The sequence below is a fragment of the Phaethon aethereus genome, assembly GCF_964289735.1.
Source record: "Phaethon aethereus genome assembly, chromosome: 12".
NCBI classification, from domain to species: Eukaryota; Metazoa; Chordata; class Aves; order Phaethontiformes; family Phaethontidae; genus Phaethon; species Phaethon aethereus.
Genome location: NC_138588.1, coordinates 851856 through 908517, shown reverse-complemented (window position 1 = coordinate 908517; position 56662 = coordinate 851856). Strand labels below are relative to the sequence as shown.

Genomic DNA, 56662 nt, shown 5'->3' with positions numbered 1-56662 from the left:
ACTGTATTGGAAGAAGGCGTAGCCTAATAAAGTTAGGCAAGAAAAGATCTGATTATCAGTGTATTGTCGAGTAAAGAGGTGTATGGGTGACACGGCAGTACATTTCTCCAGGTGTCCAGCAAAAGTGAGGAATGAAGATGGTCAAACTCCCAGGTGAGGACACGCTGCCGCTGCAGTAACCCACCCGGCAGCCTGGGGGAGGCCTTCAGGCTGGCTGCATTCGGCCGCCTCTTACTGTCCTGCCGGAAACGCGTAACCCGAGTGATTTAATGGAATGATTATATGGCTGAGTGGGAGAGAGAAGAAGAGAAAAAAATAGTTGAAGTCTGATGCCTAAATGTTGCAAAGTGTCTCCTAACCACCTAAATAATAGGATAAGCTTAAGGAAAGGTAGGTTATGACTTACGTCATTTCCTATCTTTCAGGTTTGTGATCAGCCAGGAAGAAACATGGGCGAATGGTTGCAGTAGAGCTACCAGCGATAGTCTAGCAGCCAGAATGCACTTTCAGAGCTTACCCACATGATGCTGTTTAGGGTGTGATTTTTCAGCTCAGATCCTTGAGGGATCGTGGCCTTGTGACCACCAGAGGAGTATAGGTGAGTCCTTTACTAAAAACTCCAAACGCGGTAGCTGACCTTAACCAAATGGAGCAGAAGTGTAAAGAACACCTACAAGAATTAAGTGTCCACAAATACAAAACTGGGTCCTCAGACTGAAGACAGACTCAAGGGACGGAAAGGCTGTAGCCCCAGGACATGAACCCAAGTCATCGCTCCTCTCCAACTTCCTCCCCACTGATCCCAGGGACCGTTTTATTTTGAAACTCTCAGGCCTGTCTTGTTTGTCCCTTTAGATGGCTCTGCCCACAAGACCCAGGGAGAGAGACCTCGGTGGTTCTAGAGCTCTGTTGCACAGACCTGATGATGTCTGATGCTCCACATTGTTTGGGTGTTGCTGATGGAGCAGGTTAGATGAGGAGGATGCCTTTATCTCAGGATAAAAACATCAAAGCCATGATGCACCTGGGGGCTACAGCCCAGCCCCTCGAGTCTCCCCCAGCCAAGCTTTTTTGGGTGGTATGTTTCCTTCCACCTTGTCAAGTAACACCAAATACTGAAAAGCTGGAAACACTAACTTCATCCGGTTTACTTCACTGCCACCTCTCAAGTCTGTGATTTCTGTGAGAATCTGAGCAATTAACCAAAAAAGGAGGATATATTTTGCCTGAAGATAACAAATGTAGAGGAACATGTGGCTTTCACATAACAAGTGGAATGATCTATGGTACTATATGTTAGCTAGAAAAATACAGGACTTCCAAATTTATCATCCTTTTTCTTTGTTGTTACCAGTTTACCCGGCAATATAAATAACAATGATACAACTACAGATCAAGTAATGTCGTAAGTTATATCGCACCAAGTCCACACAGAGTTTCACAAGTAATTATGAAACTGCCAGGAATTGTGCAATGATTGGGAACATGTTAATTATAAAAATACTATGTATTTACATAGCACATTTAAACTAATTTAAACATTTGGATTAAAAGAGTTAAGCATTATTCCCATTGTATAGATAAGGAAATTAAGGCACAAAGGCAAAAAAACCCTGCTCAGCACAGCTCTGAGTCAGAGGACATGCTACCTTCTGGGAAACCAAAGAGTTCTCATTTTGGAGAAGTTGAGGAGATTGAGGAGAAACTAATAAAAATGAGACAGATGGGGCCTTGTGGTCATTTTACAAAAGATATCCTCTGGAGTATGTATCACACACTGAAAATCAGACTCAAAGCAAGACCATCTTAAAAGAATCTGCTTAACAATTTTAGTACACAAAGCGCATTATTTTTTTCTTGCTTAGCCTCCAGTATCCTTAGCTTTTACAACACATACACAACACTTCTTTTCCTTCCATTTGAAAGGCTGAAAACTGACATGAGAAATGTCTTGCTTTACAGAAAAAATGAGTCTTCAATGAAGGATGGTATGAGCTAAAAATCATAAAAACAGTAGCCAGAGCATAAATATTTAATATAAATCTTTATGGTTCTATATACTAGAAATAACTGCAGAAGAAACACAAATTTGTAGAACATGAGTTCTCTTCCAATTGTATTTTACAAGATTCAGCCTATCAGTACAATGACATTTTTGCAAGTATCAAAAAAATAAAGCAAAACAGTATTACATTACACGGTCAAGACAACCAAAATAGTGATGTGCTTCACAAAATCTATACAAGTTAATCCTTAGCAGACCATCCTTGCTTGCTTCCAAACAAAAACACTTGCTGCCAATGCTTTGGGGGTTTTTTTGTGGGTTTTTTTGTTTGTTTGTTTGGTTTTTTTTGTTTTTTTTGTTTTTTTTTACAAAATTATGTCTACTAGCTAAGAAAAATGATGCACCTATGCTACTTCTCACCAGCCATTTATCAACTTGTTTAGGATTTAAGTATCAAGAACCTAAGACGCAAATCTGAAATGACATGGGTTTGGTGTAATCAAATCTTTGAGAGCAATCCTTTAGCGTCTTCAAGATGCACAGTGACACTGTTCTCCAGCTGAATGAATTTAATGCAAAAATTACTTTTTCCAGAAAAACTGTCTTCCCGTGAACCTTCATTTAGCTTCCACTCCACAGCAGCGTTAATGGATCTAAGCCCTGGAGCCCTCGTTGCCACAGTTGCTTCCTGTGTCGTGCCCGGGTCGGTTCTTGGCTGGATCAGCTCCCGGCACAGGCTCACCACAGCTGCAGGGGCACCAGTGCTGGCAGCAGGAAGCGGGTACCAAATGTGACCCAGGGAGGGAAGGAAAAGGAGAGAAAGCCTCCAGCATTCGGTCAGCCCAGGCTGCTGGGCAGCTCTGCTGCAGTTCCAGGTTTTCCTGTCAATCTTCACATGCCAACTTTGTACTATTCACAGAATGGATTTTAAAATCCCTTTTAACTCCAATCCTCAAAACAATCTTTTTGCCTTTGAATATCGACGAAAGACCCAGGAGGGATTACTTCTCCCAGAAAGAGGCATTTGTCTTCTAAAAACAAAGACATTTACCTCACTCTCAGGAGGCGAGGGCCACGAACAATTGCCTGTGCGCTGCGGTCTGACGCTCACCGCGTTGCTTGTGTGGCTACGATTGCTTTATTTCTTCTTGTATCGGTCTTTGATCATGAGTTTATAGAAGTCTGATGGCATGAAACACGGAATCGGCATGACTGCAGATCAAAGGTACCATCTGTCGTCTTTGCCACGCAGATCCATGGAAGCCCTTTTGCCGGGAAAGCACTGCCTATTGGACTTAACGCTCTACTTACAGTGGAAGACATTATTTTAATAGAAGAGTAATTGGTTTCTCTTGGCACCTGTTGGAACAAACTTGTCCAGCTGAGCTGGTATCATACACCAGTAGGTATTGTCAACTTTTTAAACTGACAATAGGTTGTGAATGTTCACTTTCTGGCCTTGACTTCTTGAATGCTATTAAGTTATAATTTAGCTATCTGTACTAGATTCATTTCAACTATGCAAGCATTAATTTTACATTGTAATTTTAGCTTTGCAAAGGTGTGCTCTCCATGTCCCTCAAATGGAACGTAACGGGAGCACCGCAGCGAGGGGATGGAAGAAGGCACGGTTAACTGTTCTAATTCCCCACACTTAGGTGTACTCAGTGCTACTCCAGTCCTCGCTCAGAAGCAAGAATGACAGCCAGGGTCACACGGCTGGTGCAGTAGCCTCAATTCCCTGGGATACAGGCATCTTCTCACGGGCAGGGGCTTGCCTTAGTTCTCATGTAAATTGTGAAGTTGTGAATCTCATAATCTGCTTTAATATACGAACGATACATGGTTGATTCAGTTTGGTTTAGGCAAGAATAATAAAGGGCATGATTTGCAATGCAATGCTATAAGGAAGCCAGAACCAGAAAGAAAAACAAAGGAATGTGGGTATTTACTCACTAAAGTCACAGTATTTTTGTGTTTCTGGACAGCTTTCCTTATAGCTCTACTGTTAAAGTTGGTTTCAGACTGTGGGCCCCCATTACTATTCTACGGGTGGCAGATGGGTTCATGAGATTTCCACCCACTCCACCTTCTCCTCATCCACTCCTTCCTGGTTGCTCTTCCCATCAGGGCCCGGTGCTTTCTCAGCTGCACCAATCCAACCATCAGTACGACCACCCTCAAACTCAGATGTCGGAAAGAACTGCGTTTGGGGAGGGGGGCCGAGCTGCTACCAAAAGGACACTTGGCTTCTCGCAGTGAGCGAGAGCAAACCCTTCCAACAGCTCTACTGCCAGTGGCAGACTGGCCCGGCACCACTCCCACCAATGCTGGGTTCAGCTCTCCTTCACAGCACTCGCATAATGCGCCATCAAAAATAATCAGGTAAGCGCTTTGTTTAAAGAAGATATATCACCTCGGTGTGCCTTTGGTTGATACCGCTCTTGTTCTGGGAGATTTTTAATCAGGTCTTGAAACATTCAGGCTTTCCAATACATTTCAAAAGTAATGAAAAAATGCTTTGCTACATAGATGGAAGGTGAAATGAATCAAAGGTGAAAAGGAAGCCAGTAATACCAAGGTGAATGCTATTCTAGCTATATTGCAACTTACAGAAAATAAAAAAAGATTGAACGTGAATTGCCAAAATAACTATGAAAGATGGTATTTTGCTGTCAGAGCCAAGAATGCTCAAACCTAGAACAGAATACGTATGGACATGTGAAATTAACACATGATTACCACAATCAAGCAAAAGACAACAAATGAAGTCATTAAGAACTTTGGAAATAGGATGCTGTGTTTTCTAAGAATACACAAAATTGGAATAAATGATACAGTTACAAGCTTAACTGCTTAAAGTTGCACAATTCTACATTCAAGACTCGAGTAATGCACATAGTTGAGACTCCCCCAGTTATCAGTGTCAATTTTGATGTGCACAATTTGAGCCAGACTCATTTCAGAGAAACAGTTAAGTCTCACCCTCCAGACTAGCAAGATGAAAACTAGTAAGATGACTGTTTATGCAAGAAGTGTTTGACATTTTTAAGAACTTACATTTTGAAGAAGGTAGACTCATTCTGCAAAGAAAGTTCAGAATGATAAATACCAGACTTGCAGCACATTAAAATATTAATATTTAATATGTTTACTAAGCAGTCTCTGTTATTTTTGTTGCGCATCTACGTAGAACTAAATCCCTCAATTTACATTTTGATTTCCCTCACTGATCTGATCATCACAACACAGATACAGTTGTAAAGTGCAATGTATGCTTTGGTTTCCTTAACTAAAGAAAGCACTTTTAGAATGGTTTTAGCTAAAGATAGGACCCACGTGTTTAAGGACATTATTTGAACAGATGATCATCTTTTTTTACAGTCAGAGAAAAGCGATGAACTACTTAAAAATCGTTTCATTCTGGTAGACCAGTGAATTCTGAAGCAGTTCTATTATGTCAATTACTTGGAGAAATTTGGAAGAATTCCACATTAAACAAGGATTCACTGTTAAACTAATTAAAAATCGCAGATTTAGGTTTACATTTTAACGAACAACTTAAAAATAGTTGGCAAACCATGTAGCAATTCAAATACAAGCTGACCATTTTCAAAATCTATAAATATTTCCAGAACCATCTTATCGACATAAAAACAGGAAGGAACGGGGATGGTTACAGGGTTCACACGTCTGCGCAAAAGCATATATAAAGGTAATGTTATGTACATTTTATTTCAATAAAGACATAAGACAAACAGCGTAAAGATGCCCAGATGCCCTAAAGATAAATACATTTAAAAGATTCTCATTAAAATGAATCTGTAGTATTTCTTTCCTGCAAGCAAAATACCTTTCTTTAAATACAAAAAAAATCAGTATTCTGAATTGCAAATGTTTTCACTTTTTTGCAGAAAATCTGCTATGATGATTTTTTTTAATGAATAAGGATTTTCCACAAAACAGGCTTGCTCTACATGCTAATTTTTTTAAACAGTTCAGTGACACAATGTGCTAGCTACATACACAACAGATAATATAGTAAGAAAACACTCAACCTGATGAAAAGTTAAAATCTTCATTAATACACTGGAAAAAGTTGACATAACTCATGCCTTTTAAAATCAAAAATACAAAAATTAAATGTTTTCCTAAAAAGATTTTCCTTATTTTAAGGACTCATTTGAAAATGAAGCTGCATGTAATTTGTACAATAAAATTGTACAAGTAAACAGGTAATATACATAAAAAATTAATTGACATACTTCTCAATTATCAGTTGTCCACCTTTAATTTCCAATACTGTACTTTCTTAACAAGCATACAAAATATCAAACTTCTCTTTAGAAAAAGTGCCGTTCTGTGACATCTTTTACACAAAAACAGTCTGAGCCTATGGCGTGTTAATGCAGTCGAGAGGCAAAGCATCCTAACTTTTACAAATTAAACCTTCCATAAAAAGCCTCCTGAAAAGGAGATTACACACCATTATAAAAATATCAACCTCTTGTAGTAGCTGCATTAGAGAACCAAGGCTGAAAGACTATTTCCATATAGCACAGAAAACCACTATGATAGCAGACTGACTGCGTCGGTGGTGCGGGAGTGTACTGTACCACAGGATTATGCATAGTTACTGCCAGGCACCTTCCCTGTCACACAGAGTTTAAAACTGATTGTAACAACGAGTGTCACAGAGGTACCATCAGCCCATGCAAAACATCTTAAAATACTGAGCCACTGTGCAGAACACTTCAATCTTGGAGGAAACAGAAGGCAGCAGTAATTGAATTGCATCAAACCTAGCAGGTGACCAAACTAGTTCCCCTTTCAAGATCTGCATGCACAGCATAGTCTGAGGTATTCCTTGTCCATCAGTTGTTTGTGCCACTGCAAGATATTGTCTGTCCAGAGTACATGCCATCACAATGGTTTAAAATATTCTGAATATTAGTAATTCTTATATTCTTCTTATCTAGCCAGTCTCTTGATTTTTGAAAAGATTTCAACTACAGTAGAGTATTACAGAAAGAAAATATAAATGCAGGGTTTTTCTTTCTAAATGAAACTTACGTGGACTAAAACTAGAGAATATTTTTAAACAAATATACAGTATGCAGGCAGACGAAGCAGGAAAACGGCCATCCAACTGTTTAATAAAAAACTAAGAAAATTTGGCTATTTCCAGAAAAAACTATGAAGCGCCTCAACTAAAAGGAATGCATAATGAAATTCTAATCTAATACAGGTCAAAAATGTAAAAAGGTTATAAACCTTAACAGGAAAAATAAAACAACTTTTACTGGCCATTCCTGTTGAAATGAGAATCTTAAAAGTAACAGAAAAGTGGCTACAAACCCACTTAGAGCACCGAACAGAGAGAAAATAAGAGTCCATTTTCAATCTCTGTTATATCATAAAATCCTGTGTTTCTACAGGTCAAACTGCTGGTGGCAGAAACAGAATTCTTTATAAACTGCAGATGTCCTGTACATAAAAAAATTTCATTGGAGTTGCACTAGTTCTAAAGACTTTTCTGTTCTAGCCTACCTACTGTGTTGTACTGTATTGTACTGAATGTATTCAATCTCAAATATATAAAGTCTCTTTCTGTAACCCTTGATTATTGTTGGGCACCAAAGATAAGAAAAGCAAGACGGGGTACAAAAATGCAAAATTTCAACAGTAATGGCAATGTTTTGTTTTAGTCCAAAAGGGTCCTGCATTTTCTCCCCCTTCAGTAACTAGGCAAAAGGCTTTAATCTGGGGGTAGCAAGTCATGCAAGCGAAATCTGTCTCTGATGTGAGGTCGGACATCTTCGTTCTGTAGGGGGTGGAAAAGAAGGTGTGCAGGTTTTAGGAGAATGAACACGTCTATAAATCAGATCTTAACAGGGTCAATTTTTTAACACCAGTATTTTAATATGACAAAATATAAGCCATGAATATATGTAATTACAAGAGACTTATAGAAAAAAACTACATAACATTCACAACAATTTAGGAGTACTTTATTTGCATTTTAAGAATAAAGGCACACACCACAGCCAACAATAGGCACTATTTGATCTAAATGCCTACAGATTCTCAATTTCATTATAACTGATGTTACAATGCTCCATTCCTTGATTAAAAGCACAGTTAGAAATAATGACATTCTGTCTTTTATTATGTAAATAAGTCGTTATGTATACTTGAATTACTGCCCAGAGCATCCATTTCAAAAAAAGAGACATACATGACTTTTAGCAGTCTAAATCTCAGTGACTCACAAGATCTTAAAATATGTCAAAATACTTGAAAGAGCTAACTAACATTTTTGGGCAAAAGGTGGGGAAGAGCCAAATAAAGGAAACACTTACCAGCTCTACAAGTTTCTCCAGAAATGGAATCAATTTTAGGAGTTCATTGTCATTTTTATCCATGAACCAGCTTTCTATAGGAATTCCATTTGAAAGCTAAAGTAAAAAAAAAAACAAAAAAAAAAAACCACAACACATGATTTATACTTAATTTATCTAAAAATATGACTTGTGAAGTAGCATTTTGGGGAAAACTGTTTCCAGGCTAGAGTTAATTAGTACGTGTCTTTCCTCTGAAGTTTCTATTAAAATTCACTTCCAACATACCTCCTTCCTTTGCACACATCACTACAAATATTGCCACGTCAAAGCTGAAACAGAATTCGCTCTAAAAGTTCTGCTGAACTGAAAAGCGCTGGTAGTTTGAGGAAGTCGTCTGTTAAAGCACACAGGGATACTAGATGTGTACTGGCACAGTCTGCATACAGCCAATGAGGCTACGTCAAACAGGTTTTTGTTTTTTTGCTACTTTACTGTAGGTGGGACGTTAGAGATCACACTCTGCACTGCTTTATGTTATAGGACGAACTGGAATAGTAGTATACCACACTTCTGGGAAAATCTAAATTGCAGGGTATAACTTTATACCATTTAAGCATAAGCACGTTTCACAGCCATGTGTCATTTCAACCAGCAATTTGTTCTTAATGATTTCACTAGTGTTAAAAAACTAAATCCACAATAGAGTCCAAGTAACAGACTTAGCAGACTGGTGGCTTCTTTAGAAAAGCTGAATGAGAAATAAAACTGACTGGTTATATAGTCAGTTCATATAAGAAGGCTCTTAGGTTGCACTTGATCAGCTCTTCACAAAAGAAAGAGAAAAGCAAGCAAACCCGAGTGATTTGTTACAATTTGTTTTGTACACTTAAATACAAATTTAAGCACAAAACTTAAATAAATCAAAATGTATCACTGTCTTCCTTCAGAAAAATTTTTGCCATATCTGAAAAGTTTGCTGACAGCAGCATACTTACCTGATAAGCAAAGGCTTGCGGTGAATTGTCAATTATGATAGTTTTTGAAAGATCTCTACCAAGAATGTTTAAATCCTTTATGTAATTTCCTTGTACACAAACACAATGCTCACGGAAAAGTCGATGCCTGTGATTAAAGTAAAATACTAATTAATGAGACAAATTACATCATCTACATTGCATAGGGGAAAAGAAGAGCTGAGTTTGCTGAATGTTGTCCAATTTTTTCCTCTTCCGATCTACTTAGCTCCTTTTAAAGAATTGTTCTCTTTTTTCCATTCTCTTGTGAGTTTTTTACTGGTAAAAATACCTAGTTCTGCAGGCGCTTGTTTGCATTTAAAGCTCAACTCAGATGCAACAAGTATTTGTCAGCAGGGTCTTGCTTTCTAACCATTTTTGCAGCTAGACTGACAAAGGGACCCCAAATTCTCAAATGATTTTGCAAGGCCCCAAAATCAGAGATTAGTTCTGCACAGGAACCAATTTACTGGGTTTTATTACCCCTTTATTTTGTTCCAACTGTTACAGCACACGGCCTCCCTATGCCACTGCATGCTAGAACACAAAGTATCAGAAGAAATGTTTTCCTTTTTATGTTACCTCTGTTTGCAATTAACTTATTTCAGTTATTAGAGCTTGAAAAAAGCCTTGAGGCCAAAACATTCCATCAACTTCTTCCTTTCCAATTAGTCTACTCCCTTGTAATTTATTACAGTAGAAATACATAGTAAATGGATGAATAGACTAAAAGGAGTCAGATTAAAAAAATACCAGGAATAAAACTGAAATTTCATGGAATATCAGTGTAATTATAATTTAAAAATAAATTGTAAACTAGACAGATTTTGAGTTTTACATAGTCGTATTACAGTGCAGTTTCTTTAAGGCTGCTTATGTTTTTTAATGAAGTTTTTCAGAAGCTGTACATAGTGTGCTTAATTTCATAAGGGGGTTGAGTTCCTAATGTTGCTATGGAGGAAAATAAGCTGATGCCTCGGCAGCAAATGAATTTATATATAGATTCTGAGTCACACGTGTGGAGTGCCTGACAAGTCTACCTTTAGGCTAATGTCAAAACTAATCATGCCTTGATGTCAGCTTTTCAGTGGCACACGAATCACAACTAAATTCATGCATCACATGAATCTTTCTGCAAATTCTCAGAATATCGTTTGGCTGTATATTGTATCATCTTTTTCCTGTTCCCAATGCAGCTAGAACTGCAGTCCTGAATCGTATGTATTAGGTTCCTGGAGAAAGATTTTTAACACTATGGATGCACACTTAGACTCATTTTCTGTAAGTGCAAATACCTTACTTGTGCAAATACCTTACTTGTTCATCAATCGTGTTTGGCTGAGATTCAGCTAGGCTCAGACATTCCACTGATTCAAAGTCTTTGAAACCTAGTTCTGTTTGCTCTTTCAAAGCGCAGCAGCAAGTAAGTTTACCAAAACCAAACTGGGATTCTGTTGTGCTTGCCACATAAAAACAAGCAATAAGATGACTGTTCCTGGATTAAAACTAGTGAACAGTTCACCTTCATGCTCTTAAGGAGAATGAGTTACGATGTGCCTAAACTATCAAGTGAAAACAATGGATGCCACCGCTGTCTTAGTCCAAATGGTGATTTTATTATGCACGTAAACAAAACCAGATTTTCACTGAAGAATATTACAATAAAATGATGCAGACAAGTGCTTTGCCAACGATGGCCCAGGTACAGAATTTATGCAGTTCTGACTATGATCGAGTAGAGTTGTTCCCTTACTTGAATTACCCTATGTGGGGTGAATCCCCGAGAATAATCCCTCTTTGGTTTCAACTTTCTCACATAACAGTCCACCTTCCAGATGAGAATAAGAGAGGGGATCTCAACTGGCAGAATTTCTTTATGCCTTAAGGAACTGTTTTTGAGAAATGCCAATCGCTTCCAAACAAAGCTCAGTATTAAGAAAAGAAATGAAACCCAAAACAACTCTAATACAAAACCCACAAACAAATCATTTTGTGATTGAAAAAGAAATAAAAACATGCCGATTGTAAAGATATCCATACATTTCATAATTTATAAATAATACATCATGTTTGAATAGTTTAAAAGTAATTTAATACCCAGTTCATTTTCTTTATTCGTAATGTGTATGCCAAAGCAGCTCATACACACTTCTGATACCCAAGAAGTCATTTTCCATGAGCAAGCCCAACATGCTACCGAGAAGGAATGGGTACATCCTTTGGCCACAGGGCAATGTAAAGCCGCCTGGGTTTATATTATCACCAAGGCAATTATCAATCCCTTCATTCTGTTTTTCTCTCACTCTTAGACCAGACAAAAATCACAAAGAATCAGTTTAGTGAGACACATAACAAACATGTCATAATCACTTTCTTTGTCATATTTATTAGGAAATAGTAGTTAGTTTGCCGACAACATGTACGTTCACCATTTATTTTTACCTGACCAGTTGCTTTTTAGGGTCTAGTATGTTCAATAGCTTGTCTGCATACACCTTCTTAGAAGCAGTAAAAAGAATGATCTATGGATTAAAGAGGAAAAAGTAATTATTTTAGATATAAGTACGTGACTATAATTTAAAAACTAAATTCAAAGGTAATGTCTAATTGTTTTTACCTCATAAATCTGAGACATACGTTCCAGGAATTCTCGGAAGAATGGCCTTAACCGGACATAAACCTGAAGCAGAGATAGACTTTATTAAAGATTCAAAATACTTCAGCTATCACCTGCACTACTAAGTATCAGTTTGTAAAGATTGTTCATAATGCTCATTTTGACCTAAAGTAAACAGCAAACATTAACTTCCTACACAATAGCAACTCCATTAAAACAATATTAAATTAGCTTGCAGCCTAAGCAGCTATAAGTGAAAGATGATAAAATTACGCTTAACAATTTTACTGGAAAATTTGATGGAATTAGAAGTAATTTCAATTAAAGTATAAAAGTTGGACAATCTCTAAAGAAAAAATGAAAGTGGTTGCTTTGACTAAGCATTTTGAATCAGCTTTCACCAGCTGGGCAGCATCGGTTCAATGACTAGACACTGTGTGCCAGCACACAGACGAAATAATAACCTTCTTCCACTAAGAATTACACATTGAATATGGAGGTGTCAGAAGTGATTTAAAAAAAAAAAAAAAGGCTTCAGCCGTTTCCAAATTTCCATAAATTCAAATTCCGCCGGCACAGAACTGCATGCATAAATTAGTCCCTGTAACAAATTGTAGACTCGTGAGAAGAGGCGCCAAGTTAGGAGACTTCTGCATATCTCTCTGATTTAACTCAAAATACAAGTCTTGGGCTCACATGAAGGCATCTACATACACCTGTAGCTTCAGAGCAATGGCCCAACACCATGGCAGATGTGAGGGCACATATCAAGCACTATTCTATTCCTCTGGTACAACATTTAAATTTGTATTTGAATGGTGGCCCGGTGTGGTGTTTGGCGCAGATCTGGACCTGACCTAAACCAACAGTGATGACACATCCTAAGCGGTGAAAACGACAGCCTTATGCTCCGCTTACCTTTCTTTTTGGTTCAGAGATTGCCCACATACAGAACATACGGTTTTGAGGAAACCGTTACTAAAATATCCAGAAAGAAAAGTGCTGAACTTGTTTTCATTTCAACCAAGGTAATTTCAGCTTTATCAATTTTTTAACAGCCAGTTAGGAATAGGCTTAAATTTACCTTCAAATCACAGTAAACCTTCACAAAACATTTGTATTACTTGAACTGAATTGTATCAAATTTATATGCGGACACAACCAAGTGACCAGAGGGGAAGAAAAGGGGAATAGTTTAAGTGAATACAAAATTTCATACTGTTAGCACATGCTGCAATAGATCTCAGTCCTTTAAGGGAAGCGGACATTTCTAAACCAACGTGAATTTCATTATTTAGGTTAAAATTTGGTAAGGCTTTTATTTGTTTCTTTCTTAAAAGTGTCTAAAGTTCTGACTTAAGTTTGCAGAGTGACCAGTTACTACAGTAACACTTAAGTTTTCATCCTTTTTCTACACTAGGAGCAATCATCAAAAGCAGACAATCTTACCGCGCCTGGTAACAGGACCTCTACTTCTAGCATGTGGAGACACATCCGCTGACTATGCAGACAACGTCTGCTTCCCTCCCCATGCTGGCCAACCCGCATCTGGAGGCAGCACAAAAGTATTCCTCAAATCGGCTATCAAGAACAGTTTGGAGAGACCACAGCCCGTGCCTGACAGGCTTCTGGGCTGCATTTAGCCAAGATAACTACTGAAAAGCCAACTAAGTACAGAGCTGACAAGCATGTCTTCACACCGCGTCAACTGACGCCACCAAAATGATGCCTCATCTTGCCATGATAACGTAGTGATGTTTTGCTCAAAAACTAGATGACATGTTTACCTTACGACGAGAACCATCGCAACAAATTAACTCAAGAGTCTCCCGGTGACCAGATGCTAAACAACATTCAAGTTGTCTGAGTGTAAATTCAGTGCCAATTGTTCGCTCTGAACGTTTGCTCTGTATCTAGCAAGCCTGTAATGCAGCCAGCAACCTCCCTAGTCGTAACCCAGAGTTTAAGGGAAGGTGAGTTTTTCTTTGCAAATGCCAAAAGGATTATTCTGTTTGTGTCATTTTTCCTGAGTAAATATTTACTTCATTGTGACCTAATCTTTCTCTTCAAAACTAAAAAGTAATTCACAGAAAGGATATTAATGTTTTCACTGCACATAACAGTTGCTAATAAGGGTAGGTAAAGAGGATGATATTTGTTTCTAAGGTTTCTTCAAGAGCTTGATTTCAAATCAACAAGCCTATTCTCTGTTACACAGAAACACATAGTGATTTCAGAAACAGTGTCTTCAACATCTCTTCTACAAAATCCCCTGGCAACCAAAGCAGTAAGCTAAGGTATCTGTTGATATTTCAACTGCCACTAATATAAACATTTTTAATGTAATTGATTGTTCCTTTTAAATCTGGATTGAACTATATTGGTCACAATGGCCAGTTAAAGGAATTTTAAAAATCATTCAATTAGATCAGGCAACAGTCATGACTGCTTGGGTTCCTCACGTGTGCACAGTCTTTCTGGTTTATTTTTCAGTTTTTTTAGCCTGTGGATAATTGCAGCATCTTTGCAATGTGTTCTAGCTTAGATTACCGCCACACAGTTGTAAGCATATCTTAATATCAATCCTTCTCTAAAAAGTTTACATGTGAATGCAAACAAGAAATCCAGGGAAAATAATTTCTTTGTAGAGTAAGTATTTCTAATCACAGCTTATACACACACATATTATTTAACAATGACATCCATGGCAGATTCACTGGTCTGTTCTTACTGGTTTGTGACACTCTGGCACAACGTAAGGCAACCACATCACTACACCCAGCTGCAATGAGCTGAGACAGAACCAAAGCAGAAGAATTAAGTAATCAAAGTAGAACAGAACACACCCATCACTCAATGAGTAGATCTAACATGAAAGATAATTTTAAAAAATATAGATAGAAGTTTAATAATAATTTTCACCATTTTTAATGACTGAAAGTTTGTCAACAGAGTTAGATGATATAATCTACTTCAAAGTGACTTGTACTCATGAATGCACAATATATATGAAAAGCCCTCTCAAAGTTATTTGGCAGTTTTTTGTTTTGTTTGTTAGCGTTTTTTTCCCCCTAGAATGATCATCACACCCTATTATTTCAATGGCAGCAAAATCTAAATGTGCAAAATCTAAATTGTCATTGTCTGTGTTGTTCAAAACACACAGGACTTTAATTCTTCAAAGGAGGAATTGGAAGGAAATGTTATTCCTTTCATGCATTAAAAAACCCCAACAAAAGTCACGTGTTCCACTAGGTGTCAAAATCTCTGAAATAACAATAATGAATTTCAATATACCTGTAACGTATCTCTATATCTGATGATTCTACCATCATTTTACGAGGTGAAAACCAGAGACAGGTTAGTTAACTTGCCCGTGTGAAGCTGCACTTACCCACTGCACTTTCAAGATGAGCCCTCCGCAGCACGGCAAGACCCCCTGCCCGGCCCAGCTGCATCCACGTACCCCACCTGACCTCGGGGCACGCCAGACACCAGCACCAGGCTAACCTAACTGCTCCTTGTCTTCCCTGAAATGGCCTCGACACAGTCTGCTGCCAGGACAGATGGCACGTGCTGGCAGCCTTAGTTCAGACTGCACAAGTGCCTTGGCTCTGGCTGAGATGGAGTTAATTTTCCCCATAGCAGCCCTCCTCGTGCTGGGCTTTGCATCGGTAGCTAGAACGGTGTTGATAACACGCTGGTGTTTTGGCTGCTGCTGAGCAGTGCTGGCACAGCATCAAGGCCGTCTCTCCAACATTCCCCGCTCACCAAGGCTGGGGCTGGGCAAGATCCTGGCAGGGGGCACAGCCGGGAGAGCCGACCCCAACTGACCAAGGGGATATTCCATACCATACGACATCAGCTCAGCATTAAGAGCTCAGAGAAAGGAGGAGGAAGGGGGGGACATTAGTTATTTACAGCGTTTGTTTTCCGGAGCAACTGCTAGGCACACTGAAGTCCTGCTTTCCCGGGAAGTGGCTGGACATCGCCTGCTGCTGGGAAGTAGAGAATAATCTTTTGTTTTCCTTTGCTTCCGCGCATAGCCTTTGCTTTATTAAACTGCCTTTATCTTGACCCATGAGGGGTTTTTTGGGGGGTGTTCCCCCCCCCCCATCTTATTTTCTCCTGTTCCGTCTTGCTGAGGAGGGGAGTGATAGGCTTGGCGGCACCTGGTGTCCACCCAATGTCAACCCACCACAAGACGACATACAGAGTGCACAGAGGTGGGTCTTGCTCTAGGCCTGGCCGCAGGCTGGACTTGCCAGGTGAACAAGCCTGACTCATTTCTGACTGGACCACATCTTAAGTGACTCAAGACAAAGACCATCTCATAACCAGACAGAACTGCCCAAAGCGTAGCCGGCTGTGTCTCTTTCAAGGGGCAGAAGTGCAATTCTAGAGGTCCTACTGAACTAAAATTAAGTCTTCCCAACCTAAGACCAGATTTCTTTGTGGATGCTGCCCGAGATAGACTAAAGCTTCCGGGCTTTCAGATCTGAAAATTGATGGCTCTTGTTATTTCTGAGTGACAGACAGAGTGGAGGTCATTAGAAGGGAGAGCCAGAATGCACAAGCATCGTTTGCCTCATTCCACTGCAGCAACAAAGTAAAGCTTGTAAGTCACTGTTGGCAATAGCAAGATGGAATACATGTCACACTATATTCAACAACCTACAACTGACCTATGGAGTTCCAGAATATCTTTCAAGGATCACGAAGATCAAAGGGAATTATTCTGTGACAGATCAGTAAAGATGCGTTTCAACCGAAGAACTGAGTGAAAACATCGGCCTTTTGACTATGGCCTGCTAATGCACTGAAGGTACCCCTTCAGTGGAACGGAGGGCGAGATGATCTCATGTCTGGGAGTTGAAGCCAGTAACAGAACAAAACCTCTTAACCAAAAGGAAAAAAAAAAGATGAATTTCTTCGTAAGATAAGCTGCTTATCGTATTATGTAAAGTAATACGAAGAGTACAAAGTCTAAAGTCTACAGTTGAAGACCTGAACATTTATTTTTGTTTTCCAGTCAGATGTAAGACACCACTTAACAAATACGGTATTTAAGAAAACTTCAGTTTTGCAAAGACTGTATTTTTACTAAGTCCAAAACTTAAACACTGGCATAATTTAGAGATTTTTTCAACCAAGACAACACAAATTCATTGTCTCAAAAGCCTGATGTAAGTAAGCCCAACTGTACCCATTTCACAGACTTTTTTTTTTTTAAACAGAAATCAGTAAGTGACTCATCCAAAGGTTTAAAACACCCTATATGTCAGTGCTGAAATCACACAGTAATTTTAAAATTTGCAGAACACTGCTCTATACTCAGACATTAAGTAGTTCTTCTCTTCTGTGTAACACTGGGTAAGTTGTGAGAAATAACTTAGGAGCAAACAAGCCCTATTTTTGGAAACCTTTCTTTAAAAACAAACCATGAGTTACAATCACTGAAACCAGCAGCAACAGAGCTGAGGTCCTGGACGTGAAACTTGTGCTTGACTCACAGGCCAACTGTATTTTATAACAGACCTTCTACAACCCAAGTCAATCTAATTCTTATTGTTGCAGATGTGCAATGTCCAGTTCCGGATCATCTTTTTGACAAAGTGCCTGGTTTATCGTCACACTATTACTGCAAGAGCACTGGCTTGATGTTGCCAGATGGGTAAGAAAATTGAAATGCTGTGAACCCAGGCTCACATTTGCAGTATTAGTCATATCTAACATGATAAAGGTAAGATATTCAGTAGGAAAATGAGCACTGAGCTAGGTTCTACTGTTTCTTAAAAAATAATTAATAGATAATTGTTTGCTTAGTATTTCTGGAAAACCTACATGAAAGTGGTACACATTTTGATATTAGTGGAAAACATCTTCAGAAATGTCTCTTTCACATCTAGCATTGTTTTCAATGGGTTATATTATGCAATACTTGATATATATAGCAACTTGCTGACTTCTACTTTGCTCAGACAGCTTAGTGTCTACTTCTCTGTTGCCAGCTGAAATTACTTTCAAAATGAAATATGGAAATGTGAAATTAATACAGGTCTATACCAGAGATGATGGTAAAATTGATAAGCAAAAGAAATAAATTTTAAAAGCTTATAAATAGCTAATCATTGACTAAAAATGCTAGGAAGGGTATGAAATACTAAGAAACTTCTTTTCAACTTTTATCACAGGAGAAGATTATTTCTCTTTTTGCATGTTATACCCTAGTTAACTTAAAATATCTGTGTTGCTTATTACCTATTACCTAGTAAGAGATGAATGTTTTGTCAGTGTCTAGTGTGACATAAAACCAGCAAAACAGAATATAGTGATTGGGAGAGTGTGCTCAAAGACAGTGGATGACTTTCTCAAGCCTGCAAGAAGCTACTGTTCCTTGGCAAATCCAGGCTAGACTCTAGAGAGAGCTAAGAGAAAACTTACCCAGGACACACATAGTAACTGTACTGTATCGAGAGCTATACAGGCTTGTGTACAATGCATTAAATAAAGCATTAGAAATACTGTAAGTCACTCCTTCCATTGATTTTGATTTCCTAAAGGCAAAATCCCAGTTAGATCTCAGCATCATCATAAAATCACTAGAAGGACCACAGTTATACACAATAGAAAATACTTATCTCATACTGAGATGTCTTAAGAGAAGGAAGGAAACAAATGAAGCTTTAGTCTTCCTGATTCTGTTAGCAGTCTCAAGAAACTCCAAAGAACTAATTCTAAGGCTCCTTCCAAGTTCAGCCTGGAGGAAACTGTGCATGGCTGTCACCAAATAAGAGCTAAGATAAACTTATGTTTAAAAATTATTTCAGCTTTTCAGATTCTAAGGGTTTTTATAAGCAACAGTGAAGAAAAACATTTTTAAAATCAGGAAAAATACCTGGACAAGTGTCCTTTTAAGGTGCCTGACGACTGGCTCATTCTCCAAAGATACTACAGTATCCAATATCGTGGGAACTACAAGGTGAGGAAGCTGTTGCTACTCCCAGGCACATCACACAAAAGGACCTGAGAACAACAGCCTGGGTCAGTGCAGCACCTTTGGTAGTTGCTGGAAGAGAGCTCCTCCTTCCCATGCTTGTTCCTCGATGGTACGTCAATGTAAAACACACACAACTAACAACACCTCCTACAGCAGAACAAAAACCTAAGTCTAGCAGTCTCCACAAGAGAATAAAAAAATCCCTCTAAGTACCCAGCAGCCTCTGGGAGTAAAGAGGTAGAACTGGCACTGGCAAAGTCTACAGCAAGACTAACGACCGAGAGAGAAGCTAGTTAAAGGCAGGCTCTGAAGATGTCTTCTACATGGAAAGAAACGATCGAGCAATGTGGCTTGGTTTTCCCTACCAAGGGAAGAAAGTTCAGAGTCCGTGAGAAGCTGTACCCGGGAAATGATACTGGCTGAACGTTCAGCGCTCCTGCCTCCACCTTCTGGCAAGGAGAAACGCTGCTGCTGAAGACTGCTGCTACAAAGAGCGTTCACACGCTCTTTGCAACGGGTGTTTACAACTGGAATCCGTGACCGGCATGACCACGTTGTGGCGGCCATAAACAGCGCTCCACACCATTTCTAAAACAGGATAATCCGCCTCCCCAGATCTGACTCCTGCAGTTTATAAACCAGACAGTTGTTAAATGCCAGACAGTTACTTATCTCTCGCTACACAAAATGATAACAAACACACACAGCAAGAACTTGTATGTTAAACAAAATTAAAAGGTATACATTTTTCTATGCACACTAATTACCTGGTAAATGACATCTTGAAAAAGAACTGGAAAAGTGAGTGCAGCATCTTCTAATTCATTTAGACTACAGTGCACTAATGTTTCATCCTATTAAAAAGACAAAAGATGGTATAAAAGAAAGAAAAGATTGTGAAAAGAATGTTGAAAATAGAAGTTGTTTTCTGGATTTTTATGCTCATTTTAAAGTAGGTTTATTTAGTCTGGAAAATTTATTTTTGTGCAGGTGCTGTCAAGATTGAAGAACAATTCTTAGACTGAATTATACATTTTGTTATTATTGCAGTTTTTGAAAAATTTCACTTGGAATTGTGCACTAGGGGCATAAATACCTTCTTATATTTTAATTTTGTAGGTTATCCTGTCACTCAGTACAAATCTGCATCTGTCAATTTGAATACTCTATCTATTCTTATGACCACTAGAGGACATGCCAACTGATATTGTCCGTGACAAAATAATGTTCCTGACATCATTAACAGGCTCTGAAACAACTTTCAAAACAGAGAGACTAAAAGAAATTATTATGAAGACAAATACATTTTCTATGAGTATTTTAAAAAGTGGATTTGTGCCCTCTAAGAATAAGAATGTTCCAAGAATTAAAAGATTCATTCTTGACCAATCCTGATGCAAGACACATGAAGCTGAATTTTCCTATTTATTACATCTCATTTTTTTCCACATTGGATTTAGGAAAGCTCTCTGTTTGAGATGATAAAAATTTTAATACTTTTAACAGGATGTTAAGTATTCAACAAATACAGCAAGCATTCTATTCTTGCCACTATTTTTCTTTTAAACGCAGACCATAACTAAAAATACTAAAAATTGTGTAGCATTCAACAAGGCCTTTTTGTTTAAAGCAAACATTACTAATTTCAGCAACAAACAAAATAAATGAAATGCTACATACCCCCTGATTTTGGTATGTGGTTATAAAGATACTTACCAAGTCTAGAACTAATGAGAATTCTGGTGTGCTTCTTGTTTTCAGTGGAAGAGCTGGCTTCCTGTTAAGTTGTTCTTCTGTTAGTGGTGGAACATGTTTGATGAAATAGTATCTGAAAAGAATACAGATTTTGCTGTAGGAATGTATATACATTATTTAACTGGTAACATTGTAGCCCAACTTAATATTTCAAATATTTAAAGCTGCACAAGAAATAAGTATTTTAAATTGAAACACACACACACCCCCCCCATCGATATACACGTACTTTTTAAAGTTAAGAGCTTTTGGAATTTATTACTATAATACAAAAATGTTCCAACTTAAATGTCTTAATCCAATACCCAAAATTATCAATTTAATATTTTCAGTACGAACATTAGCACTTACGGATCAAAGACTTCCCAGTCTTCTTCATAGGTGGCTTCTGCATGAGCTGATGAGTAGCCACTGTCTGGAGATACTGGTGCTAAAATTCAACAAAAATGACCAAAACAAAAAACCACAAGAGCTAGTCTTATTAGTGCAGTTTAGAAGTGAAAATTTGCACTTGATACATGAGTGCCTCAAAAAATAGTGGAAAAAAAAAATCTCCCTTCAGCCCCATCCTCTCAGTCCCCATGTTCCACCTGGAATAGCCTGCACAGCTCCTCAGGAAGTGACCCGAGAGCTTGATCATAGAATGGTTTGGGTGGGAAGGGACCTTTCAAGGCCATCTAGTCCAGCCCCCCTGCAGCGAGCAGGGACATCTTCAACTCAATCAGGTTGCTCAGAGCCCCATCCAGCCTGACCTGGGATGTGTCCAGGGATGGGGCATCTACCACCTCTCTGGGCAACCTGGGCCAGCGTTTCACCACTCTCATGGTGAAAAACATCTTCCTTAAATCTAATCTAAATCTCCCCTTTTTTAGTTTAAAACCGTTACCCCTTGTCCTATCGCAACAGGCCCTGCTGAAAAGTCTGTCCCCATCTTTCTTCTAAGCCCCTTTGCAGTACTGAAAGGTTGCCATGCCACGTCACCCTGCAGAACTTCACGACCTGGCCAAAATGGCAGTGCCTGTATGACACGGGAAGGCATCCATACAACCTCTGATGCTGCAAACTACCTAGATGCAACACTCCAGCCTAAGAAGCTAGCACGACTCTTCCAGTCTGCAGCTCACTCTCACCTCATGTTGAGAGGCCCTTCTGAAACAAGGCAACAGACCAGATCGGAAGGTCTGAATTGATCTGTGGAGCACACATCAGCCCCTCTACTTGAGAGGTTAAATCCTTGAATGGAGTCCTCAAAAACTTCACTACTACTTAACTACCAATGTTTCGAGGGTCTAGGGAGGATTTAGATAACTGTTAGATGCTGGTCATCCACAAAGAGGAGAAGCTGCATTTTTTGTCAAAAAATATGTATGATGCACTTTTGGAAGAAAATGTGGAAAATTAGTGTAGGATCTATATGTTTCTCATTCACCTCACCATGTTGTTCTAATGTAAGATATCAAAATACCTCAAATTTCTCTTTCATGATCAGCAAGTATAAGGTGTGCATTTTTAATATGGGGAGGTGGTTCCATATTAATAAAAATGCCTTTCTTCTGGAATCTTTGATTTCATTTGAAGAAATGTTATGAGATCAACTGAGTTATACTGGGAATAGATAAGACTTGACAAAACTGTGGTTTTGGTGCATAAAACAGATTTGTCTATTAAACATAAAAATCAGTATTAATACTGTTTGCACAAATGTGAAATATTAATTTATACAAAATGCAGGTGCTAGGATTTCCCTAAGAGTACAAATTACGTACCGCTTCAATACCCAAGTCCAAGGCAGGCACACATTTCTTACCTGTAAGTGGTGGCAGGTCACGGTCATTTGTTTCCTCCGTTTCTTCTAAACCATTGTTGACAGTAGATCTGACCTGCACTGCTTGGCTAGCATAAGCTGCTCCATTGGTTGATGTCGCAGTACTTGTAGTAATCTCGTCTACCTGTTCCATATCAAGCTGTTTGACGATTTCTTCAGCTTCAACAGCCTGCCCTGGAGAATCGGATCCTGATGTTCCTGCATTAAGATTTCAGTACACTCATAGTCATTGTCTTTAAGCTGAGTTTCCTACCAGAATAGTCATTGTTAACCACACAAAAAAAGTTTCAGAATAATTAAAGATAGCTGCATTTGATTCATGTTACAAAAATAAGAACCAAAATGAAGACCATGACGAATGCCTTTTATGTTTAGGACAAGGAACTTAACACCCATTTATTTTTACTTTAAAAAAAAAAAAAAAAGGTACACTGCTAGATACTTACACCTATGAAAGAAATGTTCTAATGCATATAAACTTTTTCTTCTTTTACTATAACTTATATTATAACTTTATTATAAGAGTTAAGGAGCCCTTTATCTGGTAGTATTAACTCTTGGTCTGGAAATCAGAATGAAAAGTGTACTGCTGCTCAAAACAGCTTTTTCTTAGAAGAAAAAAAACTATCATTCTTAGCTTTAACACTATTGGCTTTTTAAATAATACTCACCATTTTTATTTGCTGGTGAAAAAAAATTGAAAACAGGAGAAAATATGGTTCCCAGTAACGTAGTTCGTGGGGGACTGCCAGTGGCAGGATTATCTTCTAATTTGCCATTTTGCTTTACATGTTGGTTTGTCATTTCGTAACTTCCAGCTTCTGTAAAAGAAAAGTTATGAGGTATAATACCATGCTTCTGGTTTTCAGCCACCACATCTCTTTCATTGTTATTATTTTCACTATAGGAAAGATCCCTCTCGCTCATGGTTCAATTCATCGACAAAAGAATTAGCCTAAATATTTAATTTCACAAAGAGAGTTAGCAATTTAGTATCAATATAAAAAAAATGACAATTTTCAACACCATCTTAACACTTCAAATTATGAAGCACTCATTGTTTATATAAAGTATGCTATAGATTAACAAATAATAGAAGTTTAAATCCTTTAAGTGGGCTTGATGATGGAAGACAGACTTGAAGATGCTGCGCATCTTTCACAACAAACAGATGTCAGTATCAGTGGGACACCACTAGATGGAAACAAGAGAAAGCATCAGCGGAACTCTGGTGGCTGAACCTCCAGCCTTCACAAGATAAATCCATAATTTATTATTCTCCACATACATACACACACATATATGCATAAATACAATTATGGAGTAAAATAAATTTAGTTGTTATCACAGATAGCAAAGGTCATAGAATTAAATAAAACTTCACATTACAAAACATAACACATTATAATAAAGTTTTCTATAAACGTGCATGTACATTAAAGTACATCCTATGCTATCTCATGGCTGTGATCCAAGACACCGTTCTGAGGCTGAAATGAAAGAGAAGTTATTTACTTCACAGTAACAAGTCTTTGAGTGTCTGTCCATATGGAACTAAGCAAATGCATTTTGTGCACATGAGCTGAGAACCTTTTTGTCAGCTGAGCCTGATGGAGCTGCACAAGTACTTCACACTTCCTATCATTTCTATATAAAATGTAGGGTGTACTGGCTGCAACTCAGTGCCTTCACTAATACGGAATAATTTAACCAAGAACTTCGTATCACTGTTACAGTAACGTGGGCTCAGTGTGCCCTATGTACGTATCTCAGAACACACTTGATTTAAGTCAATAGTTTCATCTTTGAGCGTTGTCTGCATGCATCAGACTAAGTGAGTGCATATCCATTTTCTCTCCAGGAGGCAGAAAACCTTAATTAACAGTAGCAAATACTGGAAAAAGGGGTTTCTCCTACAGCCATGTTACAGAGACATCTGACAACAACTGAACAGGAAATTCTCTCACACTGTAACCTTTCCATCACTGAAGTCACTCATTTGGAGCTCTATTCTCTACTTAGCTACCCATTTTGCAAACCTTGTTGGAGTATGAAATCTTTGAGACCTCTGCCTTGCTGACAAACTTGGCAGAAACCAGACAATGGATTCCCAAGTTATTGGGGGAATGGAGACTGAAGGAACACTGACAGGCAGCACAATCACACTAAGTCTTGTTTCCTTAAAAAACATTTGTTAGATGACTTTTCTGAAGTCAGACGTGGAACCATAGTTGATACTTTAACTGTCATTTACCATTTTATCATGTCATTATTAGCGATACTCAAAAAGAAACAATTTCCACAGGGAACAGGGTTGTGGAATGTCCATCCTTAGAGAGATTCAGAACTTGACTGGACAAGGCTCTGAGCAGCCTGATCTAACTCCAAAGCCAGATTTCACCTCAAGCTGGATCAATATTGCTGTGAGGGGAGCAGGGGGACTGGCTCAGATGACCTCAAATCCTGTGTTCAGTTTTGGGTCCCTCATGACAAGAAAGACATTGAGGTGTTGGAGCGTGTCCAGAGAAGGGCAACGGAGCTGGGGAGGGGTCTGAAGAACAAGTCTGACGAGGAGTGGCTGAGGAAACTGGGGGTGTTCAGTCTGGAGAAGAGGAGGCTGAGGGGAGACCTCATCGCTCTCTGCAACTGCCTGAAAGGGGGTTGTGGTGAGGTGGGGGTTGGTCTCTTCGCCCAAGTAACCAGCGATAGGACGAGAAGAAATGGCCTCAAGTTGCATCAGGGGAGGATTCGACTTGGTATTAGGAGAAATTTCTGTACTGTGAGAGTGGTCAAGCATTGGCACAGGCTGCCCAGGGAGGTGGGGGAGTCACCATCACTGAAGTGTTCAAAAAACGTGTGGACGTGGCACTTCAGGACATGGTTTAGGGGGCATGGTGGTGTTGGGTTGACAGTTGGACTTGATGATCTTAGGGGTCTTTTCCAACCTTAAAGATTCCATGGCTTTATGGTCCCTTCCGAACTAAATTTTCCTATGATTCTATGACAGAATCCCATCTATGTGTTTGACAAGTGCTTTCAGTATCTAGGGACACCTGGTTACTTCCACAAAGGTCATGAGTTGGGAAGTCGTATTTAACGTTTTTTGGTGAGAAAATGGGAGAAGACCTGCATCAGATAATTATCACTGGGTTTTTAGAATAATTCTTTTTTTTAAGTTAAATTAGTTCCAAAATAGCTGGTTGTGATCACATATGCAAATTGTTCTTACAAAGACACAATGGATGTGTCTGAGATGTAATGTAGCTGTTGCTTAGTCTTACAAATCCTATTTTGCTATTAGCCCAGCCTTGCTCTCACGGAACACAATCACAAAACCCTTAATAACCTCCACCACCAAAGAAATGTCCTGTGTTAGTTAACAGCTGTGAGACTGCTGAACACCATTCAACTGCAACAACATACGATTAGAATATTTACAAACCTCCATTCATTTGACTTTTCCGTCGTACTCGAGAGATCTGTTTATTAGGCTTTTCTCCTGTTTGAGGTGTGGATGTAATCAAGTTGTTATCTATATCTCGTTCAATTCTACTTCTTTTTGCAGGATTTTCTCTTTCTTCCTTAAAATAGAAAAGGGAGAAAAAAAGAAACATACTGAATAATGCCTCTTTTCTCCACTGAATACTACCAGAAAATGTTAGCTGTTAGAAAAAGTTTCACAAAAGATCCATTTATTGTTCCACTTCCAGATGCAGAATATGCAACATGTATCTGGCCCCAGCTGTAAGTTTATACTCATTGAAACTGCCACAACTCGAGGTAAATAGCAAAGTATCGGGAAAGAAAACTGTACTTGGAACTTCTGTAGTAGAAAAGCTGTCTTTAGGTACTATTTCACTGGATAGCCAATTTATAAATACTTAAGTGCTATGGAGTTTGGGAAATGCAGAGACAAGGCAACTAAAATCATGCAAAACTTGATTTCTCTGCCTGTTAAATATACAGGAAGTAAACTGCACAACAATACTCAGTATGAAATTCTCCACCATGCTCCCTCCATAAAGTGACTTGCTCAATTGTATACAAGTATGTAACTTGCTGCTATTCAATCCCTATCAGATGGTGCACGGCAAAACTTAGCTGTTAAAAATACTGTAAGCAAGGGTTATGACCCAATGTTCTTCTTCCCTTTAAGTAAATCACTGTTCTTCCCTGTGGCACTTACATGAATGATACAGAACCAAACATTTTTGCATATTTTCTGTGCATGGGTATATGTGTAGGCACACATGTTTAAGACAGGTTTCTTCCCCTTTTTCCCCAAAGCACCTACTACAACTTCATAAAAAGGCAATCTGAAATCTAAAGCATGACCATATAGAGTACATTGAAATGTAAGGTGTGAGACAATGCAAAATAAATTGAATTAACTATCAAAATAAATAGCAAGGTCACAGACCATATAAAAGTTAATTAAAATTTCAATTTTAGAATTACAATATTACCTTTCTGGAGCAGCAGTTTCACATCTTTAAAAAGAAAAGAGAAAAACAGTTTGCGTGCTCCAAAAAAAAAAGTAAATAGATCTTTTAGAATAATTAATCTAAAGCCCATGCTAGCAGTAGAGTAGCTAAAAGAAATACTAACAAACATGGAAGCATACCAACATCCATATCAGAAGACAAGTAAACACCACTGATCCCAAAAGCTTCCTATTGGCAATATCCTTGGCCAACAACCTTGGTGAGAACAATCTAATTACTACCACTTAGAATTAATAATATTGTATATACCATAAATCCATATAATGAGAGAAAATGGATGGCTCATTAAACTGATAAAGAGCAGTAAGGCATCTCATCTTCTAGGCCATTTGTTCACATGTTTAACATCGGGGGGAAAATTGAGAGAAATTAATTAACTTCCAAAAGCTACCCATTGGCCTTCGTGAAACGAGCTGTGCTCTCATTCTGCTTTATGGAAAACAAGTGTAGAAACATTACAAACATTACAACGGGAACAGGAAATCTGGCTGATGGTATCAGCAGAGGAACTCTCATGATGTGGGGGGAAGCTCACACTGCTGCGCCCATATTGTACTAGTTAACAGAATTCAAAGCTGACATTAGATACAATGTTATTGTGCTACTTGGTCTATTTTATTACTGAAAATTTTATTGCACAGATTTAGAATTAAGTATACCTATTATATGTATTTATAGAACAACCTATTTGAATTCTATGATCTATTCAATTCAATATAACCTATTATTATCAATAATTGTGCCATAAGGAACATGGCAATGTCACACAGACATTTTGTTTGCTTTCAGGTTGTTTTGAGAAACCGTGTATGTATTAAGGAATGGCCTAAACTGAGACTAGAAGTAATGACAACACGTTCAAAGTCAATGCAATTTTTGACAGTGCTAGAACCCCCCAAATCCAGCAAGTTTAGTGGAACTTGCAACAGCAAGTTCTACAATATTTCCGATGTTAACGTTTAAAAAACTTAACAGCACTTCTTGTACGCATATCTGTACATCAGATTTGTCATTTTCTAAATGACAAATACTGTTGTGACCTCCATACTATTGCTGCCTTGCATGGGGGCTGTCAGCTAGCAAAAACCTCAAGGTCAGACCTACCACCATCCACATCTGAAGAGCCACATTTTAGTCTTGTTTCTGTAACTAAATAGCTATAAGGTTTTTTTCAGGTTTTGTTTAAGGAATATTCCTAATAAGACATCTTTACAATACCAGATAAATTGGTATTATTTACCAATTATTTACCACAATGACTATGGTAAGTGACTATGACTGAAAGTGTCAAGATACGGTTATGAAGACATTTATTGCCGTAAATCGATATGACCTCAGCGGTGATTTAGATTTTAGCATACCCATAAACGAACCACTATGCAAGTTGTACACATACACTATCTCAAAGAGTTAGAACGTTTCCATGGCAGCCACAAGACTACTTTGTTAAGTCATTAGCGCTTTGGAAGATAGCCCGGCAGTATCAATATCATGCCATGCTAATGCCACTGGAACCACTCCAAGTCCTGCTACAGGCACAGGAGAGGACATGAAAGGAAACAGGAGAAAAATATGGACATTTTATATTAAAAAACCTGTCAAGAAAAAAAAGAATGAAAGGTAATCCAAAGATTTGGGAGAGGGAGAGGAAGAGAAGAGGGAGAGAAAGTTAACAAAACCTTAAAGAGACAAAGGAAAGGAAAATCAGACATATTTCCCTTATCTTAAAATTCCAATGTAAAATGTTTTGCTTAGATTTCAGCATTTTGTTGCAGTGGTTTTGCAGCCAAAATGTTGCATTATTGAGCTACAATATAGATGCTGAATGTAAAATAGATTAATTGTCCTGGTTTAATTAAAAACAAAATGTAAGCAGATTTAACCATTTTTTTTACTGAAATATTTCTTTGTTGGTACTTCAGTGTTTCTATGATAGATAATTAATACATGCCATGAAATATTAAATTTCACTATATTCTTGACAATTTAAGACTATATTGTTACTTTAATTAAAATTATTTCAACTTCAGCTTGTTACAAAATTTCAAAACTGAGTTCAAAACCCAGAAAATACTTCTGAATTTTTATCATATTTTTATTTATCATACAGTTAACCTGGGATACATTTCAATTTAGTTATGACTTCTTGGCTACTCTTCTTTAAAATTTATAGCTACATAAGGTCAATATCTGGACTGCTGGGACTAAAAGAATTGATTTTTTTTTTTTAAACTGGCCTCCCTTTACAGAAAAAAAAGTTTTTGAAGCGACCACAAGGCGACATTCAGCCTACCAAAGTAATATACAGGTATAAAATTCACCCTCAAAACACAGATGCAGCAGGTTTTAATATGTAAAGATTAGTAAAGTTCAGATTTCTGTCTGGATCATGAGAGATGAGATTTAGTGGTTTAGCCCTGACAATGTTTGAATTTGACCTACTAAGCGAGGGCAGCGTTCACTGCAACAATACACTGAGAAGTCATATCAATTTCACGGTAGTTGAATTTGCAAGGTTTGACTTTTATTGATTGATGGACATCTAAATAATTTTGAATAAAAACGCTAAAAATCTTTGGCAAATCTATGCTTACAGACTTGCGTTTCTTAGTTGCCAGTACTGGTAATTCCCAAATTCAAGGAATCCTTAAAACAGAAATTAAAAATCTAGTGAATTTATTAGTCAACATTTTTGCAAAGAAATACCTGGGTAATAAATCCTGTGATTTACTGGATTGTCTTACATATGCCTACAATTGACTGCTGTGGAGTTGAAAGTCTGGGGTTTTTTTTTTCTTTTTTAAATCTGTTAACTGACACAACTATCAGGTACTTCTTGCCTTCCAATTCTTTGCAAGAATGTTTTGGTTCCACCACATTACAAATCTTTATTAATTCTTACTAGAAATGGTTTTAAATCAAATTTAACTGAATATGACCCAATTAAAAAACAACAGAAGAAACCCACTGATTGTGTACCTTGGGTGTGCTTCCTTTAATAAACTTTTTGATTGAAGACAACAAGCCAGTTTCATTTTTCTGTGGTTTTCCTCCGCCAACAGGTAAGCTGTCTTCCACCTCTGAATGTTTCCTCTTTGCCCTCAAAGCACGTTGTGTGTGAATTTGATTCGGTTGCTGAGAAGCTTTCCGCGTTCTCAGCCTCATTTTCATGTGTACCACATGTAAAGCTATAAAAGGAAAAAACAAGAGTTAGTCATTGAAGAAATGTATTAAGCTTCAGATCATGAATTCAAAAAATTATATAACACTGACAGTGTTCTGATGCGCTGAGCTTTTACATCCATATATATGGCTTAATTTAAATCAAAGAGAAGAGCTATTTAAGTTAAAGCATAACACTGGTAGAAGAATAAATGAATATAATCTGGCCATGGATACATCTAACCATTAGATCAATGAGGTTTTTGCATAACCTTCCAATACGAGTAGTAGGAACAAAAAATCTACCTGCTTTTAAGATGAAAAGGATTGTATGGTGCCTGGTGTCTTCGGCATCAAATGACTAGACTCAATGACCTAGGCAGTTCTTTCCAGCTCTGGTGTTCCTCACAATATGTCATTTTAAGTCTCTACATTAAATTTGAGATGACGCATAAATCTAAATTCGTGTCAGGCATTCACAGAAGAAGAAATCGTAAATGAGACAATGCATTCAAGACAGGTGAGGATATAGCAGCTCAACAAAGGAACCTAAGATTGATCTTCAATACAACCGTATTTGGGAATAAGATTAGACCACAGGAAGACTCATGCAAGGGCAGTATTTATTAAAGCAGAGTAAAAGGTCATTCCAGGGAATGTGTCCCATTTATCTCCAACCTTCAACAGGACTGCTGGTATAGTCAAATTTGTGCATAAATGTAACTGCTCTTCTGGACTGAGGGATATGCCTTCTTCAGTTGACTGAAGTTCATACTTGGGTTGATCTGAATGGGACTACTCATGTGCTTCAAATTATGCATATACTGGATCAGGAGCAGACAAAAGAAGTAGCAAGAAAGCCATTTGAGTTGTAATGCACAGAAATACTGGTAAGAGAGCAATACGCATTTCCCAGCTGAAGTCATGACAAAAAGCGTGTTTTTTAAAAGAAAAGCATGTGCTTATCATGATAGGAATCAGTATCTGCTTTTCTGAAGTTCATTTAGCATGTATCATTGCTGAATAGGCAGAATAAATAATCTATAACATTTAAAATATAAATAATGTCACAACAGCTATCTTGTTTAGGAAAAGGCAACGGTGGCACTGGTATGATTCCCAGACATAGAAATACTGTGATCATATTTTTCAAAAACAGTCCAAAAACTGTACACAGTTGCATTTGTTTGCAGTTAGATAAATCTCAAACGAAAGGTGTTCCGGCTAATGAAGAATAACTAGCTACTGACACTATTTTTAGAGACTTAGCAAAAAAAGTACTCAATTGGCATTGTCAAGAGAGATATTTTAGTTACATATAACATTTGTTTTAACTGCCAGGAAACATGTGATTTCATTTTTCATACATACATATATGTCCAGCATTTTCCATGAGCGGTTAATACAACAACTATTTACAGATGGTAAAAGGACAAGTCAAGATTCTTAAATGACTGAAGTTTAAAAGAACCTACTGTATGTGTAAAATAGTAATGCAGAGAAATAATAAAAAAATCTTAAAATCCCAAAAGTTTTTAATCCAATTTTCTGTTCCTACTCCTTGCCACTAGAAAAATAAAAAGATAAAAATAACATTCCTATACCAAGATGTAAAATAAATATGCCTGTTATTAGAACTTGCATCTCGACTTTTGTTTCTTACAAATTGCTATCAGATTAATTTTTTGGGAATAATTTATAGTGAAAAGGATCCACAACAATAGACATATGCTCCTATTGTACTTCTGTACAAATCAGGAGGACCTAATTATAAAACTGAAGAAGTTATCAAACATCAATGGACAGGATGGTCCAAAGATACCTTAAAACCTGTAATGTATTTTCACTTCAGAAATATTGAGGAAAGCACTGTTTTTTATCAACATTGTGTGGATTTAATAATGTATTTTAAGTTAGGATGACTTACCAAAATCATATTATCCTAGGTGGCTGAAAAAGAACAATGACATTTAAGGTTTCTCGGTGTTCTTTTATGTGGGAGATGAACTAATTCACAACCCTAGCAGGAAATACAGTCTAGAAACAGAAAATGGCCATTTAAATTTTAAACCAAATAGCTTAAATATATCAATGTTTCAAGTTAAACAGTTAGCAATTTGTTGGAATGAAGTTAGAGAAAAACAACACTGTTTTGCCATGTTAAAAACATTCTCAAAGCTCTCCAAGGAGCTGTAGTCTTTCCATGCTTTGAAAATGGGAATTTTATCAGCAGTATTATCAACCTGTTTAGAAATTAATTTGGTTGAATTACAACTCTCTGAAATTCTTCAATCTGTATATTGCAAGGAGACACATATTAGATCACAGACAGTAATCTCTAGGACAGAGAAGTGAGCAGAGGAGTCATGAACACTTCAACCACGCCAGCTTCAATGGGGTTCCAGTGGGTATCAAGAGCCCCAGCACGCTAGGCTCTGGCACGTCTCCGGCATGCCAGCCAGCCCTGTGCCACCCACAACAACTAACCACTCGGTTTTGTATTCCACAGGTTGAATGGATTTCTGTTTGCAATCCTTCCTGCCAGGAAGCCCTGGAAGCCAGGCACAGGAACAGAGCAACGAGGCAGCCTATACCCGTGATGGTCCCTTGGGTATGGGAAACTTTAAGCTGGGAAGTTGAGGAGAAGTGGTAAAAGGGGAATAAAATCAGAAAGGTATAGGAAAAAAGGTAAAAGAATATGTAATCACCAGAGCAAACTTTTTAAAGGTACTTTAAGATATGGTAGGAGACATCAGGGAACCTAGTGACTTGCTCCTGCTTCCTCCTTTCTTCCCCACTCATTTCAGAGTTTGTCTCCTCCTCAGAGACCACGTTAGCTCACTGAGCTAAGAGGAAAAAGAAAATTCCTTCATTTTTATGCCAGTTAAATCAGTTTATAAAGGGAATCAATGGGCATCCGAATAATGCAACAGAGCAGGTGCTGGAGAAGAATACACAGCACACCTCGTGAGTGATGTAGGAAGGAAAGGGTGTATTACACAGAACTGAAATAGTCAGGACTCCCTAAAACATATAGGTTGACTATATAAACATACACACAAGTGAGATTCTTAATTCTCATTTATCTAGTTCAAAAAACTCTGAAAGGTAAGAAGAGAGTTACTACACTGAACTAATTCAAATTTTTGATTGACAGTGGATAACCATTTACCATGGGGAATTAGGAATTAAGTAAATGACCTAAAATATTAATGGGATTTAGTATATTCGAAGATGTAAACTACATTCATTAAAATGTCACTTATTCATTTTGAAAAACTGGGAAACATCCTGCAATGTGACTTTAAGCAGTCTTTTAAAATATTCTGGTGGGAAATCTAAGATGACTGCAATTTCCTGGGTAGGAATTAAACAAGACTATACTAAAACCAAATGTGTATAAAAAGGAATTAGACAAAAATTGTAAACCATTGAAAGAAGACTGACACTAGTGAAATTCCAATTTGAGAATGAAAATATTGCTTAAAATTTGCTATGCTACAAGTTGCCTGATTTTTCTAGAATCGAAACAAGTATTAGGCAGACAAAAGATGAGCCAATTTAATGTTTGACAATGGTGGATATACATTTATCCAGCAAGGAACCATTCAACTCATCTGTACACTATTGCCAGAGAGTTATTTGGCTCGTTTCACATCCTGGGTATCAAGGCTGGGGTTATAAATATCTCTAATGGACTTAGCAACAGTTACCTACAATCCTCTCAGTGACAGAAGTTTGCTTTCCTAATGCTTGATACATTTGGCAGCGAACAGTTTTCACTTGAATTATATTCGTGTTTCTGTTCTGAAACAAGCATAAACCAGACTACAATACTTAACACACTCTCTCAGTCAAAATAATCAAGTCTAAACACGTACATGAATTTCCTTCCTCAAACACGTACAATTTGGATTTCACCACAGCGCGCCGGCCGGCGACGAGCCTGACTAAACGACGGTGTAACCAAGTACCTCACTTGGCCACGCTCAGCCACAACCTCGGTCGCGCCAGGGAGGTGCGCTAAGACCGAAGCGAACAGTCGTACAGTCGGCTGCATGTGGGATTACGCTACACAGTCCTAAGCAATTTTTGTACTTTAATTCTCTTTTCAGCAGATTCTCCTTCAGGAGCTTGCAGCTCAAAATCCTCTCTCTGTGCAATAGTGTAATTCCTTCTCATCACCAAAAGCTGATACTGAAGTACTGCAACATCATGGACCCAAAGTCAACTAAATACATTAACAGCACATGTACTGAACATTTAAAGACTCGGGACAAGTTTCTGCACTATATGTATGTCATATTTTAAACTCTCAAAAATCCCTTCTTCCTTGAATTCCTTCTACATCTACAATAAACCGGGGGGGGGGGGGGTAGAGGAAAAACCTCATTCTTCAAAAGAGAAATACACGGCAAAGAGAGACTAAATGGAATTCTCATTAAACAATTTGAGAGACAGGAAAATAAGAAATGAAGGAGCTACTAAAAAGCAGCAGCTGAACAAGCTACAGCTGCAATGAATTCCCCATTTTCCTGAGTCCCCGCACACTAAGCTGTCAGGCTCACTACCCTGTAAATACTGTTGTTATTCCATGGCACAGGTAGGGTGTACCTACAGGAAAGAAATTCCTGTGAATGACTCATATTTCTAAATAAGTGCATACCTCCATGAAATTTTCAGTTAGGGATGATTTGTTTTCCCACCACATACTGTTCTATCTGTTTTTCCCAAAACTATTAACAGAAAAATTAGGTGAGGCACATATAATTACAGGGTCTAAGGCTTTTTGATGCAGGAAAAAGTTTAAGATGGTAGAAAGAACAATAGTGACGAACAACAGGAAGAGATAACTGACAAGAAAATTTTAAATTATAGTGTTGACCAACTTCTACGTTTAATTTGGCACTCAGTAATAACACTGCATTGCCACCACTGAAGACTACATATTTCAAGCCCGAACCCGACAAGAGCTCTAGAAGATTAAGACAACTGAACGCACTTCGGCGTGCGTAACTTGGTGAGCGACAGGAACACGTTAGGTGATTTTTTAATTTATTTGGCTTCTTTCTATCTCATCAGTCTCTGAGAGAGATAGAAAGCAGAGTAAGTGTAATTACTGCACCCCAGTGTAACGCCCAGGCTTTCCCTGGGCAGGTCAGACAGATGCTGTGAATCCTCACTGGACCTCAGAGCACCGCGCTCTGCCCAGCGCCGCAGAAGGGGATGTACAGAGCTGGAGAGAGCTCGCGAGCCTCCCTGGCGTTGGGAGGGAGACCATGAGCTTCTCCAAAGAGGTGAGATGGTAAGAGGAGAGGAAGGGATGAAACTTGTGTCAGCTGTGTTGGGATCCTGAACGTTTTTTACACAACAGAGCTTCTGCCGCTATAGATTATATTAACCTCCTATTGTGGACACAGCCTATGTTGACAGAATATTTTTTTCTCTGCTGCCACAGTACAGCTCTCTTCCAAATGACAGAAGTAAGCCAAAAAACATCCCCTTCCCTCAGAGTAACTGTGCTCATACATTAGTTTTTGCCATTGAGCTGATGACCAGTGAGTATGAAAAATTCATACTGCATACTGAAAAACTTTGTGGAATAAATCTGATTTCAACAACTACAATATTCTTCCTGCATTACGTCCACAGCATTTCTGGAAACATTCTTTACACAAAGCCAAGGTGGCTGTAATTTTTTTTTTTTTTTTTTTTTTTTTTTTTTTTTTTTTTTAGATTTTGAGCAAGAGTATCAATGCATGCTGTTTATGTTGTAGGTCCAGACAGACACGTGACCAACACACACAAAGCTGTGAATTGTCACCAAATTTAACAGCTGTGACAACTGATGCCTGGGTTTGAACTTGTGAGCTATCAGGGGCAGGTTCAGCGTCCCACTATCAACCAGCTCAGATAATGCAGACCTCACTGCTGAGAACAAGTGTTCATTTCATTCAAATATTTCTGGACATACAAGCTGGATCACAGTGGCAGATCCACAGAAAGAGGAACCAAGAACAAATATTTTCTTCAATTTCTTTTTAAACAAATAATACCAGTCATATTTCATCAGCAATTTCATCACTGCGACATGACCCAGATTTCAAGTGTGAAGAAACATCCCAACAAGAAGACGTGTTCATTGAGCTGGCTGAAGTCCATTCGCATCGTACTAGTGATGCTTTCAAAAAACGCAGGATCTTCTGCTAGCCTACAAAGAAGCCTGAGTCACCAGGGGAAACGGGCAAAAAGTTGATAAGCCTATGTCTGGTGGGGAGAGAGAAATATGGGACAAATGATAACCCTAGCGTAATGATATACCTGTCTGGACTCACAGCAAGGTCAAGGAAAATGACTTACAGATAAAGTCTTTCACCCAGGCAGGCCCTAAAGCACTTTACAAACTTCAAGGAAATGGTTTTTGTTAGCTCAAAGATGTCGAGATTTTTCCCCCTCAAAGACTCTTGGCCTTTCTTTAACCAACTTACTCTCCTTCCCTAGAAAACTACTGCAATTTCATGTTATTCCAGATGATGTATTTCGTATTTTGCAACATACTGTATTACTTGTCATTCTTCTCATGTGTTCAATCATGGTTTTTTGCAACCACCTCTTAGAGAGACAACTATTAACTAGGAAACCATGATTCAAAGTCGTCTGGAAGTAGTGCTAGTATAGAGTTGGTAAAAGCAAAATAAAATGACAATGATTTATAAAAACAGCAAAATACACAAGATGTACTATTCAAATATTGGTGCTTGGTTATAAAATCTGGATAAATGTATAAAGAAACCACAAGTTCCATCAAAACAATAGCTAGCAATTATAACTATCAAAGACTCAATGCAAATGGTACCTCTAAATTTTCCTTTTTTTCGTTGAAAGCACCTTTTCTTCTCCCTACCTTTGAGGTTACTAAGTCATTTCAGTCTGAAAGAAAACCATGCTCAGAAACCCTGGTCTTCAGTCCCCCTGTTTTAACCATGATTCCTCAAGACATCTGCCTTGGGCTCACATGTACAATTCTATGCTCCCAAAGCTTAAGCAACTCCCCGAAAAGAAACATTTTCTTAGAAAGATTTTGCCAAAGAATGAAGGCGACTCTTTATAATTGGCCCTAACAGAAAAAAAAAAAATTCTGTTACTGTATTTTTCTGCTCTAGCAATCATATTTCTAGGCACCATTGTTTTGCTAGTGAGGCTTTGTTTTGATTGTGCTACATGCATTTGGAACGGAAAGTTTATTCCCTCCTGGCCAAGACATTTTTCTCTTTGCAACTGAGGGTACACGCTCATAATTAATTCAGTCTTTTCAGTTTGGGTTAGACTACTAACCAACAAAGAAAAATGGAGAGCTGGGTTAATTGTAGAAGAGTTAACCTCAGAACAGAACCCCAAAATCTGCTGCCGAAGAAAGACACTACTTACAGTCTCTGATGTTGCAGAGACAAAAATTTTACATTAGTCATCTTTAGATATTGTGGAGCTCACCAATAGCTGAGATGTTTTGAATAAAAGTTTGCAGTACTTGAGTTTTAGACGAGTGGATAACAAATTCCACTAGAACCAGCACTGTTCCTGTTGAGATTCTGGAACGGACCAGCTGTCTTTAGACATATTAGGCTCTCTGGACATTTAATCCATGCTGCTAGGCACACAGGGAGCCTATTTTTGGAAGTCATCTCCCTCTTGTTACAACCCGTGGCACAGACAAGTTGCTAAACACTTCCTGAGCGGACCTTCCAGGATGTCGTCTGATCAAAAAAAAATCCTAATTAGTTACTTTTTTTAATTGTTCATCTCATTCATATTAGTTATCTTTTTAATTAAAAAAACCCACCCAACCAAAGAATAAATAATCAAGATTAATAAGACCAAGTAAATCTGTGCTGGACTACAGAAACGATGGAGTAACTCTTGTGTTTGTTATGACAAGCTAATAATTTTTGCAAGGTCTACACAGACAAGAGAGCTGCATTTTGCTTAACTTCACCAGAAAACTTAATCTTGCTCTAGTTCACCTTAATCTTCCTGTGGGATCAGAACCACAATCACATATTACACAGGACTTTGTCAGGTTGCTATCTTTTAAAAGGCTAGATAAAGTCTTTGGCTGCTCCTTTGGCCTTAAAAATAGCAGATTATTTTTATTGTAGGATAAAAGCTCTTTAAATGATAATATGATTCTTATTGCCCCGGAAAACATTTTTCCTCGGTACACTATATAGCTTCAAAACCTTCAAAAACAGTTTAAGCTGTGCCCTCTACCTTGTAAGAGGCTGCTACTATGCTCTTCTCACACCTGGCTTTCCTGATTTAAAAATAAAAAAATCAACCCACTCCGTTGTTAAAAATGGGGAAAATGCCATCGCAGTCCAGATTTTTATCAGTTAATGTCCACACAAATTTTGAACTAAACATTTTCCATTACATATACATGCTGATTTTAAATATGACTTTTTCATAGCCTATTCTGGTCTATTTTTTGCACAGAAATCTTTGTTCTTATAAATTTCAGTCTCTGAGATTAATTTGCTGATTTGTGCATGTACCTAAGTTAAAGCTGGTATGAAAATAAGTGGTAAAGTTTTAACAGCTTTACTGGTTTGTGAGTGGTATTATGCTTTAACATATAACCTTAAAAACATAACATTGAGACATTATTCACTTGAATCTCATTCAGTTTCAAAAACTTAGATTAGTTTCAGAGACCTGTCTGATTGCATCACAAGGCTATTTTACACATTTTATTTTCTTTCATTAATTTTTTCCCCCCTACTTTATTTTGGGTGAAGAATCCACAAGAATAAACAAACCTCACTGGCTACTCAGTGGAAAGCTATAGGAACTTTCTGGTCATTATTCCAATAACACAAAGTATAATAGGCAGAAGTTACCAACAGCAACAAAAGTTTTGTAAGCCAAAACTGATCTGCAGACACACGATAATGCCTCCATTCTTCTTTGATTCTATCCTGAACTTCACTTATTTATTTCACAAGCTAATTGCCTCCAGTTTGGTCTAACATATCTCTGCCATCATCTGCGAGATGTAATGAAATAATAACTTTATTGCTGTAAAGTTGCATATATGGCTCTGTAAACAAGCAGGGAATTGCTCTGTTGAGTGAGAAGATAGTGTTTGTCTAGTGCCTTATTTTGGAAAGTTATGCATGAGAAAAAGGTAGGAGCTAGAGAACTATTAATACTACTGTTACTGATGCCGTATGGTACAGGTTTACATTCTTAAGAAAAAATGTTCAAAAGCAGCCAGGACTCTAGTATGCCTGGCAACCTGAGAGACTTTGAGTCAGAGAAACGGGAGGCTGCGCATCTCTATCACGGGGCATGGATTCATATGCCACGCTGGTAAATTTGCATGGAACCAAGGCGGCTAAAGTCCGCTATCTCCACACTCAGCCCATAATGCTGTACTTGTAGATTTTAAAACAGAGAAACCAGCAAGAGCAAAAGGTGCTGATATTACCTATGACTCGCACGGTTGTTGGATTTTTTTCAAATCATTCCCCAGTACTGGGAATACACCTCACCTCTCCATCAGCAATCCCCCAGAGTAAGAAATGGCCATGCCATGTTCCAAAGCAATGCAAGTCTTCTTGACAGTGGTTAATTTATTACATTACAAAGCAGTTACATTATAATTTGGGAGAATTTTCCAGATGCTGAGGAGACCTAATTTGAGTTAAATACCAAACTTAATGCAAGTTAACGTAAGTACCAAACAAATACTTGGAAGAAAGTTAGTTGTCACCTTTGTGCCACAGAGTATATACGGCAGAGCACACAATACTTTTCACTAGAAGCACCGAAGAAAAAATTTAGCAAAATCATGGAAGAGTATTCTTGATACTTATAAACATTTTAATGAAAGCAGAAGAAATGCTTTCTAACTTCCATACCTCCTTCCTCGGCATCCCAGCTCAGGAGGTGGTTTTTCATTGTGCGTTGTGACCAAGGAGGGGAGTAGGGGGAGAGGGAAAGAAAGGGCAGGCTACTGTTCAGTGATGTTTTCTCCCAACAGTAAAGTCAATTTAAGAAGCTATTCACTCTTCCACTCACTATGCAGTTTGCTGCCTTTCAGCACGTAGCTGCAAGACGCTAGTTTTTGCAGAGCAGCTGGCGCAGGGAGTTCCAGTTCCAGCCTCCCCTTCTCCGGCACAGCTCACTCTCACCCGCATGATAAGAGTTTGCTGCTCTGACAGGCTGCAGCTCCGTAACAGCCTAAGCCAATCTAATTGCCGCTGTACTCCTGCACCCTCCCCGAGGCAGCTTTGGCACTCAGCTAACCCTCCATTTAGCCATATTTTTAGGCCAGCTTAGTAAACTGAAATGTTTCAACACAGAATCACAGGAGCAAGGGGTGGAATAAAAACATACAACTCCTGGCAGGGGAAAGGACAGCTATGGTAGTAAACCAGCAAGCCCAGGGCATGGGGTTAAAGCACTGTACCGTGATCACCCGTGTATAACGTAACACGCCTGTTTAGCTGTCAGCATGCTCTCTGGCACAGCCACGGACGGTATCAATGGCACAGCGCTCTCCTGGAGGGAGCTCAGGAACAGCTCAGAGCAATAGTGTGAGAGGGCTGTTCCCTACAGGCAGGGCAGGGGAGGTCACCCTGTTTTGGATGGCAAGAGCTTCGCTGGGAGGATGCAACCTGCGCACCCCGCTTGCTCTCAAGGCCAAAGGACACATCCCGGCCCACCTCACTTACTGGTCAGCAGCAGGCAAGAGACTGTTCGAAGCTGCTGCGGAACCACAGCCTCAGCTGCTCCAGCATCAGCTGTGAGGCTGTTTTTTTTCTGTTGATGTGATCACCGAAACTATTCGGGTTTAAAATTTTCCTTTTCTCTTCTGGCATGTTATTTTAACAAAGACCATCCAGTCACAAATTTTTAAAGCAACAGTATTTTTACGTCATGGGTTTCATTTGCTTACTGTAGTCTTTGAAGGGCTGTAATCTTTAGCATAAACATCGATAAGCTTTTCCTATTACAGTTGATGTTTTTACAGCCTGGTTTCTAGAGAAAATAAAGCTTATACAATTGCACTGTCCACAACTGCCTGTGTGTCTGTCAGTCCTCTCCCACTAAATGCGGAACACACTGACCAGTATCGATCCAATTTCACAGACGGAGGGAAATTTCAAACATACTAAGTTCCTACAAGTTTTCTGAAAATCGAAAGCTATGTAGGTGAGACAGACCCTTCTAGCATCCCCAAAAGCAAAAGATGGCCCCAGCCCAGTCCTTACCCCACATCCACTCTGGCTACACACAGACACATGCCACCTTGTCTCCTTTCCTAGCCTATCCCTGAAAAAAAGGTCAGGTCCTCAGCAGAGGCACGGCAGTGAATGAACAACCATGCGTTCTGCCTCCAGTTTAGCCAGCCAGTAACCCCAGCGCAGGCACTTCAGACGCCAGGAGGGAGAGCAAAAAGGAGGTACTCTGACTGGAGGTGGGGATACTTGAAATACTGTGGATGGAGAGCCTGGAGGTGTTACACGAGACGAGAGGAAGGCACAAAAAGATATGAGCCTGTGGGAAAACAGACCTTATCAATTCTGCTGTTCAAGAAACAACATATAACTAACTGGATTATTTTAGCTTGCACTTGTGATTATCTTATTAGTAAGTATCCTCATTTATAACACTTGCAACATGGTAATAAAATAACTCGGAAATAGGTTTGAAGAAAAACGGTAAGCACACCACTCATGTAAATGGTTAGTATCTTTTGTCCCTGAGCACCACAGTGGATCAAAATTCCTACAGAGTAATATTTTAAAACCTGCACATTAATGGGGGGAATCATTCTCTCCTCATCCTTTTAATACCATGTTTGTTATAAAACAGAACTTAGTTTTTTAAACTCTCTTTGAACACAGAGGATAAACAAAAGTCCAGACAGATTGGCTTAAACAACCATCTATTGCAAACCGAGTTAATTCATCAGACTTTGTGCAGAAGCAGGTGAGGAGTCTCCATCTAGCCACAGGGAAAAGAGTAGAGCTAAGCTATGGAACTCAAGTAACAGGTGAAAAAGCATCTGTTCAGACATTCAGAAAACTTTGTACAGATTTTACGTGATTTGATTCTATCCTGTGATGGTTGACTGAAGGCTCTTAACCCTCTTTTACAGCCTTTTCACATCAGATTTGTCCCTTCTATCAACTGCTGCATGCTTCTCACTCCTTTCACAAGGAGCTTAACACAAACAAAAACTTTAGAGGTGGCATGGCATCTTCTGCCTTCTCGTAAGGCAAGATGTTAATATAAATCTGCACCAGTTTTTTAGTTTGGATCTGGTGCGAGCTTTTGAAACAGATCTCATCATCCCGTTTATAGTGCTTGGGTTCACATAACAAAGCAGCCTCAGAGCATACCAACTGGAGTCCTCCGACTGAAACTAAACCGGAAGATACACTTCAGCCACTAAAGGACATGGGGCCAGAGCAAGCTAAAACCTCCAGAAATGCAAACAACATGGGCATCAAGTCCTCAACACCAACAACCTCATTCTACAGGTCTGCTCCTATTGCACCACACTATTTGACAATACAGATGAAGGCTGCCAACAGTCTGAGTTAAGCAGATACAACAGTAGTGTGTTTATCAGCATATTTACTTCAGTTTGAAAATAAAACTAAACTGTCAAGCAAACAAACAAAAGCCCTTTACTCTAGTAATTCTGACAAAATATCAGCTATCTGCAAATGCAGGCATAGAGTCTTTCACATTCCCAGCAACAAAGTAAATGGCACATTAACAGCTACACATACTCGTCCAACCTTACAGCACCTGAACTAAAAGAGAACAGAAAAGACATAAAAAGGAGAAAGAGCAAAGAGCAATCTTCTTGAAATAACTTTTTAATTTTGAAAGCAGGGACCACTGATGACAAATTTTTATTTTCTAATCTAATACTAATTTATGGTTCGGAACCCTTTTATGTTAATTGACTCTGGAAATTTTTATATTAACTATAAATCTTTTGAGATTGGACATTATCAAATGTTTTCCAGGTAAACCAATCTACTATCAAAAGAGAATTATCTTCAAATAAGTCCAACAGGGTAATTAAGCATGACACCTCTTCACCTGAAACTATCTATACAGCCCATTTTTCCAACTGAGCTCTCAAAGATTTTCTCTTAAGAGTGCTAGTAAGCTTTCTAGTCCCTAAGCAAAACCATAGAACTCTAAATCCAGTAATTACAGTTGTTGAAGAATATCACTTTAGCTACATTCAAGTCTTCAAAAGTTTCTTCCAAATCTACATTTTTAAGAACATAAATTAAAAATATCAAGATTACACTAACTTCTCGCTCGTGTTTTGTTCTTTAACATTCATTGGTTCTGTCTTGATAAGCAAAATAAACTAGCTTTTCCAAACATATTTAAATTGATTTCATTACAACCTCTTGGTCTTCACAAGAGTTTAAGGTGTCAAATAAATTGAGCTAGGTAATTCAATCAAATATACTGTATTTAAATCTAGTGTACACAAAGCCTGTAAGTACCTTTGACGTTCTTGTAGATATTTCTACTATTTATAAACTACCTCCTTTACTTCTTGTACACTTCCCCCCCGCCCCAACAAGCCTTAAAACTTCAGTTCACATTATGCTTTTCTTTGGCAAACACAGAAACAACATAACTGTTGCCCATATAACTACTAATAACTAGCTTTCTCTAAGCCTCTCTGTTTATTTCTTAACTCCTGACAGACATTCTTCTTCATTGTTTCTCAGACACATATGCACGCACCCCACAGACAACAGGCACAGGACTGCCATACAAGCAGTGTGTCACAGTCAGCCACATTTTCAAAAGAGAATGAACTCAGCCCTCACCTATAGGATTTATCTCCCTCCCAGGTGATGGATTTGAATCAGGTGACCAGGCATCACACAACAGCCCAAAGGAATTATTTCATATAAAAGGCAGCCTGCTGCACCTAAATGAGCTCCCCTAGAGATAGTAAAATGTGAGAAGTTCCTGGGAAAGGGAGAAAAGAAAAGCAACTCAGGTTGTGCTATCTCATATGAAAAGGGTGCTGGAAAATGATGTGAGGACAAAGGAGACTATAGAATCTAGCTGTTACCTCAAGTTCAGCCCACTCCTTCCTGAAATAGTGAATACTTCAAAAATACCAGCTATGGGATGTAAACTACAGAAGAGTGAATGTAGAGGAAGCTACAACGGATGAAGCAAAATCCTACCACAGGGGGTAAGAAATAAATATACCTGTATTAGACTCTCTGCTCCAGCGCCTTCAGTCCCTGTATACTAAGCAGAAGATACGGAGTACCCTTGAAGCTTTATCCAGACTAAGGAAATCTATGTTAGACTGTGTCTAAACCAGAAGCTTACCAGTACAATACCAGCTGTTAGAAATGTGAATGCACTATTTTCTCCCTAGACAAATACAACTAGGGTAACAAGCCTCCTAGTAAGTGCAAATGCAACTCGTGCTGGCAAAAGGAACCCCTTTGTGTAGGGGTTTTACCACTAGCTAGGCTGGTATTGCTGTGCCAATAAAGTCCTCTGTGGTATAGTCTAATCCTTAGATTGAATTACCTACCTTCCTCTAATTAGCGCCTCCTAAAATATAGACTGAATCAAAGCAATCATGTTTTAGAATGGCCTAAAGTAAACTGAGTTATGATTTAGACTGAATCAGTGCAGCTAAAGCCAAATTGCTTAGAACAACTGCTCTGATTTGATCTGAGTTCCTGTTAATTTATTAACTTAAATTAGCTATTCCTAAACATAGCCTAAATAAGGACAGATTCCTTTTTGTTCATATGAGGCTTCAAGGATGATAACATGCCCTACAGTATCACCTTCCTAGCCTTACTCCACTAATAATGGCACTCCTGCTGTGCTGCCACTGTGTGGGTTTATATATATAAAATAATTTATTTATAGGTAAATGCTAATCTACATGTTTTAGAGTTTTACATCCTTATTCTCCTATTTACACTTGGTATATTGGCAATGAATAGTAGAATATATTTTTTAGCACTGTGCTACTTTAAGTATGCATAGCTTATTTTCCAGATGCTGTGGAGTTAACAGCTCCTTTCAGTTAAACTTATTTTCCTGATAATGTTATACTTAAAGTTGCACCACTATAATAAATATTATGAATTCAAAACTAAGTGTTGTATGTCTTCTAACTAGATTCCTCACTAAAGCAAAAAAATTCTGAATTCAGACAGGAGTTAGGACTGTTAGGGATAACTTCAATTTTCATCGTCTCTTTTATATGCAACTCTGGCATCCCCATCACTTAGTGGACAGAGGATCCTCATTAGATCTAAGGCAACAGATAGGCAGCTTCCTAAATGTTGGCTTTAGGGTTATTTTTAGCTAGATGCATAGAAATCTGATGGGGCTGGACTGTCATGAAACTTTCCCCACAGGGAGCTGTATTTTTTATGCCACAATACAGCAGAGATCAATGCAGCGGCTGAGTTAATCCTGTCCACCAGCGGCTGCGCATTTCCTTCCCACTGGCTTGGCCGCAGCTCCCAGTTTTACCATAAATACTAACCCATCAGATAGGGAAACTGAGGCAACAAAGGACATCTGTCAGATCACACATCTGCCAGCGTTGGCAAAGGTGAAAATACACTTCAAGCTCATACTCAACTCACTATTTTCTTATACCAGACTGTCCTGACAAGTGTTTTCCTTGGATCACGAGGTATGATGAAAGAACTTATTTTCTGTAGTTAAGAGGACTTTAATCAAAGTAATTACTGCAACTGATCTGATTGGAAAGTAATCTATGTAGAAAAAGTTAAGACTGCCAACTGTGAAGGTACTATCCAACCTCTGAAACTGATTGCTTTAGATGTGGATGATTTCACACTTAACTTTTCAAGTGCTATTGAAAATGTCTTCACCTGTGAATGTAAAAATATTTATTTTTCTAAAATACTAAATAATGGCTATCTAGGCAACTCAGCATGTAAACAACATGTTACACACTGAGATACTTGAAAGCCAGTATGTGAGTTTCTCCTACATGCAATCAGAAGAGATACACTGCACTGCAACTAATGCTGCACTTCAGCAAATTAACCTATGTTTAAAGCACTCTATAGGGCCTGACACTCAAAATCCCTGCCTGAGATAGCTACTCTTTTTAAACAAGCTTGTAAAGAGCTTACTGTTCCTTCCCAGGATCAGAGCAGCATGATTCAATTTAAATAGTCTGCCCCCTAAAAACTGTAATCCATTATGAATTTGATTAATCAACCATGCACTTATGGTGCATATTTGCATTTTTGAAGACTTAACTGGGATGTATAAACACCAAGCGAACTCTTCATATACAATAGATTAAAAACAAGCTTCTATTATAAAATTTACAAGAGATTGGTGCCAACACTTTGGTGGCAATGTAAGCTGCCAGCAAGTGAAAGAATTTCATTCAGACTTAGTCCTTTACTTTCTGGGCTAGTAAGAGTAAGAACCACCATATCTGATCTACTCACAGTCATGAATCGGAAAGGCACTTGTCCGAGGGGGATGCTCCTGAGAAAGTACAGAATAAGGATGCAGTCACAAGGGGAGTAGGGGGTCACAACAGCCTTTAAATCTCGGATAATCCTAATAGGCCTATGCTGACATTATCAAAGCCCAAAACCCATGATACCTAGGAATTGGCTCCCCTAGGGAGACCAGGCTGAAAACACACGGTATAGGGACGAACTTGTACAGGGTTTGAATAGGGGAAAAAGCTGCAAACCCATAAAATGGAAAAGGCAATTTCAGAGTTATACAATTACACTGGCTTCAGCTGTGATCTTGAAATAATCATGATGATGTTCTGGAATTTCAGTTACCCCTTCAAAAGGGCAAGAAGTCTCCAGCTTCTCTCAGAGTATACATATGTCTAGAAATGCACATTAATTTTAAATTTCTGCCAAATTCCAGTCCTACTTGATACATCCTGCTGTTACAGACTCACAGAATGGTTGAGGTTGGAAAGGAACTCTGGAGGTCATCTTGTCCAACCCCCTGCTCAAGCATTTCTTGCAAGCTCTTGCCAAAATAGTTCAGTTTGATTTTTCAGTGTTGGTTCTTACAAAAATGTGCAAGTACTCCAAGTTATTACTCCACTTATACCTATGAAAAAGTTTCTTCCATGGGAATGAAATATTTCCATAGAAAACTGTCAGAAGAGAAAACGTGATTCTTAAAGTCTTCTGCAAACACTATTTTTGTTGGTGTCAACCTCAGCAGCATTACAAGTGATCAAAGAAAATAAAAGCCAATGCAGTATGGAAAAACTTTGTAAGATGAAGACTAAGTTTCCTTTTGAATTCAGTAGAGTTTTTTTTAAACTGCTTAATGCTATTCATCCTACAATAGTGTCATGTCAGTGTGCTGGGGAATCAACATAGTGAAGGAAGTTATCAACACTTGCAGTGGAAGTCTGAAGATAGAAAATTACCTTTAAATTATGAAAATGCATGTACAGCTCTAGCATATGTGGAATGTTTACATCTTTAGAAAAATGATCTAACTGTATCATTAAATCCCTGGGACAGACTGACAAGAAAATTTTTTCTTTAATGAAAGAACTTTCTCAGATGAAACAGGAGTGTCAGCTTTAGTGCATACTCCACTGACTGGAACGGGATCAAGTCTTAACTAAGTTCCACACAATGTTTTCAGGGGAAAAGTGGAGAATGTTTTATGGAATTTAAGTCGGGATTTGGCTTGCATCCTAGAACATATATCTTGTTATGAAAACTGCTGAAACACTTTTAAGTGGGCAAGCCACAAGTGTCCTTGGAGCTATCTAGTCAACTGGAAGTCACACAGGCAAAACCTCCTGAAGCAGAAAAGCTTGAAACTGGAAAGGGGGGTGGTGAGGGAGGGGCAAATAAACTTGGAAGCGTATCTGTTACATAGAACTGTTCGCTTGTGCCTACAGCATGAAGTAGTTACAACTTGTTTTCTGCTATTGTCACAGATCCAATATGTTACTCTAGGTAAATCATAATCTCTTCCTGCCTCAGTTCATCCATGTGTAAACCTGGTTCGCTAACTCTTACCTTAATGTGTCATGGGGCTTAATTAATAACACTTAGGTCTTTTAAGCCCTCTACAAACATTAACTACTTCTTGTAACAACTCTCTGAGGTATTATTATCCCCATTTTAGTGATGGAGAAATGGCAAAAGAGGTTGTGACTTGCCCAAGGCAACAAAGTAATAGTTATACTTAGAGATCTTCATGAACTACTGTATTGTAACAGCAGAAACTTATCAAGAAAGGCAAAGTCAATAATTACGATCTCAAAATTACTTTTAAAAGTGCACCGTAAGCAACTGGAAGACTATGAAAAACCCCTACCAGAAACAACAGGCTTGGGATCAGAACAAGTGCCATCATCATGAAAGAGGAAGAAATCTCCTAGGCAGATCCAGGCTAGAGCTCACCAAAGCAGTCGCAAAGGAATAAGACGACCTGTCCTCTCATGTGCTCCCAAGTACCATAAAATTGAGCAACAGGCTCGTGCAGTACTCTTCAGTAACACAGAAGCGAGCAGATAATCAATGTGGTACGCAACACGCTGGCACCTCACGCCGCGCTGCCGGTACTGGCAGGCAGCGCCCATAACGGGTTTAGATGGCGGTGGTCCGGCGCGCTACGGCCGCCGTCCCGCCGCCACAAGTGACAGCAGAGAAAGTTGGTGTCACACCCCCCCCCCCCCCCGCCCAGCCGCGCCGACATCCTCCGCAGCAGCCTTTCGCCGCCCGGGATCCCTGCCCGGGCAGCCTGCGGCATCCGCCGGGGAGGCAGCGGGGCGGCGGCGGCCCCTGTCCCGTGTTGTCCCACCCCGGAGCCGGCGACAGGCGCGACCGGCGCTGCTGCCCCAGTGCGGCGACAGGCGCAGCCAGCAACAGGCGCGTCCTGCGCGGCGCTCCGCGGGGCCAGCGCCGGGCACGGCCCGCCCGTGGGTAGCCGGGGCTGGGATGCGCCCGCAGAGCTACGCCCCCTGAGCCAGCCCGGCCCGGGACGCGCCCCCACCACCGCCCCCCGCCGCGCGCAGCGCAGCCCCCGCGGCGCGGGACGGGACGGCGCGGGCGGGACGGGGGGCGGCGGGCGGCGGAGACACACCGCAGGCCTCGGCCTAGAGGGGGAGGTGGGGGGTGTCAGCGCGGGGGTGACAGCCGCGCCGCCCGCTCCCCCGGGGGCAGGGGGCTGGCCCGGCGAGGCTGCGCCCCGCTCCGGCGCGGCCGGGGCTGGCTGGCCTCCGCGGCCGGGGAGAGCAGGCGAGCGGGGAGGGACGGGGTGTCTCCGCACGCAGCGGGGCGCGGAGCCCGGCGGGCGGGCGGCCGGGGGCGCCGGGGCCCGCCGCGGGGCAGGCCCTGAGGGGAGGTTCCCGCCGGTCACTCCGGAGCGGCCACCCCTTGCCTGCCCACCTGATCCCGGGCTGGGACCCCGCGCTGGCTGAGCCGCCGCGTCAGTTACCTGCGGGTGCGGGGTGCCGGGGTGCCGGGCCGCCGGTGTCCAGGTCCCCGGCGGCCGGCCGGGCTGGGCCGGGCCAGGCGGGCGCCGCTGTGTTTACACCGCCGCCGGGGCTCCGCGCTCCGCAGCCGCTCAGCAGCCAGTCGCCATTTCCCGCCTACCGACCTGCTACACCGCACGGAGGGACCCGGATGGGGAGAGGGGCCGCCGCGCAGGCGCAGCCCGGCCGGGGGAGGGGGGCCTGAGGACGGCGGCGCCGGGGCAGGCCGGGAAGGAGGGAAGCCGGGGCCTGGCGCGGGGAGCGGCGCCCCGAGGCGGCGGGCCCGGCGGGCGGAGAGCGACGGGGCAGAGGCGCAGCCGGGCTGCGGGAGGGGGCCCAGCCGTCTCTTCCCTGGGCCGGGAGCCGCCGCCAGGGGCGGGAGGCTGCGCCTGAGGCGCCGGGACCGAGTGTGCCTCAGGCGGAGGAGGCAGCGGCCGCCTCGCACTCTTGGCGCCGGGCCGGGCCGGGCCGACCGCCGGCCCGCCGCGCCCTGAGGTGAGGCGAGGGGCGAACTGTGAGGAGAAGGGCGGGGGCGGGGGCAGGCGCGAGCGGTGCAGGGTCCCGCCGAGCTCTAGGGGGGGGAGGGGGGAGCGGGGAGCTGTGAGGTGAGGCGGGGCGGGGGGGCTGCCGAGGACCGCGAAGTGAGGGGGGAACCCGCCGCTGGCGGCCCGGATCGAGGGGTGCCTGGCTGCGGAGACCATCGCGCCCGGGACGGGTCGCGGTGGCCCCCGGGGCCCTGCTGGCTGGGGAGCGCCGGCACTGGCCGGGGGTGAGCCGGGGTCCGGACTGGCCGCCCGCGGGCCGGCTGGGCTCTCCCCCCTGCGCTGCGGAGGAGGAGCCGGGCGCCTCGGGAGAGCCCTCTCCCTCTGCGGCCGGGAGGGAGCCGTTGCCCCCGGAGCGGGGGGCGGTTGCTGCCGGGAGTAGCGTTCTCCTGCGCTCCCCGGGGAGGAAGCGGCGCGGCAGGAAGGTCCGGGGAGGTTTCGCTGCTGCAGCCCGAGGGGCGGCCGGACCTCGACAAGCGCTCCCCGCCGCGGCTCAGTCGCCGCTCTGGCCGCCCAGCCCGCGAGCTGGTCGCCTCAGAACGGTGCCCTCGGCTGGTCAGTCGGGCCTTTTGTGGGAGGCTGCCGGCTCCCCGCCCGTGGATGGCAGCGCCCTGTTCCGTGCTGCCCTCCCGCTTGGCCTGCCGTGCTTTGGGTGGCTGGGCTTAGGTAGCTTTTCCTTTTGCAAAGCTTACGGCAGTGCTGGTTCGGTGGTTTGACTTTGTGTTTCAAGATGCCTGTGGAGTCTAGTCTGAAGTTTTATTTCCAGTTTCTCTTTTTTTATTTTCCGGCAGCCTCTTTTGGTGTGAAATGTTGAGGATGCTGCGTGCTTCAGTATTTGAATGACTTAATGAAGCAGCTTGACCATCTCATGCAGAAAAGTTTAAGAGGATGTAGCGAGGTTAGAGTTGTAATTTGCATCCTAATGAACTTCTGTATCTAATTTTTCCTTCTGTTGGTGATCACTTTTATCCACCAAGCTCTTTAAACAGTAATCTTCAGTTCTCAGGTTAATATGTGTTATGACATTAGGATAACTTCTCAAGGTATTGCTCAAAATCAAATGTGTTTATAAAAGTAGCTTGTATGTACGTTCTCTAATTTAACAGTAGGCAGAAACCCACACAGGTATGGTGTGGGTTTTTTTTTTTTTGCTACCTGTTGACTCCCTCCTTAGTTTTTAAACCTGGGTCATATTATAAAAATCCCAGCTCTCTAGTCACTTGAAGTATTTATTGACTTGTTAAACTGAACCGCATCTGCTGCTGTGAAGCCAAGATTTGTTTTAGAATTCTATCACAGGACTCTAGCATTCTTTAGCAGAAGACATAATAAAGCTAATTTTACCATAGTTTCTTAAGAAAAGAGGTAATAAAAAGGCAGTGAAAACAGTGTAGCCCTCATTCAGAACAGGTAGCCTTATTCCTTTAGAGCATTAAAGTATTTCTAAACACACTTATTAACCATAGTACTTGAATATTTTTTGTATGATCAGCTGTGAAAAAGGTTAGCTTGGACATGTTAAAACTTAATTAAGATTGTTTGTCAGTTCATTAAAAGGAACTAGTATGGCAAGATAACTTTGTGATGTCTCATAGAACAAGCCGAAAAGGACCTTCACTGATACTTAGAAAGGGGGAGTTTTGAAAAATCGTAGGTGTAAATACTCTTTCAAACCATGTAATTAGAATGAAGCTAGCTGCCAGTGGAAGTCATTCACCAAGATTGAAAGCAAGCAGATATTTGTATGAATACCAAAACGGTCTAGTGCCTTTATAATGAAAGCCAAAAAAACATTTAGAAGAGAGATTAAAGCATATGACTCAGGGTTCAAACTAATCTTTATGGGAATGAGAACTCTATTTTTCTGTGGTACAGAATATTAAAATATGTTTTCCACAGTGGTCGTGGGCTGTCCTCGAGTTACCTGGTTCTGAGCTGTGTCAGGGAGGGGCTATTGGACCAGCAGGATTGTGAGCTTTGCCACATGTCAGGTGGGAATATGTAAAATCATATTGCTAATTGACATTGCTGTGAAGGCAAAAGTTCAAAGGTCCACCTGCTGTAACCTGTTCCCCACATTATAATGTATACCATGAAAAGAGCATTAGCTCTGTGTGCATGTAAAATGTAAAAACACTAAATAATGCTGTGTCTGCCTGCGTACTCATGAAGCATTCACAGCTTTGAACGCGAAAAGGCTCATGTATTGACAGCAGCGGGTTTTTCGCCGACAGTGGATTTCAGGCACTCTGTCAGACTGAGATACTCTAGGTGCATGTTTTCTTCACTTTACAGAGAAATTGAAGGAAAAAAAATAAGTAGTTGCCAGAATGTTGCACATTTTTGAAAAGTTATACTCTGAATGTTCATTTGAAAGGCCATTCTCCATATTCTATGATTTCCTTCCAACTCTTTTTTTTTTTTTTTTTTCCCCTAAGTCTTGCTGATCCATTAGCTCTGTGTTTATATGCTTATTTAAAATTACGTGCTTTAGAGTGGCTTCTGTATTTGTTGTGGAGATTAAGTATTGGTGAGTCCACCAGTTTCTCTTGGTAAGCTGTTTCAACTATCTGCAGTTAGGGGTTGTATTTTGTTTCAGGTTTGAGTGTTAACTTCCGTCTACTGCATCTAACACTTCTCAGCAAGATTCAAAAGTCATGCACTGTTGGGAGTTCCCCTTTCATGTGTCAGGACCCACATGTAGGGATCAGGTCATCCATCAGAATTCTGTTTCATAAGCTAAAATCCTAAATCTTGCCTTGTGGGCTTTCCTTTTTCAGGGGGAAAGGGTTTAACTCCCTGGATAAAGGAGAACACACCCCCAGATACCACTTGGTACCCTGAGCACAGCAGTTCGATCTAGTTTATTTTGCCGAAGTGAAAACAACAGTGACGTGACTGAGAGATTGTTGTTGTACAAACAAAACAATTCTTGGTTGGGTTTATATTTTTTAAATTACCTATTTCCAGTACTTGTTGTGTCTTTTGCTTATCTGAAGGGAGTAAATTTTCTTTAAGAGGTAAACGGAACCATGCACTTGACTGAAATGAGAAGCAGCTACCAGGCTATGCTTGCTCCTTCATGCCTAGACGTCTGCGATCCAGTCTGTCCGGGAACAGCTTATAGACTTGCTTTCTCGCTGCTGACGCTTCAGCTGACAGGAATCAGAATTCATGTGGTACTGTATCCCCCTGCAGAAACAAAGGCAAGTGCAAATTTAAATGAACCTTTATGTCTGTCTGATGTAGCACAGCACATCATTGAAGGTTGTCGTGAAACAATCCTCTGGGGATAGAAATACCACAAGTGGTCAAGTCCAGTTTTAGGAAGTTAAACTATAGAGTATCCATACTGGCAATCCCATTGTGGCTACATGAGGAGAGTGTGTTACAGATCGAGGAATTAAAGTATTATGGTTTCTGTATTGGCATGAAGTTCTTGCATAAATATCATTACCCTGCTTCTGGCTGGCTTGAAAATTCCACTACATTCTCATAAATAGGTATATATGCCCCCAGTTGTTTTTGGTTTGTTTGTGGGTTTTTTCATATTTTATTTAAACCACTGCTGTACTAGAGAAATACGGTCTCCTTAGTCTCCTTAGTCCTGGAGTCAGCTGGAAAGCGCTAGCTAGTGCAGAACATGGTGCTGTTTCTCCACAATGATGTAAAGCACCCAGTTGCACATTTTCTAGTTTATTGCAGCAAGATTTTTGATCCTATTAAATATTCTGGTTTTTCTCCAGAAAGAAGGGTCTCAGGTTACTTAAACTTTAACTTGAAGTTAATGTACTTGGGTCCCAGGTTACTTAAAGTTCTGTATGTATCCTGGAATAAGGATTGCACTTGACAGCTAGATTTATGGCCTGCTGAAATTCTCCATAATAAAGCAGAGAATTGTCAGATACAGGATTTCTTCAGAGACTGGTGTTGAACAGTGAAATGGATTCTGCTAAGAACTCAGGACCTCAGAAACCTTGCTTCAGGTAAAATAGCATTTTTCAATCCAGCTTTTCTCCAATATGCAAACGAAATAGTGGTATTAAATATATTAGTGTAGAAGAAAACCTTTTATATACTCCATTCCATAGATTTCTTTGCCTTGGGAACATGTAAGAACATGTTGACAGCTGATAATCAGTTTTGTTGATTCACTGTTTTGAGGATATGCAACCAATGTTGATAATGCACACGATGTTTTGAGCAAGGTTAATAATGGACTGCCTGTACTAACAATTTTAGTGTTGCTACCTGAGAAAACAGTTTTGGGGTGATAAATTATCATGAGTTCAAACAAAATTCGGGCTTTTCTTGTGGCATATGGAAGTTGAAGAAGGTGCTTTTTTTATGCTTTGTTGGGGTATGTGCAGGGATGTAAATTCTTTAGTTGCTGTAAGATACTTGGGAAAGTGTGAACTTGTGGGGTGGAGGCAAGTTCTCCACATACCCCCAGTACACCCCACACTTGTATTTGTTCAGGCAAATCCACGAGAGTTTGAAGTGAGCAGTAAATGGTTATGTGTGCAGAAAAGTGCCTGATTAGTGGATGTACCATAAAGTGACAGATAAGACCTGGCTTCTCTTTCTCTTCAAGTATTGCTTTGGCCTTTAGCAGGTCATATATTGAATTGTGGGGGGAGATTTAATGTAGCATTTTAATAACTGAGGTTTTCAGAAATTACGCAGATGGTCTACTGCATGTATTAACATTAAACTGAAGCAGAAGTGCATGACCATGTGTGTAAAGTCTAGTCAACCTTGTGTATTTTCCAGGCAAATCATGCTGTGATTCACCAAAAACATTTAATGTTCTATTGCAAAATACTTGCTTACAAGAGATCCTTTGTTCTGCAGTTTTTTTACTGTTTATGATTTTGTCTAGATGAAAATGTAAAATGACAACATTTAATAAAATATATACATCATTAGTTATTTAGTATCTGTTTTCATCTTGTCACTTTAGTCTTCAAAGTATTTCAAGCAGAATGCGGCTATTAAAATTCTGAAAAATGTGGTTATTTTTAATATGTTTCATATAGGGACATTTTGTATCTTTTGGTGAGACACTACCCATCGCTTTCTTTGGTTTTCCTGATGTTTAAACTAAAATAGGTTCACCAGTGAGTCTTAGCTTTTGTGGGATCCTTGTAAGTTTGAGAAAGCTTTGGCAAAGCCTGTTTACTAAAAACCTACAAAATTGGACAGTTGGGACTAACTAGAATAAATTATTTCTTTGGCTGTTCATTGTAGGTGTCTGCATTTCTCATATTTATCATCCTTCAGGCTTGGCAGCAAAGTCTTCAGCTTACTGTTAATTGTTTTCCTTCTGTTCGTTACAGAGGTACTTGGAATTTACGTAGTCATGGCTATGCTGAGTTTTTTCCCCCACTAAGCAGGATAAACACACCTCTGGTTACACACTTACTAGGTTTGAAGACTGAATCAAATCATCCTAAGGGAGAATTCAGTCTCCTTCTCTCCATCCGTTTTCCTGGGGGGAGAGAGGGAAAGGAACATTGAAGTAAGGAGGAGGGGAGGGAGGAAAATAACAGTGGCAGAGACAACATTAAGTGAATTCTGTTCCCCCAGCCCCACCCCAACAAGCTCAGTTTTTACCAGCTTCAAATTTCATGTATGTCTCTGAGGTATAAGGAGTACTCATATTTTAAACTGAAACAAAGATTTATTCTCTGATTTCTAACAACCTAATTGATTTGAGCTGTCTGTAATGGAGTAACAGTTGCATAAGCTTTGAAAGTTCATATCCCATTTGTATGCTAATGTCTCTTCAACTCGGATTTCTCTTCAGGGCTGGGCATAAAAACAAAGTACTGCAATCACTTGCTGATCAAAAATGACTTAGGAATATGTTTTTTCTCAGTTTAACCTTGGGCAAAATATTTTTGGCATCACAGCATTCATTTACATGGACTTGTGAGTGCTTTTAAAGTATAGCCTTTTATAATTAGGGTTTTTAAAGTTTGGTTATTTATGCAAAGTATATAGGTGTTTTGCTTTTGTAATTTTGCATTTGAAATCTTTAGGAAATGGGACAATTGCAAGAATTTCCTTGGTCTTTGATACAGTATCAGCTCTCGGTGTTTGAGGAATTCAGTATTTTCCTAAACTTCCTCACACAGTTGTTAAACATCAATTAGTTTGTATCTGTACCATGCTTTGAAGCTGTAAAGTGTTGTTATTCTTTAATTAAAAAATTGGTAGAGATCACCGCATTGAAACGGATGCAGATAACTCACGATACATTCAAAGCAATTCTTCCAGTAACCCTGCTGCCGCAGTCTGTGTTACATTTTTAATTACCTCATTATT

The 56662-nt window shown here is 39.9% G+C and overlaps 1 protein-coding gene across 1 annotated transcript; it reads right to left on the bottom strand.

Moving 5' to 3' along the window:
* Nucleotides 1-7763: 7763 nt before the first annotated feature.
* On the bottom strand, nt 7764-30235 carry CTDSPL2 (CTD small phosphatase like 2; the record flags this gene model as incomplete). Its single annotated transcript, XM_082005423.1, has 12 exons — nt 7764-7829; nt 8368-8463; nt 9345-9471; nt 11805-11884; nt 11980-12042; nt 19747-19833; nt 20696-20807; nt 21086-21164; nt 22542-22757; nt 23231-23380; nt 26002-26140; nt 30044-30235. 12 exons carry the CDS (start codon nt 30233-30235, stop codon nt 7764-7766), a joined length of 1407 nt encoding a protein of 468 aa, XP_081861549.1.
* Between the last annotated feature and the right edge of the window lie 26427 nt (nt 30236-56662).